The sequence below is a fragment of the Stegodyphus dumicola genome, chromosome 3, assembly GCF_044657685.1.
Source record: "Stegodyphus dumicola isolate Sdum_Otavi_A_Nest chromosome 3, ASM4465768v1".
In the NCBI taxonomy this organism is placed as follows: Eukaryota; Metazoa; Arthropoda; class Arachnida; order Araneae; family Eresidae; genus Stegodyphus; species Stegodyphus dumicola.
Window position 1 is genome coordinate 212,091,289 of NC_140770.1, and position 72,089 is coordinate 212,163,377.

Consider the following 72,089-nt stretch of genomic DNA (forward strand, 5'->3'; position numbering starts at 1 on the left):
TTGATTTCAGCATTCCATGCTATTTCACGTTTTCTATAACACTTTGGATATTAGCAAAACAGGATTCAAGCCAATGGGGACAAACACTTTATGTGTAACTGAAAGAATAGACTTTTTTTATATAATTTCAGAAGTTTAATTTTCCAACCAATCCAAGTTCACCTAAGCACATCATCTTTACGATCCCATATGGATGTAAATCGATCTGCATCCTGGTCTTCTGCAGATTGCTATCCTCTCAAATGAGATTTCTTGTTGACCATCATATGATGAGCTTCATCTATAAACAGTTGGATTTCACATTCCTTGCTGAAACTATTTGCTAGATTATCAACGTAAAAGCCTCGTAGAAGTTTGTTAAGAATCTGCTCGTTACATATCGGATGTTCCTGATATTTCTGTAAATGATAGCCAATCACAGCTTCTAACAGAAAAGGGCTACTTTTTACGTCAAATACCGCTCTCTTGTGACACATGATCTTCAACTTATTCTTGTCAATGTCATTCCACCACAAGAAACGGATCAGATCTCATACTAATTTGCAGAAAAGCCTTTTCCATATCGGTAACATAATTATGTTCCCTAAATCTCAATAGAAATCTAAAAATCAATTCTATCAAATAAGGATCAGACATTAAACGATGATTTAAAGAGACAGAGTTAACTTGTCTGGCCGATGCATCAAAAACTGGAATACTCAAGTTGTCCCCTCTTACTTTGTAATGGGTTTATGAGGTTGATAACGTTCATATTAGCCTGTCCAATACTCTTTCAGTATTCCTAGCCAAAGCTATTCCTTAAAAACCTCGTTGTATAGTGGAAACTTCTCTGACTGAAGTTTTTTGCTTGCAATTTCCAACCGTTTCAAAGCTATATATCGTTTGGTTGGAACAGGCAGATGATTTTGCTTCACAGCAGAGCAACTTCACAGTGCATTGATTTTAACTGTTGTTTCCAAAGAACAGTTTGGTCTGAAACTCCCTTTCGTTCTGTCTTTGTGGGGCAGTGATATCAAGCACCTCTAACCTAAAAGGATCGGGAATACTAGCTTCCTGCCCGAACATTAATATGTTAACTGATGCAGTATAATTTCAGCTATGTTTAGCCTTTTTTATAAATTAAAGTTGTAGACATTAGGTTAATTGTAAAAGCCGGAGAGATGAAAAATGAGCAATCGCCTTCGCATGGGAATCGAACCACGGACCTCTGGAATACTGGCCCAGCGTGGAGAGCCACTACACCACGAAGGCACGCTAAGAAGGCGGGAGAAATACCTTATAAAGTAATAAATAAAACTACGTCATAACAATAAAAAATCTGAAAGCATTCAGATTTTACATTACCCCCAAAGGGTCTTTTTTTAAGCTTTTGGTTGTTGCCTTTATTTATTGAATGTTCTTCGCACTTGAATGCACCATAAAATTCAATTCAACAGCAATATCGAAAAATAATTTTAAAATGAGCATATTATTACGAAATGTCCAGGCGTAAGACAGCTTCGCAAAGCAGGTTTAGGTTGCCATAAAATAGCAAAGGGACTCAGGGTTGCCATATTTGGCAAGAAATCGCCCGTTTGGCGACAAAATTGGCGCATTGTGATTTCTGCGCTGAATTTAATAATGAATATACCAAAAAAGAAGAAAATACTAAATTCCCTCCAATTCCCAGCAACAAAAAAAACCTACGCGAACGCAGTCGCTCCGAAAGAAGAAACGAAAATTAAAAATACTCCTGAAAGCTTCGACGACTTTAGAAACATGATTTTTAATCTGAAAAACCTTTATGAAAAATACAAAAAAACTGCAAGATTCAAATTATAAACTAGCATTTGCATTAGATGTACTTGAACTTTTTATCTAACTTCTACGCAGCGACGATAGCCGAGTAGTATTATACTCCGCTCCTGTATTTACGTAGTTGCGAGTTCGATCCTGATTTGTACTTTTTCATCAAAATATTTGTTCAGGACTTGTATATAGTTTTTCCTTCATCTTTACTATTTACCCAAACATTTTAAAGCATTATTTTACTTTTACGATGATTTCTGCATTTTTACTACATTTATTTTCATCACTATTTTTTCATGATTTTGTACTTTGATTAGTGTATAGGGATCACGTGATACTTCCTACGATTTACTCTCCAGTACATTTATACCGTATAATCATTATGCCTCATCTAACTACTGCTAAAACTCAAAAAAACTGTTCTTCCATCCAAGAAATTACTTATCCCACGTACTGCTATCTTCACGGATGTTTTCCGGAAAATTTAACTTCCGGAGTATTGTACGAACTAATAGATGGCCCTAGGGGATAGGAGATTTATGGAAGTAAAGGCCGTAAGGTCGAAAACTTCTTACAGATGTATATAGATAGATGGATAGATTATAAAATGAACAAGATGTAAGTGAACAGTGAAACTAGCGCCAGAATGTCGCTATGGTAAACAAATACAATGAATTTTAAAGAGTGCATTTATTCTGTTGTGGTTTATGCGCTATCGACGTAGTAGATTTAATTCAATCCAATAAGTCTAAATGAAATGCAAAAAAAAAAAAAAAAAAATGCGTATAATTTCATATTCCGTACAAGGAAGTCATGTGGTGTACACATCAGATTTTTTTAACTATAATAAAAAAATGCACTATATGAAATTAATCTTTTTATCTAAATTAAAATAATATACTGAGATAGTTACTTACTCTTATACTTCCATTCAGTTATGTTTAGCCTTTTTACTTCCTTGTACGAAGTAAAAAGGAAGTATTGTAACCGCGAAAAGTTTCAGGCAGCATATTTCAACGAAAATATCCATTTTTACCGCTATCGAATGCAATTTAACGATGTTTTTGCGTGATATTTGTACGTAAGAACAGAATAAAATACTCTTTTCCTTCAAAAAAATTATAAAATTGCTTTAAAATCAATTCTGAAGAGAATTTTTCGTGGCGTCTGTACGAACATATGTACGTACGTGCGTACGTACGTATCTCGCATAACTCAAAAACGAGTAGCCTCAGAACGTTGAAATTTTGTATATAGGACTGCTATAACATGTAGATGTGCACCTCGTATTTTGGTTGCAATCGGCGGCACCAAACGTATATAAAAACTATATTTATATATATATCCACTCTGTTACTCGGCTCAGTGATCTCAGTTTCTCTACACTTATATGTTTGTAAATTGTACATTTTTTGCTTTAAAAATGATTGAATTATGTTGTTTTTATCTTCCGGTTAAGGATTTTATGCCTTTAGTAAATCTGTGTGCAATATTTTTAGAATTATCAGCAATTTTAAAGTTGTTTAATTGCCACTAAGCCTGTTTTTAATGGCGGCCATTGATGTTTACATTTGAAACAGGAGACATATAAGTTAACTGTTATATAATTATTAATACTGTTAAGTGAATCTAGCGCCAGAGTGTCGCTATGGTAAACAAATGCTAGAGTGAATTTTAAAGAATGCATTTATTCTATTGTGGTTTATGCGCTGTCGGCGAAGTAGATTTAATTCAATCCAATAAGTTTAAATGAAATGCAAGAAAAAATGCGTATAATTTAATATTCCAATACAAGGAAGTCATGTGGTGTACACATCAGATTTTTTATAAATTATAATAATAAAAAAATATATTATATGAAATTAACCTTTCATGTAAACTAAAACAATAATCTTAGATAGTTATTTACTATCATACGGTTCCCTTTATTGCGTTAAGGTTACCATAATCATTTTTGGCAGCATTGGCATTAACAATTGTTTGGCGATTTTTCGCGGTCCCTATAAAGGAATTGTACTGAACTTTCTACCGCTCAAATTTCCAACAGTATCAGCGATTCTTAATCGGTGGTACCAATGAGAAAAATAGGTGGTACGCGAAGAAACAAAGTATTTTTAACTATTAAATTCAAAAATCAAATTCTCTAACCAGGGGCGTAGCTAGAGTTTCCAACGCCCGGGGTCAACTGAAGAATTTGCGCCCCTTTCCTGTGTGCCAAGAATGGAAAACATTTCCTTAAAAGATTTCGTAGTATTAATTTGGCGCCCCCTGGATGCTGCGCCCGGGGACAGATGTCCCCCCTTGCCCCACCCTAGCTACGCCACTGACTCTAACATACTGTTCACGTTTTTTCACTAACACTTGTAAATTTATGTAATCTGACCTTTCTTCAAGGTCAATAGCAGCTTATAGACTTTAGTAAAATAATCCGTTTTAATTTTCACAAATATTCTTTTAGCCATAGACATAACAAAATTTGTCATAAATGACGTTTTTAAAAGGAGTAATAGAAATGGATATTCTATTTAATAGGAAATAAAAATAAGTGCCTATAAAAAGATATAATAGTATCTCATTAATTCTTTTAGAGCTGACTGATTTATTAGCATGTCTGCACTTAATGTCGCTATGTCGCCACCATTTCCGTGCTCATATTGCTCACTTTCAAGTGGAATCATTTTTATTTCGGTTTGCTGCCTCTAACAGTAGTTATTTTGTCTTCTTATTGCTTTGCTACGATTTAGAATATCGTCGTTTGTTTTGAAGAACTCGTAATATATTGTACATTTAAATATTTATGAAAATTGATAAACAAACCTAGATCTTTAAAATGGAAAAATGGCTAGGATTAACTAAACGGAAAAGTGGTAATTCACAGGTGATGGATACAGGACAATCTACTACACTAAGAATAATGAAAAGAAAGAAAAATTGTTTATAGAAAATATAAAGAAAGTTCTCAAAGTCTGGAACAAAGGAAAATGCTAAACAATGTTCTGACTCTAATAAGATTAATATTTATTTACATTTTTTGGACATCAAATTACACAGATAGAAAATCAGTTATTGTCTTTTTTCTTCCCAAAGACTTAATGTTGCCACTCTGGCGAAAAGAAAATCACAAGCGAGGAGTTCCGCAGATGGCGCTTTATTAACGCAAATGATGTCACCACATACCCCCTCCAAAGTGATAGCGTTGTACCTCGTAATCTTTCAAGTATGCAGGAAATCTCACCCTTCGTCCCGTTCGTTTTATGCTTCTAGGATGAATATGTTTGGAAGAATCATTGTCTCTAGGAAGTGTGGCTGAGATTTTGGAGTTATCAGCTTCATATATCTGGATATTTGTTGTTATTTAATCTTTGAGTTTGAAACATGGTTTTCAGTCTATCTGAAACATGGTTTTCAGTCTATCTATCGATATCCTTTTAATTTTACCTGAAACTTTCACATCGAAAAATTTCTCAAAACGTTGTTTAATTAAATATGGTCCGAGATAAGATGGTTGAAGAGAAGATGAAATTATGTTATTATAGATGAATACGTGTGAATTATTTGCTAAGTCCTTGTGTACGAAAATTGTTTTTTTCCATGGTTTGATTTTAGATTTTGGATGTGACTGCAATTTTTGTATAAAATCTGAATGCATGACAGTGGGGGCATGACTTAAACATTCTCCAAGGAAACACATTGGTGTACCGTACACAAGCTCAGCAGAAAAACAACGCAAATTCTCTTTAATGGCGGATAGAATGCAGAAGAATGAAAGGTGAAGAATCAAAGGTCCAAGATCAGTCCAAGAGTTGGACGTTTGCAAGTGCCATTTTAGGTTTTTTTTTTTTTTTTTTTTTTTTTTTCAAAGTTCGATGTTGTTCGAAGTTTACTTCTTAACTTTTCGCTGAACCAAAAAAAAAAAAAAAAAAAAAGAATTAAAGCATTTTAAATAAAACTGTTTCATTTTTATTGTCTTTTTGTTCAACCTATTTCTGTGAAGAAGGATTTTCCTCCATGTTATATTTGAAAAATAAATACAGAACAAAATTAAAAGTCGACCTAATTTACGGTTAAAACTAAGTGAAATAAGATCGGACTTAAAATGATTTCTCTTAAACAGGCACAGATTTTGCACTAAATTTTATAATTAAGGTAGTATAACTTAAATTTTGATAATTAAAATGGTAACCAATTTTTAATTTCTTTTATGTGTGCATATTTAATACAAATAGAAAATAGGTTATGCAAATATCACAATATATGTATATTTTTTTAACATTGCTATTGCGAAACTAAAAAATAATCATAGTAAAATATAGTGGTGGTACTAAAGTTTTCCAATTTTTGTTTAGATGATACGCGTTAGTCAAAAGGTTGAGAACCGCTGGTCTAAAAGAATGGAAGTAACATTATTCATATCCTTATTTTTCCGTTCACGAATAATTTGCTTAATTTTTAATTTAACTCTGAAACCCTTTTCACGAAAAGTCTTCAGCAATTTCATACTTCTTCTCCAATTTACTTTCTGTTAGCGCAGCAAAAGTATTTAAGTGAGCTTGCTCCAAACTTTCTTCATTCAAAATAAAACCATTTAATTCAGTTTCACAACCACACAACTATCTACATCATGTTCAGTACTCAGTTTTTCTAATATATTGTAAACCTTCAGTGAAAGCAGAACGGTGAGCCGCACAAGCCTTCGAAAGGCATTCCATCTTTAAATACAAATGAATTAGCCTTACCTTCGCAATTCTTTGGACTTTCACACTTTTCCTCCGAGGGTACCATTAAAAATTATATTAATATAAAGAATAAATATGCTAACGGCATTCCTGCGATTCTGGAAAGTGAACATTTGATGCATTTAATTCAAAAATAAACTTTTTCTCAGCAAATGTAATTCCTATATCTAATTCTTTTCACAATGTACACAAACGTAAAAGTTGCACACGTTGTCACTCACAAACTCAGGGAAAAGCAGGTAGAAAAAGAAAATCGTTAAAACGTAGAGTTTGTGAAAACTTTAGATGTGACAGAAAGGCTTTCTCCTCAGATGATATGCACCGGCAAATATAAGGAATTAAATTGTAATACAGGAATTAAATTCACTTAGGACATTATTTCAAAAACAAACGTAGTTAACTATTCAATCAGATATTTTATCAAATATAGTAATGCTTTTAAGTTCAGTTTCCTTTTTCATGTAAATGATTATGTAAAACTGCATCAAGTCTGAAAAACTACTAACAAATTATTTTCATTGCCTAATAGCTATAATTAGTGGGCTTTTTATTCACATGTTTATCACATTTGGTCAAAAATTGGTGAAAAATTGTAATGAAATAATTTTCAAGTAGTTTCTAAGAAAGGCACTATAACATTTAATTAAATAAAGGAAAATTAACATTATTTATATGTAATAGGTAAGTGTAAACTATGACTACGACATCAGCTAAACATCATTTATTCTACATTAATACACAGTTATGGTTATCATGAATTATGTACAGTTATAGTTATATATTTGACACGATATAGTTGCAAGAAATTTAAAGAATTTTCAAGAAGATGGAATTTTGTAATCAGAACTTCAAGTCCAAATTACCCAGAATATAATGGAATGGTTGAAAGACATATTCAAACTGTCAAGCGAATGCTAGAAAATGCTGTAGTTGACAACAAGGATCCATATTTAGTATTACTGGAATAACGTAACTCTCCTATTTCAGATGAAATTAAGTTACCTTCAGAATTGATGTTTGGAAGAAAAGTGAATGGATTGATGCCTATAAAAAAGAATTTTATCCAAGCTAAACGATATGAAGACAATAAAGAACATTTACTGAAGAGACAAACTTTACAAAAAAGCTATTATGATAGGAATGCAAGACCATTAAAACTACTGAAGGATCATGTGGTACATAAAAGAGAAAAGGGAAAAACTAAATGAAAGAGGGAAAATTATAGAAAGAACCAGAAAGACCACGCTCATGCAGGATTATAAGAACAGGTGGAAGAATTATAGAAAGGAAGAGAAGAAATAAGGAACTAATCGGAAAGAGTTTGCAATACAAAACAACTATGAAAATGAACGTTCTGAGAATGAAGTTATAGATGAACCAGAGATACCTGAGAATAGCAGGGCACTTCAAATTTAGATGTACCTGTAAGTTCTTCAAAAATTAACAGAAGTGTTATACTAAAAGAGGTATTGTATCACCAAATTTTGAAAATGGACATAACTACGTTTTTCGATCTAGTAGAACTGTTAAAATAACCTCATTATTTAAAAAAATATGTATAATTTTATTTTTATTATTATTTCTGTTAAAAAAGGGAGGTGTTATATACGTAACTATAACTGTATCTGTTATTATTATTAATTAATCATAACTGTAATAGTAGAGAACTTCTACTTGTATAGATGGCTGCATATTACATTTTTTGCAATGTTAGGTGACTGTCGGCAAATGTGCTTACTAAGTGGCGTTTAGTCCTGAGTTCCTTCGTTTGACAGTCGTATGATAAATGGAATTTGGTTTCTCTTTATGTAAAAAAAAAAAAAAAAAGTTTCAAGATCAAAACCGTGAATGCTGAATGTTTACGTAAAAAAAATAATTTGAATGTTTAGAAAAGTTTTCCTTGTTGTTGAACACGAAGACGGAACATTCAGATAAGTAGAACTTCTTTTCTCTAAACTAAATCAAATATCTGTCATTAAAGTAACTTTAAATTCATTTATTTTTTATGTTCATTATTATTATGCTCATTTTATTATATTCTGGCATTAAATACTTAGTAATTGCTTTAAATCATGTAGTTCTATTTTTGATAACTATTCCGTAGGGACGCTATCCTTATTATTAGTCCTTATCAGTAGCGTCGCCTATTAGCACCACCCGTCGGGGCCCCCTCTGAGGAATTTCTCGAGTGGGAAAAAAGGCGACCTTGGTCAGTAAAATTAATAAAAAAATAAAATGTTTAATTAAAAAAATTAGTATTAAAATAAACTCTGTAATTTATTTTCTTATTTATTTTTGCTGACATGCTCTCACACTGTAGAGATTTATGATTTTGTCTGATGCTGTTTTCTGAAAAATGTATGAATATGTTGGAAATCGCAATAGATGATGTTACATGTTACTTTAGTTAATATATAATTTTCCCTGATATTATGTGTCTTTTGTTGCTGTGTCTCAAGGTAAAGACAAACATATAGCCTTGTTTTCAATGTTAAAAAAATAAAATTTTTTAAATTTTACTTTCCCGCCATAGCAAAAGTCAGCTTCTAAACTAGATTTAAACTGCTATGTGACTGGATCCCCAAAATTTATATTTTTATATTTAATTCTCCCCCATCTTCATGTCTAATCAGCTTTACCAAACACACTCACTACACACACCTGGAAGACATTACTTTTTGCAATTGACAACAGCTTCCTCCCTTTTCGACTACACTCATGGACACAATCTCTTTTTTTAGAGAAAATTCTCTTACTTCTTTTCCTTTTCTTTCTGTAGGCTCTTTTTTAAAATTATTTATTTATTTAATTTTCTCCCCTCCCCATTACTTTTTGGCCATTTATTTTTAATTTTATTTTGTCGTATCTTTTCTTCCTGGCCTTTCGAACTCGTATAAATATACGAAGTTCCTTTTTACTCTTCCCTGAAATGCGAAATTGCCCCCCTTTCTATATACCTTTCCTTTGCACCTAAGCTTGATTTTTCGCTCATCGGTGCAGAAAGGCTTAGCGGGTGCAACACAAGACATCTGTCTACTTTGTCTGTCTACTGTAATAGTAGAGTAGCAATGTAGAATAAACGATGTTTGTGTAGGTGCTACTTTGGTAGACGGTTTCACGGATTTTGGCAATTTTTCTTTTGGCGAGTAATACGACTTATGGTAAACCCATTGCTGGATAAGTTATTTATGGTAACCGATACTTTGTTGACATTTTATTTAAAAAATAATGCGTGTTATTATGCATAAATTCCGTGTTTTAAATATTATTTATGGCTTCTAAATATTAAAAATCAATTAAATTTTGCATTTTTATTTGAAATAAAAATTTTATTCTTTATCATATTTTATGAAATTTTATGCTGTGGATGATGTAATCAGTGACGTCACCTTACTTTAAAAGTAATTGGTTTTAATATCTATAAATTTAATCTAATGTTTTAAACATTATTTATGGCTGTTAAATATTAAAATACAATTTAATTTTGCATTTCTTTTTTAAAATGATTTTATTATGTATGATTATTTAAATAATTTTAATTCTAGGCGTGATGTAATCAGCTCTCTGATTGGTTTTAGAATATTTGTGCATTAATGAGCTGTAATCAGCTCCCTGATAGGTTGCTGAAAATTTGTGCATTACCGCGCCATTTTAAAATTTAATTCATAATTCGAATTTCTTCAAAAATGTCTCCTTCAAAGATGAATGTTGTTTTTGATAAGTACCAAGAATTTTTGGTTTCGGAATCAAAAAATTGTCCTTTGAGACTTTATTTTCGCCAGCCTGGCTTTCCTAATCAAAGATTTATTTATAAATTCTTACAAGGGTCAGAGGAAATTTATTTTAAATTTTTGAAGGAAACGTCGCTAATTGTTTCTTCAATGAAGTGCGAAAATGTAAATCACAGATGAAGACCGTTGAGCCGATTCTGAGACGGCCGTATATGATATTGTGGTCATGTTGGAAGAAATAACCGCTGTAACGGTAAGAAAATTATTAGACATTCCTCCTTTTTTACCAACAATAAACTAATTGCTGTCATTTTAGCTCTAGTGTACGAAGCGTTCTTATTTACTTATTTTAAAGTATTTAATTTAAGTAATATTTTAATTCTTTTAAACGTTGGTATGATGGTTTTTAATTCGATATTCAATTTACGTAATATTTTAATCCAATTAAACGTTGGCGCAATGTTTTGTAGTGGTATTTTTATTCTATTTCTATGCTATATGAAAGTAATAATTTAACCTTTCTTTAGTATTTTATACTCGTAGTAAATGTATTTATTCTATATAATATATATATATTATATTATATATAACGTATTTTAAAGTATTTAAATTTAATAATATTCCAATTCTTTTAAATGTTGGATGATGTTTTTTATTTCGATATTCAATTTCAGTAATATTTTAATCTAATTAAACGTTGTCACAATGTTTTTATAGCGGTGTTTTTATTCTCTTCTTTACTATATGAAAGTAATAATAACCTTACTTTAGTATTTTATACTCATAGTAAATGTATTTATTTACACTTGCCTGCCATCTTAAAAAACGAAATTTTCAACAAAAAAATTAATCCATTATTTCTAACGATATTTATTTATTTTTTTTTTTTTTTTAAGTTTCGAATACTTTACTATGCGTAAAAACAGCGTTTTTCAAGATGGCTGACGTTTGTAGAAATCGCGCCAACAATTGCGCCAACGTAAATCGCCAAAAATCCGTGCAACCGTCTACCAAAGTTGCACCTTTGTGTACAGCATGTAATCATCACTGAGCACTTATCTATCATATAAAAATAAAAAATTTATCATAATTTTACCAGAGAAAGGTTTATCGTATTACCCTAGTATTTCGCCTCTAAGTTGTATTTAAACTTTATATATATATATATATATATATTGTAGTAAGCTCGCCTAAAAGTTACCAAGAGCTGCTGCTCCAAAAGGTTCAACACGTTTTAAAAAAATTAATACATATGAAAATCAAACCATTAGACATATAAAACATTAAAAAAACAGAAACAGATAAAAAGTAAGCGGAAAATGGTAAATTAGCCCAATTCGACTTGCAAACTGGCTTTTCAAGGGAAATTTCATTTATTTGAACGTCGAATCAAGCTAACCCCATTACGCGTTTCGCCGAAACAGACAATTAAAACTTTTTCGCTAAAAATTTTTTCAAAATTTAGACAAAGTGTCTTGGAAATTTTAATAGTCTCAATTCTCTGTTCCAATTTCCCGACGCATCCGCACAGAATGACACATTAAGGTGTTAAAATATGTTAAACAATACCTGAACTTCCTAAATCTAGACTAAAATCAAAATTAAAATAAAAATAAAAACGAAAATAAATAGCGATGAGCTATTAGTCCTAAAAATACAAAAACATACGGGCTGGGCCTGCAAGCTTAAAGATTAACAATTTAATATTTAAATTATAGATTTTAGAAATCTGTAATGAAAACCTGTAATTAAAATAAAATAAAACAAAAATTAAGATGAGAACAATCTAAGTGGGTCTTGCTAAGACCAAGAAAAAGTTGTAACGAAAGAAACAAAAACTGACCTGTGGCGATGCAAAGCTGTCCCTCTTAAAACTTGTTGAAAAATGGCTGTGGATACATTTTTGATAGCTTCCTGAGAGGACTTCATTGATAATAATAATATATAGAATCCATTAGGTACTTAAAGCCATGAAACAGATAAACTTAACAACGCACTCCGCAGGATCAGAATCACGGTCGGTTCGGTTTTTTAAGTATGGGAAAGCTATGAAGACTATCTACCTAAGAGGAGGGATGAGTTCGTGGAGGATATTCTGAAGAAAGCTGACGTATTACACTTGAGGAAAACCAACCATGCAGTCAGTCCGTTCGCCTGAGATCGAACTCAAACCAGGCCGAACTGCCAGTTTTCAGAGGTCTTAACTGTTCGACCATTGATGAGGCCTTGAACACAATCATAAATCTTCAAACTTATTCAGCTGGACGTGCTGTTAATTCCATGTATTCTCCTCTCTTAAAGACTGAAATTCGAGTCATAGATCTTTCAGTTTACTAGTTGGATCTGCTACTACTTGCACTACCAGAGGACGCAAAGCAAAAAAGGGTAAGTCTATTAAATGTACCAGAACGACACCATTATATGATTTGTTGGACATCTTAACTTCGAAAATTATATGGAATGTATTTCCAAATGGATATTATGTTCGATTATTTTTTAACTTGTTGATTCTAAACTGATTGTCGCCTTTGCAATCCAAAAAAAATTTCGTATTATATCTAGATGCTTTATACATCCTTTTATCTACATACACTAAGTTACGAAATTTAACTTTTACATTAGTCCTACAGCAAGAAATTTCAAAACAGAAATTGTTCTTCGACTGCAAAACAGTTGTATGAATATAATAACTTTCAGAAACTGTATGTATTATGATTTAGGGCTTTAAAATTTTAATATTTATGACAAAGATTTCAGGAGGCGTCTTGGCATTGAAATAATGGAATACTAACACTGAATTCTTAAAAGGTCCTCCAACGAAGGCATCTCTCCTTTTAGGCAGATAACCCTAGTATGCTTTTTGTTACTACGGAAAGAATTTATTTTTGTGTAAAATTCTGAATGCTTGAATTTTTATAATACACAGAAACAGAGATAACAAGGAACTAAAAAAATATTCATAATTTACTAGGATATATAAACAATATAATCATTGTTAAATAGATTTTAATAAGAATATTTTGGAAAAAAATAAATGATTAATGTACATATCTACGTCGTACTTCCTAAGAAGCTTGTTTGGTTTAATTGAAAACGATGAAACATTCTTAAATCATCTGAGTAAGAAGTGGAATGCTTTCGTGGAAAATTCTGAAAGGAAACTTGGCTCATAATTGCATTTCACACAGAGAAATCCTAAAAAGCTCCTATGTAGCCAGGCTGTACGCCATGATTCGAATCCGTATCGAAGGATCAGATTTTGTGGTCTTGTCCAGTCGGCTATCAGAAGACCCAGTTTTGTAGAAAACTAAAAGAATCAAGTCATTAAAGAATTTGCTTTTACATAGCATCGACTAAATAATTTGCCTGTCACATAGATTTAAAAGTTCTAACATAGCACGCAAAGTCACATTTTATTAAATAGATATAGGCTAGCCAATGGTCGAGAGGTAATATCGTTGAACACTGGTAGTTTGACCCAGACTCATGTTCTGGCAAACAGGTTGACTGCATGGACGCTTCGGTGGTTTTGCTTTTGTGTAACGTCATTACCAGCCAATTTCTCTTGGGAAGTTCTCCACGAAGACATACTTTCATTAGTAAGATAACACTTTCTTGCTTTGCCGTAATCAAATAAACTAAACCTAAAACTGTCATATGTTTTGGCGCCTTTTTTAAAGAAAGTTTCACATTCAACATCCCTAACAGTAATGAGATAATTTTACTTGTTCGCATATGCCATATTGACATATTTTACACGTTCAAATATTTAAGAGGATAATTATAACTCTATTTTGGCTGATCATAGAATAGATAGAAACGGATAATATAATAGATGGAAATAGAAGATAGAAATGGGTTTTACGTAGATCTTGTGCAGTTGTTATATTGAAATATAACAATATAAATACATTTAGATAACATAACTTTAAGAATATCAAATTTATGTATAGAAATATTGCTTTAGATGAATTTTAGAACGATTATATCAAAAAATATTTTTAGAAAGACAATTTAAGGCAGAAATTATTGTGCGATATTCATTTTAAAACAATACTTTTCTCTTTAATGTTATAAGGTATTTTCTCCCTCCTTTCTGCATGCCTTCGAGGTGTAATGTAGCGCATTCAGCGTATATTCGAGAGGTTCGAGTCTCGGCTAGGGCTGTTCATTTTTATGTGTCTCCTCCACAAATAACCTAATGTTCTACAGTGGCGTCCGAACTAAAAAAAAATCGGGGTATTGATGATGATTCTTCACCATCAGGATTTGCCAATTGGGTCTCCTAATCTCCAATCGGCCTTTAAAAGGTGGAGTATATAAGGTATTTTCTAACTTCTCACTGCATTCTGCGTGGTGTTATGGTAGCACCCTCAGCGCGTATTCGAGAGGTCCAGGTTCGAATCCCGGGAAGAGCATTGCTCATTTTTTACGTCCCTTAGTTTAAAAAAAAACCTAATCACTCTACAAATTGTCTTTCTGAAAACAATATCTGGTTTCACATATAATATTTTACAAAAGGTATTTAAAGAAAATTTAATTACTTATTCTTTAAATTTTGCTAAAAAAAGTGTATTTAATGTGTTTCTCTTCAAGATTAGATTACTTCTTATCTTTCTTGTAAAATATTTAGAAACAAATAAAGATCACATATTTGAGATCGTTTGATATTCAAACCATATGTTTATTTATTTTGAAGCATCTTAAAAAATCTGATGCGGACACCACATGACTTCCTTGTACGCCAAATAAATTAAACGGAAATTTTGCTAAACTTCATTTAAACCTATTTCGTTTGAAAATGAGATATGATCTTCCATTTCAAAATGACCCTTTGGCACTGCCGATTGTAATAAAAAAGGGAAGTTCACAATTAGATGTTATACCAATCCCATACAGAAACTTTCAACATTCTACGGTTAACCGGTTTTGAGTTATGCGATATACATGCATACATACGTACGGATATACGTCGCGCTAAAACTAGTCATATGTCCTAAATATAAAATTTCAACATTTTATGCTTAAGTTATGCGACATACGTACGTGTAAACGTCATGATGGAACTAATCAAAATGGAAATATGCTTTGAAATATGAAAATCGAAATTTTTCGCGATTATAATACTTTATTTACTTCTCACAAGTCAAAACGGTGTCATAAATAACTACCTACTAATAAATATATGATGCAATCTAAAGAATTATTTAAATCTAATACTTAAACTGGAATACAATTAAAATATTTTAAAATTAAATACTCTAAACATAATATTAAAAAAAAAAAGGTGCGAATAATTTGTATTCGAAGAATTTGAACAGGAGAGGAAAAAATTCACACAAATTCTCTTAGGATATTAAAAAGTATTTTCTCAGAAAATAACGATAAAAAATGCAAGATTAATTTTTCACCATTATCGAAGCAATTTCTTAAAGAAAATGGAAATTTAAAGCATTTTACGTAGTTTCTTTTACTGACATACAGGGGTTGGACAAAAATATGGAAACACCTTTAAAAAAACATGTTTCTTTGCTTAATATGGTGTAGGAAACCCGTTGGCATCCAAAACAGCTTGCAGTCTTCTCAGAATGGATAAATACAGATCCTGTATGTTTGCCAAGGAAATATTATACCATTCTTCCTGCAAAACGGTGGCAAGTTCAGATAACGATGTTGGCGGTGGATAACTAGAACGCACTTTCCGTTCCAATGTAGACCACAAAGGTTCGATAATATTCAGGTCTGGTGACTGTGGTGGCCAGGGGAGATGGGACAACTCATCCTCGTGCTCAGAAAACCAGTCCTGGACAATGTGAGCTGTGTGAACAGGGGCTTTGTCGTCTTGGAAGACACCATCACCATCGGGGAACAAAGTTTGTACCATGGGATGAACTTGATCGGCCAAAATGTTCACATGTCTTGGCAGTCATGTGCCCTGACACAGTTATCATGGTGCTAGCAGAGAACCACGATATGGCTGCCCAAACCATAACAGAACCCCCGCCATGTTTCACTCTTGGCAACAAGCAGTCTGTATTATAGGCTTGAGATGGCGTTCTCCAGACGTAAATTCGGCCAGAAGTGGGAAACAATGTGAAAGAAGACTCGTCAGACCATATTACTCGCTTCCACTGCTCTATAGTCCAGGCTTTATGACTTAAACACCACCTTTTCCTGTTACGGGCATTAGCATCACTGATGAGTGGCTTCTCAATTGCAGCACGGCCAACAATTCCCTGTTTATGAAGCTCCCTTCTAATTGTTTTGGTACTCACGGGGTTCGGTAACACAGCATTCATTTCAGCAGTAACTTTTGCAGCTGTGGTCTTCTTATTTTTCGTCACAATTGCCCTTAATGATCGTCTGTCACGATCACTCAGGACACACTTTCGTCTGCGCTGTGATTTAGCAGATGATGTTTTTCCGCTTTTCAAATATGTAGAATAAATCTTCGATACAGTACCTCTTGAAACACTAAACACCTCGGCTACCTTGCTTACGGAAGCACCTACCATACGTGCTCCAACAATTTGCCCACGTTCGAAGTCTGTTAACTCTGACATAATGCAATGACAACCTCACATGACAGTACTCCGACAACAACTGAACTGTTTAGCACATTTACGAAGTTGTATAGGTGGCGTCAGTAGTCAAAAACGCTAGCGCCACCTACATATTTCATTAAAATCAATCTTTCTTTTCAAACATGCATTTCACAAGGTGTTTCCATATTTTTGTCCATCCACTGTATATTGACTAACTTTCTGTATTCGGCACTTATCTTGATTAGGGTACGATTAATATGTAGCATATGTGTTACTATGCAAACTATAAGGTAGCCAAATAGGAGATAAAATAACATTTTAGCAAGCAATCCCGTGATGAAGATACCATAGTGAGAAAAACTAAATTCAACGGAGAGGAGAATTAGCTTAATTATATCCACATGATAAGGGGGGCCCGCTTTTGAAGTAGTTTGAGTCAAAATACTTGCCGCTTTTGCGACAGACCAGATGAGTACACACGATTATTTTTATGCGTTTTCCTGAAAAAGCCGTAACACTCGGGGAGTTAAATATTCAAAAAATAAATTTAAAGTTATTTTAATCTTGTAAGTTCCATAATTTATGAGCAGAATTTTTTATTTTAAAATCATGTAGCTCAAAAAGATTTTCAAGTGTATTTATTGAAAAGATTTGCCATAGGAAATAGACTAGTGTAATTCAAATGCATATACCTAAGGCAAATGTTATTTCAAACTATGGACTGACACAACGACTGGTTTTCAAGGACTAAATATACATGCTAATTTAATATTTAAACTAAAAAACTCAGCAATCTCCTTTGAAAATTTAGAATTAATTATAAATTCTTATAAAAGCATCCTTTTATATATTAAACTGTTTCAGTATTACTGATGCTTCTAATAGTACAGCTATTAGTATCCTTAATATCTACACCGAAAGGTATTAAAAAATTAACATTCCTATATTTATTCATTACAAATCGATTACAACAGCTAAAATATTAAAACATATCCTGATGAAATTAATAAAATTTTAACTGCATAAAATATTCTATGACACTAATTAATATTAATAAGAGAAAATTAGCTTTGTTTTTATGTTCTTGCAGATAAACAGATCTTTCACGAGTTCGGCTATTTCAGTAATTTAGAACAACTATTCATGAACTATGAATGCACTATTATTATACTTACATTTAAAAGTTTAGAAAACACTATTCAAGGTCTCGGAAATAGTTTTCAATTAACTGATATACGCTTAATTTTCTTAATAAAAATATTATTAATTCTGGTAAGCATCAAATATAAATCTTACCTCGTTTTCTGCAGAAATTTGCACAAATGTATCATAATTAATTGACTTTAAATTCGGCATTACTTTGAAACAAATATTGTTCACATGTTTTTCCTTGAATAACAAAAGACTCTTCTTGTTGACATCAAGGAAAGAGAAATCATTTCCAAACGTATTTTTTAATTTCTCTCAATAGCAATAAAGGTAAAAGTTTACAATTGGGTGCGTCTTGTTTTTTTGGCGATTCTTTATTGACGCCAAGATCGGCGCCAGGAAGGCACAATTTCAATATGGCCACTACACAAAACCAAAATAAGAAGTCAAAAAATTGCACAAACTTTGTGTCCATGTACACATCGATCTGTTTTCAATTTAAAAAACATCCTAGAATTGCACAAACTAGGCATTGCGCACCTGCCTTAAATTTGTCCATGTACACTGCGCAAAAAAAAAGGGGGGACAGTTCTATATCTCCCGTTCTACTCGACCGATTGACAAAATTGAAATTGCGTTTTTCATGCCTCGAAAGCGTGACTTAGGATATATATTAGATTTATATATAACATTAATCTAACATAGGACTTTGACATACCAATTTTTTTACATATTTGGATTCTACGACTCAAATTATGCCTATATATTAAATTTTGTATAATTTGGTGCGAAATTTACGATCAAATTCGAGAATTTATATGGCGCTTTTTTTCAGTTTGCGCCAAGTTCACTTGGCGAACTTCTTAATATATGGCAAACTATTTTCCTTTTCCTTTTTACATTGTGCGGGAGAGGAAAAATAAGTGACACGTTCTTTCTTTCAAATAATGTTCTTTATATTATATTTTTTGTTATTTTAATTTTTTTTTTTTTTTTTCTTTTTCGAATTTTATTTTAATTGTTCAAGTTGCATGGTTTCTTTCAACTAACTGTTTTAAAAATTTCTATTTACTCATTCGAAATGCGTAGTTTAAATAAAAGGTGCATCGTTTATTATTTTTTTTTTCAAATAGTTTTCTTTATACTATATTTTTAGTCATAGATATTATTTTATGTAATTTTTGAATTTTTAGACTTTTATTGTAATTGTTTGTGTTGTATTGTGTTTTCAAATAATTAAAAAAAAAATTTTTCTGTTCATTCATTCGAACATTTATTAATATAAATTTTCCAGAATTTTATTTTAGTTATTTGAATTGCGTTTCTTTCGGAAGAATACTTTATGACCCAGACTACGATGCATTTGAAAACTGCATATATTAAAAGAGAAAATACACTAAAGCACAGTTAACACGACTTTCAATGTTCCGTTCAGAAAAGATATATAAAAAAGAGAGCTATATATCCGACATTTTAATTTAGGATCACTTGCATAGATTGCTTTAAACAGTTTTATCATTGTGCCCATTGCTTTACACAACTTTATCACCTTATGTTTAATTTCTTAAAATGCTCTTCATATTTTAGTCAAATATTTTATTTTTGAAATCGCAAGAATCAAATATCATAAGATTAAAAAGTTTTAAATTTAAAAAAAAAATACTAAATTTTGTGCAAAATGTATTTTTTTTTTTTTTTTTTTTTTTTTTTTTTTTTTCTTAATGGCTTGCTCTTTTTCTTCAGGCATTCTGCAGTGTATATTAAAAAGCATCCAACTTTTCGAAACATCGTGGTATTTCTGACATTAGTTTTAAATAAAGTTCTCGCCTTCCATTTCATAAAGGCCCACAAACGGCCAAGCGGTAAAATCGACCCCTGTTGGAACCGAGGACCTGCTAACAAAAAAGGAAATGACATATTTAAACTCATTCAATCAAATAATTATAACATTCATGCTCCAGACGAGCCCACCCATTACGGGTACAATAGCGACACCACAATTGACTTCTTCATCTCAAATAACATTACTAACAGATGCAATATTTCTGTAATTTCAGCCCTGTCTTCCGACCAGAACCCCATTGTATTTGAAATCCCTATTAATAAATACCTCCCCTCACTGGACAGAAGTATAGGAGTTACAAATTGGATCAAATACTCTGAAATTCTGAATAACTCCATACAAGGTAACCCATGCATCAACAACACAGAAGATTTAGAACACGAAGTCTCAAAATTTACCAACAGCATCAATTCTGCTTTAAAGCAAGCCACCAATACTTTTTATGTGAACAAGCCTTTTCTTCCCCTGCCTGCCGATATAAGAAATAGGATTAAAGAGAAAAACCGGATCCGTAAAAGATGGCAAACCACCAGGGATCCACAACTCAAACACGAACTAAACTCTATGCAAAAAAAAAAAAAAAATCAACAGAAGAATCAAGAACTTCAAAAACCAAAAATGGACCAATTTCCTAAATAACCTAGCTATAGAGGACAATTCCCTATTTGACATTTCCCGCAAATTCAAGAAACCTTATAAACCTATTTTACCTATCCATGGACCTAGTGGAACTTCATAACCTTTTTAAGATAAAGCTAAATCTTTTGCGGACTATATGGAAGATACATTCACTCTTAATCCCACTCCGTACGACAATAACCATATTGAACGGGTCAACCAGGTGGTCAATAACTTCCTTAATACCCCTACTCCGTACAACTTCACTTTCCTGACTACCCCAACAATCGTTGTCAACACCATCAGCGCCTTACAAACGAAGAAAGTCCCAGGGCACGATGGCATCTCGACCAAAGCACTGAAGCATCTTCCGATCAACGCTCTTACCTGCCTAACTAAGATAATCAACAACATTATCAAATTCGCTCATTTTCCTAACTCATGGAAGCAAGCTATAATAAGTGTTTTTGCTAAACCGCAACAAAATCCAACTCTCCCACAGAACTATCGCCCTATCAGTTTACTTAGCCACCTGTCTAAAGTTACTGAGAAAATCCTACTTTTCCACATCCAAAAAATTCACCCTTCCATGAATTTTCTCCCAGAACAATTCGGTTTTCGTAATCATCATAGCACTTGCCACCAACTTCTTACAGTTATCAACATTATCACTGAAGGCTACAACTGCAAGCTTCCGACCAGTGCTATATTTCTCGATATCGCGAAAGCTTTTGACAGGGTATGCCATCGAGGCCTTATTTACAAACTAATCACTCTCAATTTTCCAGATCATTTTATTTGCTTAATAGCCTCTTTTCTCAGCAACAGAACATTCAGAATCAAAATCGGTACTGCTTACTGTACCACCAGAGTAATCAATGCTGGTGTTCCACAGGGGTCGGCACTTTCGCCGTACCTTTTCAATATTTATACACAAGACATCCCTAAAGACCCTTCTGTTCATCTTGCACTCTTTGCCGATAACACCGCCATACTTACTAAAGCCTGCACAGTTATCGCCGTAAGATACCAACTCCAAAGCTATCTCATAAAACTGGAAAAATGGCTTACCCTTTGGAGGATTAAAATTAACACTGATAAAACTAAGGCAATAATTTTCCTTAAAGGAAACATGAAATACTATCCTCCACCCCCTGAAATATTTGACGAAGAAATAGACTGGATTAATGAAACTAAATACCTTGGAGTCACCCTTGACAAAAAACTTACCTTCAGCACCCATTTTCGGTCCGTAGTACAAAAATTTAAAATCACCACAGACCTCTTTTTGGTAGAAAAAGCAACTTGTCTACTACAAACAAATTAATTCTATATCGCTCCATACTGCGCCCAGCTCTTCTTTATGCAGCACCGATCTGGGGACATGCAGCTAATACCAATAATAAACAATTACAAATTCTACAAAATAAAATTCTACGAGAAATTATCAATGCTCCTTGGTATATTCCTAACATCTATATTCACAGAGACCTTCGAATCGAACTTATTCAAGAGTATATTAAACGATTAGCGGTCAACTTCTTTTATTCAGTACAAACCCACAGTAATAGCCTTATTAGCACTCTCAGGGGTCTAGTCTGGACACCGGTCGAGATCGATATCGGAAAACCAGTTGGGATTCTCTTTCCACTCGACAGCAGAAGGGAGAGTGAGTCTGGGCCCTTCAAATTTCCCCGGCGGAACGTCAAGTGGAAATTCCGTGCGGAAGTGACGTTTATTGCATAGCAACCAGTCTATCTCACCTCTACATTGCTCCAGGCTCAGAGGAACGGGGTAGTTTGTTGTCAAAGGGGCTGTTTCGCACGTGTTTATTACGGAGGATGGCGGTAAAAATCGAGTTCGAGTAAATGGTGAAATTTTTCGAAAAAATACCCTGCTGGATTTAGTAAAGAGTATGGAAAAAAAGAAATGGGGAACGTTAATGGATATTTTAAACGCAGAAAGAAATGGCCTTTTCAAAACTTCAGGTATGTGAAGAAACGTAAACATAATTTTACGTATGATCTTTTGCAAAATGGAAATTTTCTAAAAACATTACATGTTTGTAAACTATTTGTTAACAGGAATTTTATGATTAAAATACATTATTTTGCCTGAAAAGATTATGCAACAACGTCATAAGTCAAATCATTGAAATATAGCACCGCGTACGCGTTTTTAATATTCCTAATGAATTTGAATAAAAAAAATTTTAATTTTTAGCAACCCATGATTATATTAATAATTTTATTTATTCAGGAATTATACCTATCACGTAGCTACAAATATAATATGTATCGTAGATACCAATAAGCAGTGAGTAAAAATATAACAAACTTTTCACAAAAGTAATAGGAAGAAAAATAAAAAAAATTAAATAACTATAGGTTAAATCATAAAACATATTATCTTGCACACACACACACATATATATATATTTGAACTTTTTCTTGGAGACACAGCTCCTGGTAATTTGGCGAGCTCTCTACAATTTCTCATTTCCTTAATTTTGCAGAATATTGCGCAAAAAATTTTTTAGACCAAATTGGTCTTTCAGTATCGTAATTACTTCCTAGCTTGTTAATTTTATATATATATATATATTAACATATGCAGTGAAAGAAATTGCAATACATATTCCTATTTATACCCTTTTTAAATCGATAACACCAGTGACCGTGTGGTAAAATCGCTGAACACTGGTAGTTCGGTCCGAGGCCCAAATACTGCGAACGGGTTTGTTGCATTACCAACATATCTCTGATAACCAATATATCTGTCATTATCAACATATTTCTCGTAATTTTCAAAAGCATAAAAAATTAAGGCATACGAAACCTGTTTTAAATAAATAACTATATGTATATATAAATGTATTATAAATATATTAATATATGCAATGAGTACATATTCCTATTTATGTCCTTTTTAAGTCGATCCCACTAGTGGCCGAGCGGTACAATCTCCGAACACTGGTAACGCGGTCCGAGGCTCGAATCCCGCGAACGGGCCGGACGCATGGGCGTCATTACCAATGTATCTGTCATTACTAATATATCATTGGTAATGACAGATATATCATTGGTAACTTCCAGAAGCATAGAAGTTTAAGGCACAGAAAATATGTTTTAAATATATATATATAACTGTATAAATATATTAACAAATGCAGTGAAAGAAATTGCAGTACATATATACACTGGTGTGCAAAAATTAAGGACGAAACGTTTTTTTCAATATAACTTTGTACAAAAGCTTTCCAAATCAACACATTTAATACCGTAAGATCCCCAATACGTAAGGACATGAGTAATGTAAGCAACACTTACTAAAAGAGAAATCAGAGGGACAAAAAGAAGCTTTATTGAAAAAGTAGCATGGAGCGCAATGAGACTGAAGGCCGAAACATCCCTGTGATGGGTGTCCAGCAAGAAACATCCGGTCTTTAATAGGGGATATGATCTCCCCTGACTGCTAGGCAGGTTTCACAGCGTCTGCCCATGCTGAGAATGGGGGTGTCAATGAGTTGTTGAGGCATTGCTGCCCATTCGTCTTGCAGCGCCAATCGAAGCTCCGGAATCGTTACTGGTGGTAAGGTACGAGCTACCAAGCGTCTGCCTAGAAAATCCCATACATGCTCGATGGGATTGAGATCCGGAGATCGTGCCGGCCAATCCATACGTTCAATATCCTCACTCTCTAAGAACTGTTCGGCAGCTACTGTGCGATGACATGGTGCATTGTCGTCCATGAAAAGGAACTGCGGACCCATAGCGTGTCTAAAAAGACGCACATATGGAAGAAGAATCTCGTTACAATAACAGGTCCCGTTGATTGAACCTGCGTCGAAGATGTGAAGGTCTGTACGACTACCAAGCATGATGCCTCCCCAAACGAGAACACCGCAACCTCCATACCTGTCCCTTTCAATGATGTTCGAGGGATGATTGCGGCTTCCCCGCTCTCTCCAGATGAGTATGCGATGAGAATCGCTACTCAGACTGAATCTGCTCTCATCTGTAAAGAGTACTCGTCCCCATTCATTGTCTCTCCAATTCCGGTGTTCCCGGCACCACAGAGAACGCCTTCTCCGATGGGCAGGCGTTAGAGGTACACACCGTACAGGGCGTCATGCAAACAGGCCACCACCGTGCAGTCTTCTGGCCACGGTAAAACGCGATATCGGTCGTCCAGTCGCCTGTGTCGTGTGTCTAGCGATTTCTCCCGCTGTCTGTCGCCTGTTTCTTCTGGCCTGTAAGGCAATATACCGGTCATCTGCGGGTGTGGTTCCTCGTGGACGACCACTACTAAATCCCCGGATAGCTGTTCCTGCAGTTTGAAATTGTCTCCAAAGTCGTGAAACGATGCTGTGAGCAATTCCGAACTCTGCAGCCACACTTGTCACACTGCGGCCTTCCTCCAACTTCCCAATGATTCGACTTCGGGTAAAAGCATCCAGATGTCGTCTAATAGATTGATTATTCGCCATTTCTCGCTGAGGCAGCAACTCGGTGTGATTTTAACTGCTATATGGCGTGCAATCTCTTTGCCAAAAATACTGATCTTACACCGACAACATGCTTTATACTACTCAGACACTCCCCCATTACGTCTACCTGCATATCTGCGCATGTGCTACCGTACATCACCTTACTTAATCTCCTGATTGGTCTTTCTGTCCACTCTGCCTCTTCGTTCAGCTCATATGCTAATTTTTCGACTTCGTCCTTAATTTTTACACACCAGTGTATATTTATACCCTTTTTAAATCGATCCCACATGCGGCCGGTAAAATCGCTGAACAGTAGAAGTTCGGTCCAAGGTTGGAATACCGCGAAAGGGCTTTGTTGCATGGACCTTTTCGTGGTTTTTCCAATGTGTTACGCGTGTACGAGCTAGTTTTCCTTAGAATGTCCTCCACGAAGGCAACCCTCACTTTAGGCAGATAGTCCTCGAGGCTTTGCCGTAATTACATAAAACCAAAACTAACCACATTTTAGATCTGAATAAATATACACAAAACTAATGTAGTATCTAAAAGTAGACCACATTAAAAAATCTGATAACTAATTATAAATCTTGCATTATAATATTGACAAGAATTTAACCGAAAATTATACAGGAATTTAACTTGTTTTATACAGGAGATTCTAGAAACTATTGGAAATTGACATTGATATCGGTACAGTTAAAATTACTTAAATAAATATTTTAACTCAAAGCAATTTAATGTAAATGTTGAATTTAGGATGTGCATAGTTTGAATTATATACTGCATATTCTTTAATGCATGTCTAATGTATTACATTTTATACACTAAAAATTAAAATAAAAGTAGAGGGAAATACATTATAATTTAAAACATAAAATTTCAAAATTTATAAATTACTCATCAGAACATGAAATTAAGTACATTGATATATACATTAGTTTAAAAATAACAATTTTAAGTGAAAAGTATGCACCCCTTCTTTATATGTGAAATAGAAAAACACCAAATATATTATTTTCACTAAAATTTAATTAAGGCATTGGTAAAGTAGAATAAATAAATAATGTAGAATCATCAGCATCAAATGCGTTATTTCTATTGCGAAATACTCGAGTTTTTCACAAATTTTAATAAATTAAAATATTTATTACGCACACTTAAAAAAACAATCCGTGACCTCCGCCGTCCTCAGTTTACCTCTAAAACGACAGTCAGAAACTTAAACGGCAGCTGTCCAGCTGACGGAAAAATTTCCTACGCGTCGATCTCTGTAAAGTTCGAGAAGATGACACCAGACTCGCTCTCTGTCGAGTAGATCGTGAAAAACGACCCGTTCTTCTATCTCGACGGTGTCCAGACTAGGGCCATCAGACACTCCCCACGTCCCAGAGAAAAACATCGTTACCCACGTGACATCCTTCCCACATAAGAATCACAACCTTAATTGACTCATTCACGCAAAACTGACTCTGCGGTTTTACCACCCGCGGCTACATCTTATAACACTGAACACTGAACTTGACACCCCCCTTTTTTCGCCGCCGCTAGTGCAGACCTCACTCTCTTTCATCCGCCTCCCACACTCCTTTCACCATTCTCTTTCTCCCCCCACCCGCTCTTTATCAGAAGTTGAGTAAAAAGATGTTTCTACATCTTGACACTCGAGAATAAAATACGATCTGCGTGTTGGTAAAGTCGCTGAACACTGGGAGTTCGCTCCGGGGTTCAAATCCCGGCGAACGGGCTGCTTGCGATGGCGTTTCCGTGGTTTTTGTCATTGTAACGTGTTTGTAACGTCTCTTGCGGAATGTATCTCATTCAGACCACCTGATATTTTCAGTTGAATCTTCTTCACTACCTTAATAAACGAGGTTGACGTAGTACCAATGTACTGAATTTATATTTTGTCATTAGAAATCAAAGAAGTGATTTTTTTTTTCTTTTTTGTTGCTTCTCGTTCCATCTTATTGTTTATTAATTTTAAACTTTAGTATTTGATATTTTCTTTGTTTAACCCAAAGAATCTCTAATCCTTAGAGATTCTTTGGTTTAACCTTTCCTCGAATTCCTGTAGGCTGAAAAACTGAGATTAAGATGTGTAATTGATATTTGTTGACAAAGTGGTGTCATGGCTATTAGTAGATCGTAAATTTTAGGATAATTATTATCGGAATTTCATAAGAACTTGAATCCTATAGCTAATATTTGAACTTCAAAGCATAAAATTTCAAGTCATTGCATTCGAAATTACAAAATAAGCTATATGTCTGGCTAATTTTTAACTACTTTTTTTTTTCTATCATCGCAATATACACTTTACAGTACTTATTTTTGCGTCGAGTAATCGTATGATTTTGATGGTGTAAGAAATCTAAGTAATTCGTTTAGTTCATCGGCTTAAATTGTAATTTTAAGAAAATAGTTTGATTAAATTATATTTTATTTGATTGAACTGTTGAATCTCAGCAAGATCATTCCTTTATGAATAATGGAAGAACCTGATTCTGTATCTGATGACTTTATTGTCTGTGGTAGCGATGATGAACTTGGGTCTTCTAAAGAATTTACGAATTCATGGGAACCATCACCTGAAGAAATAATAAATATGTATGAAATTTTAGAAAGTAAAGGAGTACTGGATTTTGAATGGCAGTGTCCCGGTAGAAGATCACCAAGTATTAATTCAATTAAGTCTGATCTAATGGAAAAAGGTTCAATTTCAGATGATGATAGTAATAAGCAGTAAGTATGGTTAAAATAAAGCAACCATTACGCATTTCCTTTTCACTTCAGATTGTTTAGCTAATCTTTGGAATATGGTAACAGGTAGTTTGGCGACATTTTGGTAAGGCGATAATGGTTACTAGCTAGGACTTTAGCAGTGTACATGGATATAGTCAAGAGTGGGTGCAATGCCATTTTTGTGCAATTCTGGGATTTTTTTTTAAGTGAAAATAGGTCGACGTGTACATGGATGATACCGTGTATGTGCAATTCGTAAAAACGCGGCAAGCAGTAGGCGATTTTGCACTTTGTCCCAATTCCGCACCTCATCTTCGTCATGATTAAGCACTTTTGTTCCATAAAAGTTCTAGCATAAGCGTAATTCGGCTAGCAGATTGTTGGAAAAAAATGTTGAGTTAAAAAAAACATGCCTTTACTTCATGAAAACAAAATGGCGTCCAAACAAAAACTAGCAGGTTGCTGTAGCAGGGTTGGTCGCCAAAAAATCGCCAAGTTACCATAATCCAAAGATTAACCAATTGTTTTTCATTTAAATGCAACAGAAAGATTTCAAGTCAGAAAAGCTATATATTTTGGTACTTATGCATTATCAGATTGAGCATGAATGTTGACTATTATTGAATTACCGGAGATCCAGCCAAAGTCTCGTCATATCACTTCTGTGGAATTCTAAAGGAACTGACACCTTTTTATTTAATAAACAATCAGTATTCGACCCACTTCATTTTTACGTTTCGTAAAAAGACTTTCGTAAGTTTCTATTATTTTGTTAGGCCTTCTGATTTTATTAAAAGTTCTATTTAGAACACTATGAGTACATACTTTTGCAAGTAATTGTTCCATTCTGTTGCTATTTGTCAATCATATTCAGCTGACCATATCATGTCCATTAATATGCACTTTTTTTTTATGGTAGGATCCTAAACATTTAAAACAATCCATTGCTTGTTGTTCTGTTCTAGATATGTCTCAAATTTTAATCTTCTTCTTTTTTTTTTTTTTTTTTTTTAAAAAAAATGCAATAAGAAAAATACAGCAGTAACTGTTTATATCCTTGTTCACAAAAACATAGGTACCTTGGCTTGTCGAGAATCTTTCAGGGTTGCATCAGACGAAAGTGCAGATGTTACGAGTGTGTTGTTGCAACTTGCTTATCCATAATTGATCCTAAACTGCACTGTTTGGTGAGAGTTTCATGTTTGATAGAATAATACATTAATTATCCATATTTCTCTACTCGAATTTCTTGCAATGTAAATGATATAATATCCGTTCAAATCATCAGTATTGTAACATACAGGCTTTTTTTTTTTTTTCAGGCTTACTATTTAGTACTTTGATATATGCTCTAAAAATATGTTGTAATAGTCAATTTAACAAAACTTGTTTAAAAGCGTGCAAGTTTCATTTTTTATAAAGTAATTGTTAATAGCTGATAGTTGTGAAAAATCTCTACTTGCTAATCATTTTTAGTATTAATAGATGTAAGATAAGTGACTTGGTGGGCAAATTCAATTTTAGATTGGTGTTTTTATGTTAAAATGTAAAAAGTTCTTTACATTTCAAAACACTACGGAACTTGTGTCTGTACATCAAAATCAATATTCAGAGCTCCTATTCCCAATCAAGAAAATATTGTATCAAACTGTCTGTTGAAATAAGCAAAGCCTTTTCTTAACGACATTGTAAAGATTTTTCTTTCTAATTTTTTATTTTTAAAAATATTAAAAGTACATCATAAGTATGCTGTTATAAAATTGCTTTTATAATATTTTATGTATAAATATGTTACAAATAAAGTCTAAAGATAATGCCAAAAATATAGAATTCTGCATAGTTTTATTTTTTTATGTTTATCATACATACTTATATGCATTTTGAGTTTTAGGTGGTGCTTCAAGATCATTTATGTTGTAATTTCTATTCTGTTATCTAGAACCCATTTTACACAACACTTTACAAATAAATAATTTTGTAACAGAATTTTAAAAATGTTTTTCTTAAAAAAAGTGCCCTAAATTTCTCACTTTAAAAATAATGGCTCTTGTATTGGAGTTAGGATTAAAAGATTTTCTGATCCAACTCTGCAGCTTGACACCCAAGTCAGCTTTCAAGAATGGCATTATTTGTATATAACTTTATATAAAATTTTATCAGCAATTTTTTTTTTTTTTTTTTTTTTTTTTTTTTTCCGATTGAAAATGATTTTATTTATTGTTTACAGAGTTGAACCTAATGAATTTGATTTCAAGGATGAATTTTCAGTGGAACAGCCATCTCCAAAAATTTCTCAAAGAAGAAGAGTATCTCATGGTAAAGAGACTTTCATATATAGAATTGTGAGACAAAAGGGCTTGGAAATTATTAATCTTGTAATTCTTTAAATATGTGACTTTTCCTTCATATATAATTTTGAAGTTAAGTACAGTACAAAGTCTGTAATCCGGACGTCCATAATATGAATGATCTATAATCCGGACCTCAAAGCTACAAACTTTATACGCATGCGCGTTTAATGTATAACGGATGGTATAAGCTAGGCTAAAATTATCTAAGGCATTTCAGTTAATGTTGCAGATTGCACTGTTCCTTAATCTTCTAATTGTATCTGGCTTATTATTTTTTGCAGACTGTTAGAACAATTTTATAAAAATTAAGCTTGAACTTTCGATTATGTCAAAAAGAGTTTAAAATTCTGAAGCTACCAAAGGATCTAGAAAGCGAAAGCATGTTTCGATGTCCATTAAACAAAAAGTGGAATTGCTTCAAAAAATGGATAAAGGCATATCCATCTCAAAATTATGCGAGAAGTATGGCATTGGAAAGTCCACTATATATGACACAAGGAAAAGGAACTTTTTGAATTTTTTCTGGAAGCATCTTAAACAAGTTACATTGAAAGAAATGTTTAATAAAGTAAACAAATAAATATTAAGCTTTTTTTGTAAATTTTGATACCCTTTGGTTCATAATTGTTCTTTATTTCATAAATTACGATTTCATATTTTTAATTGTATAATTTCTGCATGCCATCTTACCAGATTTAAATTGATGATCTATAATCCAGAAAAAACACTAATCCGGAATCGCCTGAGTCCCGATGAGTCCGGATTACTGACTTAATACTGTATAATGTTATAATTTGTGAATTATGCGGTAAAGAAATGTGGTATTTCCTAATTTGTTCAAAGAGTAAATGACCTTGAACCCTTAGATTTCATCCAACTAGTAAGATACATAAAGAACTTTAAAAAAGCCTATAGAAATAGAAAGTATACTAATAGAGAACCTAAAAATGAATATACAGTACCTGCTGCTCATTAAAATCACTTCCATTCCAAGCTTATTTGAGTTTATTAAGCGGCTGAGTTTAATAAATGATTTCAATATTGCAAATTATGCTATCAACTTAGCTTAATTAGTAAGATAGTTACTGACAGTTACTATAATAATTTATGCATAAATTATTAATTAAAAATTAATGCTTAAATTAAAATCTTCACAAAACTTTGAAATATATTTTAGTTTTTTTTTTTTTTTTTTTTTTTTTTTTTTTTTTAAATTATTACAGACTTGATGAAATTTTATACGTTTAGAAAGAACTGCTGTTATCTGTTTTATTTGTTTTGCATTGTTCATCAACAGGCTTTCAGTTTTGTTTTTTTTTTCCCCCCCAAGTAAAACTGTTAGTAGCTTTTATGAAAAAACTTTGGTATCTTTCAATTCAAAGTTCTCATAGTTTGCAGTGCTTTTCTTAATTCAGCTGAGGTTGGCATGTAGTCACTTTCTTCCACATCAGTTTCAGTTTGTGCAGCTCTTTTAATACTTTCTATAATCTCATAGTTAGTGTTTTCACATACTGTCTCAACCTTAGCATCAGTTGTAACATATTCTAAAAACAAATCTTTGTAATTTCTCTCACTGATGTCCAAAATATTATAAATAGCATCCAGTTCCTTTGTGGCTTCTTCCAAATAAAAATCTCATTTTCTAAAGCAGTTTGTAATTGTGTTTTGGAATACTATTTTCTATCCATTGACTACTGTAATAATCATTGACTCTAGCATACACATATTGGTAAAGATATCTTCCTCAAAGGGCTTGTATTTTCACAAAATTCAATTTTATTTATCTTTTTTTTTCCCCCCCCCTCCCAAATGACACTGCTTCTGTAATTACATTTGAAAGATCTTATAATACCTAGGTCTAATGGCTGAATGATAGAAGTATTTGCAGGAAGAAACACTAAATTAATGTGTATTTTTCAAAATGACATCAAACATCAGAGGAGTGTGCTGCACAGATTTTTTAACAGTAACCTATATTTATAGGTTTCAGTTCTCTGTCCCATTTCAAAAGAGAAATCAGTAAAAATGCTGTTTGTCATTTATCAGTTGTTACTATGGTAAGTTAAAGATAAATTCTTGACTCCTTTAAATCGAGGTTTTGTACTCTTTCCCAGCAACCACTGGCATCTTTTTAATTGTTTCATCCATAATGCACATTAATAAGACAGTAGTTTGTTCTTTTAATTTTTTAAAACCAGCTGTTGTTTCACATTTAAACACTACTGTGTGCTCCGGTAATGCTCTGTTTCTTTTAATTTCTTAAAACCAGCTGTTGTTTCACATTTAAACACTACTGTGTGCTCCGGTAATGCTCTGTAAAACAGACACTTTCACCTGTGCTATAAATTTTATGTGGTTTATATTCTTCTAGAAGCTCGGATAAAACATCTTTTATCCATTTCACAGCTGAACGATAATCTGTTCTTTGCTTCTCACCATGTATTTTCTGAAAATCATTTAGGCATTTTTGGCATGTTGCATTCAAATTATTTAATTTCCTTATTTTTGCAGTTTTTTGGGTGGCCTTGTGATAAACTTCTAGTGTTAAAAATTTAGCATTAGTGAAATCCCACAGCCTGCTGTGCTACTTTTGTTGGTATTCAACTCCTTCTTTTGGGGGGAGGGGGGAGAATTTAATGGAAAATTCCATTAAAAAGAGTTTTTATTTATATTGCTACAAATTTATATATAATTAATATGATGGTGTTTGTCATAAAACTGTTTAAGATATAAAATATTTTGATAGCATACATGTGAAATAAATGGTGGCTTTTGACAGTTTAAATAAAAGACATTTGAACACCAGAAAAGCAATAAAATCCATTTTTGTAAATTATAAAAGCTTTGATATTGTCTACATGGTATAAAAGATACATAAAAAATGTGCATATAAACTTTCAGTTAATTGCAAGGAGAAAATGGCTGACAAAAAGGGAAAAGAGGCTGCTGATAGAAACAGCATTTCAAAAACAATAACATTTTGTCTATGCTGTGTCTAGTGTTGTATTTTGAAGAATAATTGTATGTATAGAGTGTAAATTGTAGTTTGGTATGGAGTATAATGGAGTGGAATATATAGTAGTTAACTGCAAGTTTTTAAAAGTTTTATCTGAATGTAGTAGTATTTAAATAAATGTAATTATAATCTTTGCAAGAATAGTATTTTATAATAAACATCTTTGATGTGAGTCCTTGTAATTATATTTTGGCTGTATAGTGAACTCTGAAATGCAGTTTTCTGCTTCTTCCAAAGTGTATTCATATGGATCTCCATTGAAAGTGGGAAATTGTATTTGTTAAAAATTATAGCTTTTACTTCTTGTGGGAGCCCAATTTTAATACTTTTCATTACTTGTCTGTGGTTTGTAATAATTAGAAATTACTTTTTCAAATAAAATGTGCTTTGGGTAACATTTGTAAATTCCAGCTGTAGTAGTTGTCTGCCTAAATTTCATCAGTTTTCTAAGCATTTCGACTATTGTAGTTATGTAACATGTGTAAATATTTTCTTTACAAGTATTTAAAATGTTTATGTTTATTTTATTCATGCAATATTTTCTTTTTCAGTTAGTAGTGCACAGAAAAGAGTTGCAAGATTGGATAAAGTTATGTATGATATTCAAAGACATCGTAAATTAGATGAACTTGAATTGCAGAAAAGTGCACCTTCTACTATATCAAGTCCTACAAACAATAACTCTGATTATAAAACATAAATATATTAATTATTTGATATTTTCTTGAAGCTTAGATATATATATATATATATATATTAATTGAAATTTGAAAAGTTGTAACTAAAGTAGAATTGTATTTTCCAAAAGAAATTTCGGATACATTGTGTATAGTTTTTCCTTTTTGGCCTTTATAATATCTTTCTGTAGTATTGTATATATACAATATATATATGTAAGATATAATAAAATATGATAGCTGCTTTAAAAATAATTGGTAACTTCAAAATTAATATTCTAAGTTTGGTGCTCTCTCTCTAAATTCATCTGTTCTCACAAATTTTCACATGCAATTTTTGTTTTTATTTTTTTCCTAATGTATTTTACTTCCAGAAGTAAATTTTATTTTATTTTATTTTATTTTATTTTCTATTCTTTAAAATTTTTTCTTTTTGCATTTTTATTTTATCCTTAACTTCTTTCCCTTCTTTTAAGTACTTATTGATGTTACATCTCCAATTCTTCAAAAGTAAACTTACGTATATTTCTCTGTCTATGAAATTTTAAGTTGAAATTTACAACATAAAATTTCACTCTGCAAGCCATCATGGGTAATATTTTCTGGAACTTTAACACTTTTGCTGCCGATCATGTGAGGTTATATTGATAGTTAATGCTATATCACAGAAATAGATTGTACCTATATGCGAACTTACTTATTATAAGAAGTATGATTTAAAAGATTATTATGTGTACCACATTGATTACTTATCTTAAAGAATCGAATTTTATAACTACGTGCCAGCGCGTGATCGGCATTAGAGGAAAAATTACTTCTGCAATGCCGCATTATGCGCTGGCATGTGGCATTTAAAGTGAATCAAAATAAATAATAATATGCATTATTTTGGTGTGAAACTATATTCTAAACAAATATATATATTACAAATGAATTTATTGCAAGATAGCTACAATGATATTATTGCAAACTATATATTTCAGAATGTTATTCGTGTATGATCTTTGTGTGAAATGAAACTTTGTTTCCAGTCCAAACCACATACATTTACAACTAGTTTCTAACTTTCACTCCACACTAATACCAACATATATATTCAAAACATAATGTCGATTGAACATGAAAATCAACAATAAGATGTTGCTTTCCTTGCACTAGTACATGACTGGCACCTGAGACATCACCCCACACCATGCGCAAGAGCGTAATTGGCTCTTCAACAATGAGGCCAGTGTGTGATCTACAGCAAACGTGCTAAATCCAAACGTACAAGGTTCATTCTGTATGGTTTCATTGAATATTACATTTCTTACTTTTTATGCTACTGACACTTAATAGGAGATACTGAGAACTTTTTTTCTTTTAATGTATTGTACTAATTAGTAATGACTGTATTGTATTAACTTTTTTGGATTTTGGAATGCTATAGAAAACATGGCAGAATTTTTTTTTTTTTTTTTTTTTTTTTTTTGCATATCTTACTTTTACTCAAAGAATTCACCAAACTATGTCTGACAAATGTAAAGTTTAAATTTTCTACTTTCTATTTATGTATTTTCCTTTCTATTTAATTTTTATCCTGCTTTTAAAACATATTAATGCTGTATTTCTGATTCCCTTACCCTAAAAATAAATACAGGCACAAGTTTCTTTATTGTAAGATCTACTAACTTTGAACTAATCTTATAAAGAGTAATAAATTTTCATGGCATAAAGTTTATTCAAACCAATACTTGAGTTTTTTCTGCCCAGTTCAGATACATACCAGAAATATTTCATTTCTTATTATTTTACTCTACAGACATTTGCATGAGTATACTCAGAACATCCTTTTTTATTCAGCAGAAGGATGCCTTACATTACTAACACCGATTACCGTTTAAAACACTATACAAAAATAGCTTGTATTTTATTGTGCACATACTACCTAAAACCACTAAAGATTTTCTAAACCTTGATTTTTTTTTCATGTGAAAACATCACTTGGAGTCTGAGCATGATGTCAACCATCTACTGCAGAACCTCATAAATGCTACTGTATTTGGACTTTGCCTTGCCTTTCTTAACAAGGTACACAAGATAGTATTATTTTTAACTATAATACACATAGATTTAATATTTAGTCATGGAAATGAAACTTTGTCGCCTTTTTCCCAACTTGGAATACTTTTTTCAACCAGTAAATATGATTATTATTTTTTCTGAGTTTCGTAGCTTTTTAACATATTCATTGTAAATTAACTAAAATATACCCGTATTTCACATTGACAGTATTTTATTTAGCACTGAGCTCTTACAGCCTTTTGAGAATGAAATTCAATTTATCATACCTGGCATATAAATTCCTATTGTGAGGTAGCCGTTCCTCAATAGACACTAATGTCGACTAGCTTTAAAAGGATTTATTAACAGAGCACACAGGAACGGTTACAAACCAAAGAAATATACATAAAAATGAAACATATACCAAATGGAACATCAAACATTTGAATAAGATAGTAAACTATCATCATGGCGGCTGGAGGTCGACTGACGTTTTTTTCATATCGCCACGAGATCGCGTTTAAATAAAATAGTTCGGTTACAGTTCATGAGTTCATTACGCTGAATAAAATAGTTCAATTACACTTAAATAGTTCTGTTACATCCTTCCCCTCTGACTTCGTAGACATCTCGGCAAGAAGTCAGGAACTGACATTTGTCTACTTTGTGCAGCGGGCGGAGAATCAGATGGACGGGCTCCAGTTTGACGAGCAGTAGATTTTGCATCACCAGCACCTTGTGCAACAGGTGCAGATTCGGGTGGTATTACACATTTCGGGCGTCCTCTTTTCTTTAAGGGAACCACTGGAGTTACACGAGCTGGGTTTTGAAACTTATTTCGATCTTGATATGGTTTCAAGGCTGAAACATGATACTTGCCGATAATTTTGTCTGGTTCGTGAGGATCGGCAATATCATGGTTGGAGATCTTGTAGTCACTATCACATAAGGACCATCTCTCTTCGGCATGAATTTAGCAGTTTTCTTCAGTGGACCTTTGCTGATTGGGTGGAGGGTGACCCAAACTTTATCTCCAGGAACGAATTTCGCTGTTTGTCTTCGTTTTTTGTCAGCATAACGTTTCTGTTTATCTTGATGCAATTCGACTCTTTCTCATACCTGTTGTACATTTCTTGAAAAACGTTTCAAATATGGAGTAATTTCGGGAACAAAATTATCGTTCTCGATTACGGCTTTTATATCATGCTTTACATCATCTAAGGTTCGTAACTCTCGTGCAAATTGAAGAAAAGCAGCAGAATGTCCAGTTGAATCACATTTGGCTGTATTCAAAGCAAACCTTATTAATGGCAGTTTATCCTTCCATGACTGATGGTCGTTACCAACAAGTATTGCTAAACGTGGTTTCAGATCTCTATTCTTCTTTGAACTGGGTTAGATTGTGGGTGATAGACAGGAGTAAGACTTTGATCAATGTTCAAGATATAGCATAGTTGTTGCATAACAGCACTAGTAAACTGGGTACCATTATCACTTATTATTTTCCTGGGTTACTCAAATCGAAGGGCGACTTCCTCCAAAAGAATAGTGGCACATTCTCTGGCCGTGGCTTCCTTTAAAGCAAATAGTTCTGTCCACTTCGTGGCACAGTCCTGCACAATAAAAATCCATTTTTCACCAGATGGTGTTTCAGGAAGGGGACCGAAAAGATCAATTGACAAGGTCTCAAAACGTTGAATATAGACTGGAGTTTAAAGTAAGCCAGATGGCTTTTGATTAGTGGCTTTATAACGACAGCTTTTGACATATTCTGCTATAACCTTTCTCATTCCAACCCAGTAGCACCTTTTTGCTATTCTATAAAATGTTCCTTTAGATCCATAGTGACCGGCCGTTGGCGAATCATGATATTCTTTCAAGATCTCTGCTTTTCTGTTTTGAGGTATAACTAGTTGAGCTTCTTCCTGTTCCGAATCAGGGGAATACCGGTACAAAACTCCTCTGTTCATAACGTAGCCTCTTCCAGTCCAAGTTGCACAATCTGCTTCTTTCTCTGGACTCTCAAAAGTTTCGATGATCTTCCGAAGATCATCATTTTCTAGCTGGGATTGTCGTAATTCTGCAGGGCTAATAGTAGGGATTTCGACAGAGACAGCACAGACTTGACAAGAATCTGTACTTAAGTGCTCGCAAATAGGACGAGATAATAGATCAGCAATAAAGTTCTATCGTCCAGGAATGTAATTGATAGTCAGATTGTAGGATTGGATTTGCAAGGCCCATCTTGCGAGCCTACCAGTTGGTGACTTTAAAGACATCAGCCACCTCAATGGTTGGTGGTCAGAGGACTGGCTTTCGACATATCCTCTAAATTTGTGGAGTGCCCATACTACTGCTAAGGCTTCTTTTTCTATGGTGGAATAGTTTTGTTCTGATGTGGTCAGCAAGCGGCTGGCATATTCTATAGGGTGTTCTTCATTTTAACCTTGTAGCAACACTGCTCCAATGGCTACATTACTAGCATCTGTGCGAATGATAAAAGGCTTCGTTCCATCAGCTTGCTTAAGAATCGGCGGGCTAATTAATTTGGATTTCATCTCTTGGAAAGCATTTTCTTGTTGTGCTTCCCACTTCCACAGCGCTTTCTTCTTTGTTAAATCCGTTAACGGTTTGGCTATTTGAGAAAAATTTGGAATATATCGACGATACCAGGAACACGTTTGTACGAACGATTGCATTTGTTTAACAGTTTTCGGCGATGGCATTTCTGCAATGGCAGCAGTCTTGTGTGGATCAACAGCTATACCATGCTTAGTAATGTAATGCCCTAAATATTTCACTTTTTCACAACAGAAGTGGCACTTCTCACGGTTAGCATTGAGCTTGAATAACGATAGACATTGGAACACTTGTTCTAAGTCAGAAAGGTGCTTTTCGAAGCTAGATGACAGCACGATGATATCATCTAAATATGACAAAGCAAACACATTCAATCCAGAACGGAACTTATTTATCAATCTAGAAAAAGTGGCAGGAGCGTGTAGGAGTTCCATGGTGAGGCAAGACACAAGTATAAAATATATAATCTTTATTTTACACATCAGTAATAACATTCCGATGAGAAGGGAAATACCCGCTCCATACACACCGCTCATCCGAGGGGGGCATGCGCAGAACTCACAAAACTTCGTACGGTGTTTCCATGGCAACACTCCAGAGTATCCCCCAGTGAGGGAGACCGAACGATACACAAAAAAAATGATACAGCATTTATATTATACAATGATAATGTTGAAGGTAAAAGGTATACTATAAAACACAGAAATTAAACTACATAATGAAATACTGAATAAATAACAATATATATAAATTATATATAGTAGGTGGTAGACAGATGTTGAGGGAAATTGACATGTCGTCCAGATTTTGTGACATTGTTTAGGAACATGTGACATGGTAGGTTTCAGTGTGTCTGTCTTATTGGAAGGTTTAGTGTTAGGGACAAAGGTTTTATCACTAATGAAAAATGCAGGTTTGAGTCGATCAATTGAAACAGTTTGATTTTTACCGTGCACGGAGATGATAAAGGTTTTATCATATCATCTATCATGACTGGATGAGGACCTGAGTATGGTTGTTGAAGAGGAGGCTTGACTGAGTCAATTCTCAAATAAACATGAGAGCACGATTTTAAAGATGGATGAATGTGGATAGGCTCTGAACAGTGTTTTGATGTTGCGATGGGAATCAGAGATTGCATGATAGATCGTAAACGATTTACATATGTTGGTGTCGGGGATGGCGGAGAAAGCTGATCTGAGCACAAAATGTCCGAAGGCAGTCTTAAGGTAGTACCATAGACTAACTCAGAACAAGTTGCTTGGATGTCGTCTTTGACGGAAGATCTAATACCCAAAAGTATAAGAGGTAACGATTCTGTCCAGCGAGGATTCTCTTGCGATTTTATGCTGTTTTTCAGCTGGCGATGAAAACGTTCAATGATTCCATTTCATTGAGGTCTATAGGCAGTGGTACGGAGTGCCCAGCAGGTTCGTGAACTCCCGGAAAAGATGCGATTCAAAGTTCCGACCCTGGTCAGTAGTGATAGTGGAAGGGCATCCAAAACGAGCTATCCATCCACTAATTAGAGCTTTACAAGTTGTTTCAGCCGACATATCAGATGTAGGAATTACTTCCGACCATCGCGTGAAACGATCGATTATGGTCAAGCAATACTGATAACCTTCAGAAATTGGTAATGGGCCAATAAAATGTATGTGAATATGAGAAAATCTGGCATCAGGAAGTAAAAATGTCGAAATGGGTGATTTTGTATGCTTGTGTATCTTCGAACGTTGACATTTCTCACAAGCGTTCACAGAGTTTTTGATAAAAGTGTGCATGTTAGGCCAAATGTAACGTCTGCGGATCATTTCTGAAGTGGCAGATATACCTGGATGCGAAAGGTTGTGAATACTTTGGAAGATGCTAGGTCTAAATGAAAAGGGAATGAAAGGACGAGGGACATTGGTTGTGAAGTCACAATAGAGATAAATATCTTCAAGCGGAAAATACTGTTTGGAGAGCTTCAAAGAACAAAATTTAGAAGTTAGTAATTGTTGTAGTTCATGGTCTGCAAGTTGTGCTGAGGCTAACTGTTTGAAATCCAGAATAGGTGAGCGAGAAACAGAATCTACTTCTATTCGGGAGAATGTGTCAGCAATAACATTTTCCCTACCTTTAACATATTGTATATCAGTAGAAAATTGAGAGATATAGTCAAGGTGTCTCAATTGTCGAGGAGAGCACTTTTCTGCTTTTTGTCTGAAAAGGAATGTTAGTGGTTTTTGGTCGGTAAATATGATGAAGTTGCGACCTTCCAACATGTGCCGAAATTTCCTGATAGACTCATATATTGCCAGAAGTTCGCGGTCATATGTAGATCATCTCCGTTGACTGTTATTCAGTTTTAAAGAAAGGAATGCTATTGACTCCCATTGACCATTTTGGAGTTGCATGAGAGAGCTGCCAATAGCAACATCAGATGCATCGGTCCAAAGACTGAGTTGAGCACCAGGAATTGGATGTCTTAAGAGGGTAGCTTTTGCAAGAGCGTCTTTAGCTGCTAAAAATGCCTTGTCGGCTTCCTCAGACCACGGAAGAGGATTTTCAGTCTTCTTAGTTGGACGGAATGATTTCTTTTTGTTAGAATGACCTTCGAGAAGCTTAATTAAAGGGGACAAAATGTGCGCTGCATGTGGCACAAATCTGCGATAAAAATTGAATAGGCCAAGAAATCTGCGAAGCTGTGTTAAGCTTGTTGGTCTAGGAAATTTAGAAATGGCATCAACTCGATCTGGAATGGGAGAAATACCTTCTTTAGAGACTTTTTATCTAATCTAAGGTAGGAACTCCAAATGTACACTTTGAGGGTTTGATTGCTAAACCATAATGATCTAACCTTTGAAAGAGAGCTCGTAGATTGTTAATATGCTCTTTGTGGCTTTTAGAGGCAATCAAAATATCATCAATAAATGCATATACACCGATTAAACCTCTCGTCACTTCATCGATAAACCTTTGAAAAGTACTTGATGCATTACACAAACCAAATTGCATCCGAGTACTCTCGAAAAGTCCAAATGGTGTGCAGATAGCAGTTTTATGGACATCCTCGGGAGCAATCGAAATTTGATGAAATGCTTTGACTAAATCTACATGGGAGAATATGTTGCACCCATGGAGTTCACTTGTGAAATCAATAATACTAGGGATTGGATATTTGTCCTTTTTAGTCTGAGCATTAAGGGCCCTAAAATCACCGACAGGACGCCAATCATTCATATCGTTTTTAGGGACCATATGCAATGGCGAAGCATAATTGCTGTTGGATGGCCGAATGTGGCCTAAATCTAACAGATGTTGAAATTCCATTTTTGCAATTTTCAAACGATCGGGTGCAAGCCGACGTGGTTTGGCAAAAACGGGAGGGCCAAAAGTTTCAATATGATGCTGAACTGAATGTTTGACAATTTGGTTTGCACAGGGAGCTTGAACAATACGAGGAAATTCATTTAACAACTTAGCATAATGATCATTACAAATTACCGATTTCACTGAATATATACTAGCAACATATAAAATACCATAAGAATTTAATTTGGTGCAAGTATCGTTTAAGCGACGATTTCTAAGATCTGGTTGTAGGTTAAAATAATGTAAGAAATCTGCACCAATTATAGCAGTTTGAACATTGCATACATAAAAGGGATAAACAAACTGTTTTCTTAAACCTAAAGATAATAACTTTTGTTTATATACATTTATCTGAGTACCATTTGCAGACAGAAAAGTTTGAATAGGAGTAGTCAGTTTATCAGATCTTGAGGCTGGAATTAAGGAACAATCACTACCGGTATCAATTAAAAAATTAATATTAGTTTTCCGATCACGAACAAATAGGCGACGAGAAGAACTAGAAGGCGAGGCGTATGTCGCCGCTACTCCTTGCCCTGGAAATTTCCCTGAAAAGTGCAGGGTGGGGTACACTTTTTTGCTCTAGAAGCAAATTTTTGGTGGTACCAACATAGATCACTTTTTTCAGATTTCTCACGATTTGATGCATGACGAAAATTACGATTACGAGACTGACTTCTTGAACGTCGTAGAAATGCAACTTCCTTGCGAAGCGAATTATCTCTTTAAGCAGTTCAGAGTTCGGTGTAACACTAGATGATGCGCAAGAATCAGAAACTACGCTTACCTGAGCAGATGACACTTCCATTATTTTATCTGCTATTTCAGCAGCCTTTTGTGTGGTTAGAGGGGTGATCGATGCTAAAATAGATTGCACATGTGTAGGTAGTTGCTGCAGAAATAATTCCAAAACAAAAGTATCCATTACGTTATGATTTTCTGCACGCCGCTGCATAACGCGTAAGAGTTCAGACGGCTTTCGATCCCCTAGTTGCTCACCGGCAAGTAAGCGACGTATTTCCTGCGATTTGCTTTCACCACAGCGAGAAATGACTTCATTCTTCAGTTTCCCATATGGATCCGTGTGGTCAGGAGAAATGATGATATCCCTCACGGTCATAGCGATGTCAAGAGGTAAATGCGCCACACAGTGGTTATACTTGGTTCTGGATTCTGTTATAGCCTTTGGAACCGCTAATTCAAAAGTAGATTCCACCATCGTGAACCAAAGAGATGGATCAGAAGGAATGAAAGGAGGTATTTTCACTGCAGATATTTCATCCATTGTTTATGATGTTTGGATAGTATAGTTTTCGTATTTTGTCCAGATTCTAAGAAACGATCAATGATCCAGATTCTAAGAAACGATGTGCGTTGTCCAACGTCAGTCACCAATGTAGGAGTTCCATGGTGAGGCAAGACATAAGTATAAAATATATAATCTTTATTTTACACATCAATAATAACATTCCGATGAAAAGGGAAATTCCCGCTCCATACACACCGCTCTCTCCTTACCATCTGCCGCTCATCCGAGGCGGGCATGCGCAGAACTCACAAAACTTCGTACGGTGTTTTCATGGCAACACTACAAGCGTTTTTCAATCCGAAGGGCATTCGGGTAAATTTATATGTACCAAAAGGACAAACAAAAGCAGTCTTATTTTGATCTTCTTCAACTACTCTCACCTGATGATAACCGGATCTCAAGTCAATAGCTGACATATAAGGTGTCGGTTTTGCTTCACTCAACAAATCATCTATACGTGGCAAAGGATAAGTGTCTGGAACGGTTTGAGCATTTAGGTTACGATAATCAATGCATAACCGTACTTTTCCATCTGCCTTGGGAATCAGAACCACAGGAGAGGCATAAGGGCTTTCACATTCTTTTATGATACCTTGTTTTAGAAGGGAATCAAGTTCCTTTTTCAACAGTTCTTTCTTACTTGGGCTCATTCGATATGGAGGGTCTGAAACAAGGGGGCTCTTTCAATGAATGGAGTGGCTTCTCCCCCTACTTTCTCACATTGTCTTTCAAAAATTTGCAGGTAGGTTGCAATGTCAGAAGTTCCTGTAAATTTACGAATTAGGTGTTGAATATTTGTTTCAATTGCTGCATTTGAAGCAAAGGCGGCATAGTTAGGATTTGAGCTGGCAGCTACCAGGTTTAATTTTAAATGTTCCAATTCTAATAAAAGTTCTTGTTCTTTTCTTTGACGTGCCTCTAGATCGTTGCTTTCACGTTGTTTTTGTTGTCTAGTTTCGATTAAAGTTTCCAGCAGATTCCTGGTAAAAGCCTCATCATTAGTGTCAGAATTGACGATAAGATCTTTAAGATGTATTACTCGCATAGTGTCGTTTACAGCGAAACCCAGTTCTGTAGCGAGAGTTTTTAAATCCTCTTTTCGTGCTTTGGCAAGGTAAGCCATAATTATATGAGAGGTCAAGGGGGAAGGGAAAAGATGAAGTTTAATTTGTTGTTATTTCGATTTTATTCACAATACAGTATTTTAGAATTAATAATTATACCTTTAAGTAAAATGTTTATACCCCTATTAAACAGCATGTATAAATGTAAACAATGTTACTCGTACATTTATATACCACTATTAAACAGCATTTATAAATGTAAACAATAATACTCTCAAAGTTTATTATTTCTGAGTCGTACAAATATCATAAAATGCCCTCATAAAATCAACTTGTATCCAGAAAATAACATGTAATAAATTGCTCAAAAATTGTTTACTAAGCAAAACATACAAAAACATACATAAATGTCTTACCATAAGCTTTTATATTTAAGCTGAATTCTTCGAAATCTTAATCTTAACAAAATATTAAGCTAATTAAGCAACACACACTTAGTAACTTTTTTACTTTAATTAGTCATTTGATTTTATTCATAATTATTTTCTTTCGCTTCAAGAAATATTTTTCAAGACATGCATTCATTAAAGGAAAACAATCGTATTTTCTTAAAGTATTATACTATAATCATTTTCTCAAAATATTCGTCGAAAGATAAATCAACAAGTATAATATTTTATTTTATGTAGAATAAAACGGTGAAAATGTGCTTTAGGCGCCTGCTTGGCGATTTTCAGCAGCGGCGATCTTTTGAAAATCGCCAGTAAAATATCAGAATACGTTGCATAAACAAAGTTGCGAAGGTGGAGCTATGTGACGTTCATAAATAGGTGGGACTAAGATTGTGACGTCATAATGTATTCTCTACAGATGTAGAAATAAGTATACTAAATTTTTTGTATTTCAAACTACTATAATACGGTAAGTGAATTGTAACAATTATTAAAACTGTAAACAACGTCGCAGTCTCTCATACAGGGTGAATATTTTTAAGCTTTAGTATTTATACAAATAAAAACAGATTTTTTAAAATTTTAATTTCATATTGCGGAACATTTTAACTTATCATCTTTACAAAAATACCTTATTGCTACGTAACGACACCATCTCTTACATTCTAGTAAGTAAACAATCTTCATTATTTTCTAAAAATTTTTAAGCTTTACATTAATAAAAAAGAAAAATATTTATGATTGAATATCAACATCATACACAGCTTTCATTTCCCTGTTTCTTAAGTTCCTAAACCACGTTTTATACTCTCGTATTAGAATTCTACACATTAATACATTTAAAAAATCTAATTTCTCACAGTGAAAGAAAATAAGAAACTATTAAAAATAAGCAATTTTAAAAAGAAAAAATATTTTCACTTACCCTTTTCAGGAAAATAAAAAGTCTTTTTGAGGTTTTTTTTTTTTATTATTATTATTATTTTTATTTATGTCGGGGGAAAACCTCCCTAAACCCCGTCTTTAAGAAAATTTACTCAGTTTTATCGGCCGTTTCCGGCGGATAAATATTTATGATTGCCGCTAAAAAGGCACGATAATGTTCATCACTTAGTGAGTGGTTGAGCCATTTTCGCCACATATATTCCGCTAAATATGAATCAAATTCGCCATCTACGTGGTTTGTATTTCGACGTAAATGACGTTTGATTCCAGACCAGGTACCTTCTATGGAATTAGTGTGCGCACCCGACTCGGGATCACGGAAGTACAGACTGTGGTTGACAGTCAGATGGCTATAACCTAAATTTTTTAGTCCACCATATGCCTTCCAGCAGTCTGAAACCACAGTTGATCCCGGCAACACCCATTCAACTATCACTCTCTCCAAACTCTCCTTTGATCTATTCTCAACCTCTCTAAAAAAAACATCTGTTCATTCCTCTCTCTAAACCACCAATTACCCAATGACCGTCCACAGGCTTTCCTCTTCCATACTTCATTTTCCCGAATTTGCTCTCATCCACTTCAACTATTACTCCTTCACCACCAATTGGAACACTATCATTTATCACAGTCGTCATACACACTTCTCTGCAAAACATAAACCAATCAACAACAGCATGTTCATGCACTTTCACTTCTTGAATCACAGATTCATTTCCCATTTTCAAAAACCAACACCTCGTAATTCTCAAAATATCACATATACTCAAATGGCTATGACTAAACCATGAACCTTTCCTTATACTCCTACAAACATCATGCGCATTCACTTTTCCTTGCTTTCTACATCGCCATTCAAATCCATCTATACTTCCCTTTCTCTCACAAAAACGCATATTTTCACCACATTTCGAACAAACAAAAAAGTAGCAATCAAACCAACTTTCATACACCATTCAATGACGGCACGTTTCCCTTGCACTTCCAATAAAGTAATAAATTTACATGTACAATCACTCACCTCTCTCAGCATCACAGATAAATCCATAGCGACTGTTATTTAACGAAATATATGCAGAAAAATGTTAAAAACACACAGATAAAACCACTCGATTGATAACTACCAAATAACATTCAAACGGCAACTGAATTAACTGCCCAAATTAAGAAGTAAAAATTCCAAGAGAAATCGTCTGCTTGGAAATTCTTTTTAACTGCAAGTATATATTTTTGAAAACATAAATTATCGTCTACTAATTGACAATTTGTCTTCGTGTCTCTCTCCGAAGAAATTTATTCGTATCTAGTTATTAAAAAACGCTGTGAAAGCCATAGCTTTTCGATATCTAAAGCTACGATAAGTAATATTGTCAACGATAGGAAATTAAAAAAATACAACAAATATAATGAAATTAAAAAACAAAATAAAATTTGAAATTTAAGTTTAAAACACAAAATACCATTAGTTTCGCTTAAACGCTACGTGTAATTCACAACAAATGCGAGAGGTTTAAACCTCGTAGAAATTTACAACATTTTCATTCAAACATGGAAGTTTATTTCTCGCAAAATGCATGATTCATTTGTTAAAATTTATTTGCGTGCATACATATTTTCTTAAAGAGATATCAGTCACTATGCATACCAGAAACAGTGTATAGAAAAGCCTGCTATACAATTTGAAGTCAATTAAATAAGATTAAAAAATTCAGATAATTACACAACCTCGGCATTGCGCACCACATTGGTTTTGCCCATGTGCACATCGATCTATTTTCACTTAAAAAAAATCCCAGAATTGCACAAACTCGGCATTGCGCACCACATTGGCTTTGCCCATGTGCACATTGATCTATTTTCACTTAAAAAAACATCCCAGAATTGCACAAACTCGGCATCGCGCAAAACCTCGGCATTGCGCACTACATTGGCTTTGCCCATGTGCACATCGACCTATTTTCACTTCAAAAAAATCCCAGAATTGCACAAACTCGGCATTGCGCACCACATTGGCTTTACCCATGTGCACATCGATCCATTTTCACTTAAAAAACATCCCAGAATTGCACAAACTCGGCATCGCACACAACCTCGGCATTGCGCACCATATTGGCTTTGCCCATGTGTTCATCGATGTATTTTCACTTAAAAAAACATCCCAGAATTGCACAAACTCGGCATCGCGCAAAATCTCGGCATTGCGCCCTATATTGGCTTTGCTCATGTGCACATCGATCTATTTTCACTTCAAAAAAACATCCCAGAATTGCACATACTCGGCATCGCGCACAACGTCGGCATTGCGCACTGCATTGGCTTTGCCCATATACATATCGATCTGTTTTCATTATAAAAAACATCAGAGAATAGCACAACGTCAGCTTTTCCAGTCTTCTAAGATTGAGCCAAAAATAAATACAAAATATTAAAAATAAGCAACTTTAAAACGAACCATACAAGAAAAATTTTTGCACTTACCTTTTTCAAGAAAAATGTAAAGTCTTTTAGAGAAGTTTTATATATGAATTTATCTCAGGGGAAAACCCTTTTGGATCCCTCCTCATCTTTAAATAAATTTACTAACGTTTCATACGCCATTTCCGTAATATATGCAGAAAAAAGGCTAAAACCCACAGGGGGAAAACACTCGATTAAAAAAAGAACCACCGCATAAGAATATTCAAACCGCATCAGAATTAACAAGTAAAAATAAAAATAAATAAATAAATAAATTTTAAAAAATGAAAGCTTTTAGATTTTACATTACGCCCAAAGGGGCGTTTTTTTTAACGTTTTGTGTGTTACCTTTCTTTATCAAATATAATGTTTTTTACACTTAAACCATAAAATTCAGTTCAACAGTAATATCGCAATATAATTTTAAAATGAGCATATCTTTAGAATTTCCGATACACAGTTCTGCACTCTGCACGTAAAGATGTTTTTTTTTTTTTTTCGCACTGTGTTGCCGTTGCTCGCTTTGAAATCTTTGAGTTTGCTAATCAAAAATTCGTTCAAGTTTTACAAAATATCAATCAGATAATAAAAAAAATTCCAAGTTTGGGCTTCCAGATACCCATATTAGGTTGGAAACGTATGTTATTCAAAATTTGATGGCTCTAGGTACCGTTGTTTTATCACAAAGCGAGAAACATTTATGCAGATTTTTCAATATTTAATTTCTTTAAATATAACACAGGGCGATAACATTTACTGGCAACAGAATAACAACACAGCTTCAAAACATCGGGTTAGCCATGTTGGCGCGTGTATTGTCCATTGAAAAACAATCGCCAAGCAGTGGGCTAAACCGCATTTTAACCGAATGAAACATTTAATGAGGAACAACAGCACTCAAAGGAAGTAAAAATAATACAAGATTTGACGTAAACACATCATAAAATATCGCTAGTCTAAACATTTCCGCGGGGGAAAATCATCTGCTGCTGTAACAATGTCCATGAATATATTCAGACTTTAACATCAAAACATTATTCAGTGAAACAATATTATCCACAAATTAATTTAATATGCGCATTAACATTTTAAAATAACAAATTACTATTCAAGAAATAACGTTTGCTAACGGAAAGCCGTTTGCTTTCGTTTAATACTCTTATGCAGTATCAATAAATCAGATTTCAGTAAGGAATTTACATTTGCTTTAAGAAACAGCTTATAATAAATAATCAGTTTAGAAGAACTTTAAACTGAGATTAAACGATAATGTAAACGAAACTTATCTTTTCCGTTGAAAGTGTCCAGTTGATGATTCGATGTGCTAGCAGCACGGCATGATAATTTTAATTCCTGAATTGGTTTCTAGAATTTTTGACCAGTAGTCCACACCTGAAAATAAACTGAGCCGATATCCAGCAACTAAAAGTTAAATTCGGGAGTAAGGGCTTGTTAAAGCCAAACAGAAATTCTAAACATTTTGTTGCGCCATTTTGGATTCAAATTTAGTTGGGCGCCAATGTGATGTAGCCGTTCCTCATTAGACACTAATGCCGACTAGCTTTAAAAGGATTTATTAACAGAGCACACAGGAACGGTTACAAACCAAAGAAATATACATAAAAATGAAACATATACCAAATGGAACATCAAACATTTGAATAACATAGTAAACTATCATCATGGCGGCTGAAGGTCGACTGACGTTTTTTTTCATATCGCCACGAGATCGCGTTTAAATAAAATAGTTCGGTTACAGTTCATGAGTTCATGGCGTTGAATAAAATAGTTCAATTACACTTAAATAGTTCTGTTACACTATGTAGTTATGATACATTACACGCAATATTTAATAGAGCTGCAAATAATGATCCAATGTACTAATTAACTTAAAACATTAACACAGTCATTTTGAGACAGGAATTTCAAATTGGCATTAAGTTTTAAACTCTGAGCTCTTGCAGCTGTTTGAGAACATTTAATTTCTCATGGATAGCAAATAAAATTATACATAAGCATCATATATAACATATAATATTGACATGAAGCCCAAATAATAATCCAAATTAACTTAAAAGTTTTAGCACATTCTAAATTGAAGTATGCATTTCAGATTGACATTGCTTAAAAATGAACTTTTTTGATATTTAACTTCTCATAGATAGAAAATGAAATTACATACAAATATCATACATGTAATATTGACAGAAACTCCATATAATGATCTACTATAGTCATAAATTTAAAATATTTTAACTCATTTTAGTGTGATTTAACATAAGAAAGAACACACTTTCAAAAAAGCATTTTTTAATTAAACACGTGAGCCATACAATTCTGCACACATACATAACATTTTATATATCAGCATCACACATAATAAGTAAATAAAATTCATTTCACAAAGTACGAAACACATTTTTCTCTCAACCGGCTGTAGTCTTAAGAAAAAAATAAGGATGAACAAAAGCTACATTGTTTGGAACAAATTAGAAGTGAATATATCCTGAAATACTATACATTTCATTCCGGAAAATTTACATGAATATCTTCAGTTTGAATACCCTAAAGTTTTTTTTCCTGCATCCCAAGTAAATTTGAAGTATAAAATTTTTAGTTTTGACAGAAGTTATTTGCGGATGACTGTGATGTTATTGTGTTTTCATAAACCATTTTTGTGAAGTACCTTATTAATAACACTTTGAATATTACCACTTTTTACGTTGCTGCCACTGCAAAACATTGAATTTTCAAATATTTTCCTGTTTACCTTTTATAACCCCTTGTAAAGACTTGAGAACAAATTTTTACTAAATAGTTATATTCTTTGATATACTAATTTTTTTACACATTTGGAAGATTTAACTTCAACAACACTAACACACTGAATCAGAAATTAAGAGAAGAAATGGAATTTTTATTTTAGTATACTATAAGGATATATTAATTTTCTCTGACACTGATGTATTCGCATGTAGATAATGAAGACTTTTAACCCAACTCATACAGACTTAGAATATTTTTTCGAAGTCACCCCGAATCACTGACTTGCATTGTCATAGATCTTTCTAGTGAAATCTCTTTCTTTCTTAAAATCAGTTTATATACTAATTTCATTAGAAAACATGTCTAAGAAAATACCTCATCTGCATAAGAAACATCAACACTTTGATTTAAAATCAGGAAAATAAGAATCATTGTTTTATAAATATGTTTCTTCTCTTTCACTCAAAAGTTTCTTCTTTATCATATTCAAAATGAACAATTAACCGTACATAATTAATATATTGTATTGATGAACCAGGGTTATATTTTAACTTATGTTTTATACACTGTATTACATATCAAGTGAATATGTCAAGCAAGTTATGTGTTCCCCTACCTGCTCATTTTTAAGTCGAATTTTATTAACACACAGATGTGTTTATTGCATTTTTTAATTAAATCTGAAAGGCTGAAATGAGTGTTTCATTACCAAATTTGTACTTTTTGATTTCATTCTACTAAAACGAAAACATTAATAACTTATTACGAAGAAAAATTTGTACATGTTATACTTTTTGGTGAATTTTCATAGCATTTGATTATATTTGAAAAATTTGTTTCCTAGTCCTGTGCTAATACATTACTAATTTTCGTTTTTCCAATGCATTTCGTATGTGACAAAAACTCAATTTAGAAACTTTTACTTGCTTAACATCTTATATTGCATTGCTGAACCGGGGACATGCTTTCATTTTTATTACATATCATGCGATTATTTTAAGGAAGGCATAATTTTTTCCTTCTGTGAGCTCAATTTTAATCAGTATTTTACTATTACAGAGACTTCTTTAGTAAAATCTTAAAAGTTAAACTAAATGCTTCATGACTAATTTTGAAGACTCTGAATCTGTTCTACTCAAATGTTCATAACTGATTAGCAAAATAATTTATATACGTGTTGCACTCTTGGTAAATATTCACATCGTTGTTCATATATAACACTTGATTTCTAGTGAAGTATCGAAATGATTATTAACTTTTCGCTTTTCCAAGGAATTTCGCAGCCACATATGTTCAGTACAGAAAATTTTCCAGACTTACCAATATTATTAACAAAACAGAAAGTATTCAAATTTTTCCCAAAAATTTATATATTTGTTTCTTTACAAACATGTGCATGAATACCCACATTTGATTCTTTAATCTGTAATTCCTACATCAGAACTAAAATTTTTTAATAATGTCATGTTCCACAAAATTTACGTATTTGTGATGTCACTGCCTTTTCGCAAATATTTTGAGAGTGCGGTCCCGATAGCCTTTTAGACATTTTGAAACTATTTTCTTTTTGCTTTTTGGTACATTCGCTATTGGAAACTGTTTTATCTTTGGTATATATGCCAATGAGTTCTCGGAACTTTTTGGTTTAGCTTAAACTTATCAGTTATTTAAATACTTAAAAATATATTTATAAATCGTTTATGTTGACACCTGTGATATATTTCTTGGATGTATTTTTAAAATGTATTTATTTTATTCATGCTAATGAAACTGATGTTTAAAATTTTATTATCAGAATATTAGCCAATTATGATGCCGGATTTGTTCTCATTATTCAACACACATATCAAATTCAGTATTCAAAACCTTCCATGGAATTGTAATTTTTCCTGTCAGTAATTAGAAGACGAATGGAATAAATGCAGGTATAACGTAAAAATTTAGATGCAAGAGTTTTGGTCTGGGAAATTCAGTAGGATGTGTAAATATTCTTGTAATTGTTTTTTGGAATGACGTAGCATATAAAACGGAAATTACTAAAATGGGATATAGTGAAGATCAAGTACTCTCCAAAATCTAGATGGCAATTATACAAAACTGATTATAAGGCAGTTTTCCATAAAAAGTGGTTCCAGCGGAGGAAACATACCGGCAGTCTCCTGAAACTCTTAGTGGGCATTTGATCTTCGCTCTTCCGTAGAATTTGCAATTTTACTAAAATTTTGTAAGAGCAAAGAATAGGCTTCCATCTTTTCTTGGAATGCAGCAAAAGCTGTGACGAGCTGTCTTAATTGTTCTTCCATCGCTCTAGTGATTGGCATTCAGCCCCATTCCTGACACCAAAAATTGTTCGTGCATACGGGTTCGTAATAGATTGAATGCACTGAATGCACAAGTCCGATAATAAGTTGATAAAATTTATTGATATCACAAGAAATATAACAAAAACGCTAGGTTTTTCCTCAAAGATATTCGTACAATATCACACAGTAGTTATATTTTAAACTACTAGAACGTTAAATAGAACGCAATCCAAAGCTCAGAGAAAGCTAATCCGATCTCACTTCGAATTCGCTACAATAAACAACTGAACTGAGATGTTTCTCCTCGGCTTTTTAATTGGGCATGAGAATGTTCTGGTAATTTCCTTTTTCTCGAGATTTCTGGAAAGCAAAAGAGTAAAATTACGGTCATAACTAATACAGTAGTCAATTACAATTATTCAGTTTGTGGTGTTGCGTGGCCCCAACTTGCCCGCAACAATAGTAGTGACTGCTATGAACTGGAAAGTACACAAACTCTTAAGAAGGGTTTAACTCCCTTTTTATTCCACTTTAGAAGTTACAGATGCGTTCACTTGACGCTCACAATCTACGCCGACCCGGCGGTTAAATAAAATAAGAAAGTACAACTAAAACGCGAATATTCCCGTTTGACACCACACATGGTGGAGAAGCAGGGTAAAGTTAAATTCATGCTTGAATACTTGAATGAATGTGAATTAAGCAGTAATTAAGGAAAATAAAACGATCAAAAACGGAAACTCCTCCAGTGTTAAGAAAGTGTAAATTATAATGTAATGTCACTACCTACGAGGCTCTCTAGACGTGACTAACTTAACCGCGTTCTAAGATACAGCTGAGATTTCAGCAAACTTTCTGAATAAAACGTTGAAAGATTCAACTAACTGCCGAAGCAAGCACACAGGCCGAAACGCGCGGTTCTTCAATTTCTACCTAGCAACCTTCAAGCTCGTGAATCAAGAAAGCACACCTACAAACTCGTTTCTCTTCTATTTAACTCAAAAATACTTCTGCTGAAAATTTGAATACCTTGCGCGTTCTATTAAAATTTACATACTCTGGCATTGGCAATTCCAGGGGAAAGTAAGGCTTGACAGGAAAAATAGCTTAAAATAAATGTTAGTTAAAATATATATATAAACCTTACATTTGCCGCTGCCAGAATTTGGTAAACTTGGAAGCAGGTCCTAGAAACGACCTGTTGAAAAGTTTCCACATTCTGAACTAAAATTCAAGAGCCTCGTTTACATAAACCAACCTGTTTTTTCACAAATTAGAATAAATTTCTCTAGATATTCATTTTACCATCTCTTCTTACAGCAAACTTTCCTGGACTTCAGCAATCAATCTGTTCTCTTCCTTCCAGCATCTGGAAGGAATAAGTATCAGTATCTTCTAAATACTACATTATAATTTACACTTTCTTAACACTGGGTGAGTTTTCGTTTTTGATCGTTTTATTTTCCTTAATTACTGCTTAATTCACATTCATTCAAGTATTCAAGCATTAATTTAACTGCTTCTTCACCATGTGTGGTGTCAAACGGGAATATTCGTGTTTTAGTATTACAACACTTCCCCTAACCACAATGATTTGTTAGAATTCAGCGACCAAATAGACACACCTTAATCGACATACTAAAACTCGATGAGCTATGATTAACATTCTTAAAATTCAAGTGTAGGTGGAGAACCCTACAAAACACATTCATTCTAAATTCCCCCTCATTCATCTTTAGACATGCAGGCTTTCGCTCTAAAGCATGATTTTATCTGCTGTTTAATACTTAAATTTGAATTCATTTCTTTCGAGTATTTACTTTTAGCATCTTAAAATTTTATGCTTCTAGACTAAATTCTACTTTTACATAACTTTCAAGTATTTACGTATATTTACAAAATTCTAATACATATGATTTTTACACTTTACCATAAAATGAATAAGATAAAAAAGTTTTACTTCACGCTTTCTTCGCCAAGCTGGCGGCACTGAAACTAAATTTCTCATTAATACAAGAATACGAAGTTATTTTACTTTCGGCCAAATTTTGGCTTTAACGTAACAGAATTAGTCTTTCGACCAACAGGAACTGCTTGTTCTTAGATTTTATACTTAAAGAAATAATACTTTTGCCTTAGCTAAATAAAATAAAACAAGTCTCAACCGAGACAAATTGACTTCCGTCAAAACATAGAACTTCGTATTTACGCATAAAATTTCGGAACAAAAGAAAAAATTTATAGAAGATTTTAACTTATCTTTGAGTTTTCGATGATTGGAACTCCGACATCCTCTTCCGGCAGAACTGCTCCCACGTTATGGAGGTCATAGTCAGTCGTCTCCTTTGTGTTCTTCGAGTTTCGTCCATGGTGATTTTTCTTTTTCGCCCTCTGTACGCCGGCCTCTTGGAGTAGTAGTCGTCGGGTTCCTTTCTTTTCCGTTTTTCCCCTGTACGGCTGGTCTTGGCGGCCTCCGGTCTGGAATCGTGCTTGAATTTCTTCTGTTGCTGGTGGTCTTTTCGTTCCTCCTGCTGTCTTTTTGTTCTCGTGAACGGCGACCTTGTTTGCTCCTGACTATCTGGCCCTGGAAGTGTTTGCCTCGACGCAGAATTTCTACTGCGATACGTTGTAACTGGTCTTTTTCTCTTTACCAAAGATTCTTTGCACGGCGGCGTTGCTTTCTTGTATTTCTTAAATGCTGGAGTCTGAACATTTTCCTTTCTTCTTTTAGGACAGTCGCATGACTTGTAGAAGGGCTAGGTTCCTCTTCTGTTCTCTGCTTCTTGGGTGGTGGAGCGGGTGACGTTACTTCTGGACCTTCCACTTCTTTTGCGCTTGAGTCCTGCAAGAAACTTGTAAGGATTTCAAAATCATTTTGTTTATAATATTTTTTCACCTGGTCGGGACTTGCTTTACAGATTTCCCCTCTCTCGTTCTTAAGGTACAATACGACTCCCTTGATTTCCTGAATTACATAGGGTCCTTCAAATTTTGGAGCTAACTTTGCAGTAAAATTGTCTGGGGCACTTGATAAAGAAAATTTCCGCTTCAACACTACTATGGTTCTAAACTAATAAGTGGACTGTATAGCAAAAGAACTAACTAATTTATTTACAGTAAACTATTCAGATCTAATACATGCTCTGGCATGTTGCTTATCCGAATCCAGATGGCCAAGTGAGAGTTTCTCTCCCTATCCAATAGGTGGCGCTATATTCTAACTTAACATGCCGCCGCCCGTTGAAATTGCAAATTTCAACATGTAAATTACAACAAACATACAATTTAACAAATCAAGAACAACTAATTCTACAATACAATATGAAAGCTAATAGATAATCTTTCATCATGAATATAATATAAAATAATGTAACATTTTAAGAACATAAACATTCACTATGCTACAATCGAATTTATTCTTTAAACAATTCCATTTTAATGTAAAGCACAATTTTCAATAAGAACATAATAATGTAAACTAAGCATTATTATCCTGGATAGGTAATAAATAAATTTTACTAATACATCGAATATACACACCATTTGATGTTTTCACTTTAACAACTCTGGCCTTATTATCTTTACCGGGTAAAACTTCTAGAATTCTTGCTAAAGACCATTTAAATGGCGGAAGATTATCTTCCTTTAACACAACTAACATACCTGCCTTTAAATTTTCTTTATTAATAAACCATTTGGTGCGTTGTTGTAGATGATTTAAATAATCAGTTTGCCAACGTTTCCAAATAACTTGAATGAACTTGGTAATAACTTGCCATTTAGACAGTCTATTATCTGTAAGAGGAGACAAATCTGGTTCAGGATATGAAGTAATGGAACGTCCAATTAAGAAATGACCCGGCGTTAAGGCTTCAAAGTCATTTGCATCTGTTGATAAGGGTAAAATTGGACGAGAATTGAGAATACCTTCAATCTGTGTGACAACAGTCCAAAATTCTTCTAAAGTTAATTTATAACTGCTGATTGTACGCTGAAGATGGTATTTAAATGACTTAATACCTGCTTCCCATAAACCACCGAAATTTGGTGCTCTAGGTGGAATTAGTTTCCAATTTATACCTTCAGATGTTAAGAAATCTGCTATATCAGAATTAGATTTAAGGACTAAACTATGCAATTTTTTCAGTTCTGATTTTGCACCAACCATATTAGTACCGTTATCTGACATTATGGTATTACATTTTCCACGTCTAGCAATAAATCTTTTAATAGTAGCAAGTAATGAATCTGTGGTTAAATCAGTTACTACCTCTAAATGTATTGCTTTAGTAGCTAAACAAATGAATATAGCAACGTACACCTTTGCATAATTACCCTTTCTCTGATTTTTATACTTGATGAGGAATGGACCAGAAAAGTCAAGTCCACACGTATTAAATACAAACCCTGGATTAACTCTCTCACTAGGTAAATTTCCCGTAAGTTGTTCACATACAGTTGGTTTAACCTTAAAACATGTTACACATTCATGTACAACCTTTCGAGCTACATCTCGACCATTAATAACCCAAAATTTACTACGAACCTGATGCAATAGTGCTTGAGCACCAAGATGTAAATATTTAACATGGTAATACTGAAAAATTAATCTAGTAACTACATGATCTTTTGGCATTACATATGGAAACTTTTGGTTGTAATTAAGATTACTATTGGCAAGTCTGCCTCCTACTCTCAGAAGAGAATCATTATCTAGAAATGGACATAAAAATTTTAACTTACTTTTGGAAGAAACACAATTCTTATTTTTTAAAGATAAAATAGCCTTGCTAAAATGTTGTAACTGTACATACCTGATCATGATTTTCTCAGCGTCATCCAATTCTTTAACTGTTAGAGAACCTATTAATTTTTTTCCCTTACAATTGGCCATAAATCTACAAACAAAACTTAACACACGAATAATACGAATATAGTTATTACTAATGTTAAGAATATGATCTAAAACAAGGGAATTAGAGTTCACATTTAGATTAACTAAGTCATTATCCTTAAGTTTGAGTTCTTTGACGTATTCCATATCATCCATATCAGATGAAATTAATTCACAAGAATTAGTCAAAAACCTCTCCTTAGTCAAGAAAGTTGGTCCATACCACCATAAATCATTATGAAGAAGATCTTTAGGTTCAGCTCCACGTGATATCAAATCAGCTGGATTATTGTGAGTGTTAACATGGTACCACTCATGAACCGCAGTCATGCTTCGAATAACAGATACTCTATTAGCAACAAATGTCTTTAGTTGATAAGGTTTCTTCTTAATCCATGCTAATACTATTGACGAATCAGTGAAGTAATACACCTTGACAATAGGTAGCTGAATGGCCTCTAATATTCTTTTCATTAGTTTTACCAACAGAACTGCACCACAAAGTTCCAAACGAGGAATGGTAATTGACTTCAGAGGTGACACACAAGACTTGCTGCACAGAAGTCTTGATGAACATTCATTTGAAGATGACATACATTTCACATAAATTGCAGCACCATAGGCTTTCTGACTAGCATCACAGAATCCTATAATTTCTATTTGTTGTAATCCATTGGTTAGAAAAAATCTAGGGATGCGATAATCGTTGACTATTTTTAGACTATGCAGAAATTCCTTCCATTCTTCAAAGTAATTTTTAGGAAGAGGTGTATTCCAATTTAATTTTAGAAGCCAAAGGTTTTGTAGAAATATTTTAGCTTTTGTCGTAACAGGTCCAATTAAACCTAACGGATCAAAGAGGCGACCTATCGTTGATAAGACATCTCTTTTCGTGCCTGTTTCTTCAAAGTCAAGTATCTTTAAATCGTAAGAAAAACAGTCTGTAGACGTATTCCATGACATTCCTAAGGCCTTTGTAATCTGAGGCTTATCCGTAACTTGAAAGGAGTAATCCTGAGTAGCACTTTCTTTATTCTTCAATAAATCTGGATTGTTTGAACACCATTTGTGTAACTGCATTCCACCACGTTCTAGAAGACAGGTTAACTGTGTCTGCAACTCCTTGGCTTCTTGCATGGTATTAGCTCCAGTAATAATGTCGTCCACGTAACAGTCCTTCAGTATGGCTCTTGAGGCATGAGGAAAGTCTGTCGCTTCATCCATTGCTAACTGCTTCAGGACCCTTGTTGCAAGGAATGGTGCACTTGCTGTTCCGTATGTTACAGTCCTTAGACGGTAAGTCTGCACAGGACTACCAACTGATTCCTTCCACAAGATCAACTGCAGGTTTCGTTGAGATGGTTCAATAAGTATTTGCCTGTACATCTTCTGAACATCAGCTCCTAATGCATAGTTGTACCTTCGAAATCTAATAATAATAGAAAATAAATCTTCTTGAGGTATTCTCCCTTTCATTAATATTGAGTTCAGTGACTTTCCATTGCTAGTAGCCGCGGATGCATTAAACACAACGCGAAGCTTGGTAGAGGCTTTCTCTGGCCGATAAACTCCATGATGCCTAAGATAATTGCAAGTCGATGTTTCAATTTCTTGAACTTCTTCCATGTGATTTAGATCCTTATATTCTTTAATAAAATTCTTATATAACGTTTTCATATTCGAATCACTTTCTAGTCGATTCCACACTTGATGCAATCTTTTCTCAGCCAGCTTTTTCGATTCTCCTAATTCTATACCTTCCCTTATGGGTAACTGAACTACGTATCTTCCATCATTTTATCTATAGTGAGTACGCTTGAAATGTTCTTCACAGTATTTTTCTTCTTCACTCAAAGCATCCTCGATATTTTTAATGGATTCAACTTCCCAAAATCTTTGCAAAATTTCTTCAACTCTTTCTTCACTATTTAGAGCTAAACCACAATAATTTACTTCTGAGTCACTCTTGCATGCACCAGACGCGATATATCCAAAAACTGTTTCTTGAAATATCAACGGTTGATTTTCTAATTGAAATTTTTCTTCTTTTAAAATCTCAAAGAACAATTCGGCCCCTAGTAACATATCTATTTTGTTAGGTGTTCCAAATTGCGGATCCGCTAATTCAATATCAATGGGAATATTTAATGACTTCACATCTAAACACCTTGATGGAGTTACATTGGTTATTTCAGAAATAACTAAGCAATTAACTGATCTTACATATGTTAAATCCTTATTCGAAATCTGTACATCTAGTTGATAATTAATATTTATAACGTTCTCATTAATTCCGGATACAGATGCATAAATTCTTTCTTTCTTTAAATTTAACAAATTAGCAACTCCTTCACACAAGAAACAACTCATGCTGCCGTTATCAAGTATTGCGCGAACTGGGATTCTTTTTCCTTCGGAATTGCAAATATATATTATTGCAGTCGCCAATAAGACGTTTTTTCTGCGTGTCAAAAGACAACTTGATTGATTTTTATTAGAGACATCTGCGTTCTTGTTTATAATGTCGTCACTCGTTGCTTCCGTTTTTGTTTTGTCTAACTTATGTTGAATGGCGCCATTTCTGAGCAGGCGATGTATTAATTAATGAATGTTGTTTTTTATGGCATTCCGAACATCTGAACTTAGAATTGCATTTTGCGATTAAATGCTCGTTACTGAGACAGTTTAGACACAATTTATGGGTTTTAACTATTTCATATCTTTGATTTGGATTTAATTTCAAAAATGAATCACATTTATGCAGTGGATGATTATTATTTTTGCATATAACACAAATCGAAACACTATCGGTTTTAACCATCAGAGCCTTTGATTTCGAATTTTTTTCTAACGGATATTTCATTTTATTAGCATTACGGTTAATGTTATCCAATAGCTGACATCTTTTCTCTAAAAACGAAATTAATTCATCAAACGTAGGAACTTCCGTAGCATTAATGCTGAGTTCAAATTGTTTACGCGTTTCAAAATCTAGTTTCTGAAGTACGATATTTAATAAAAGAATATCCGATAAATTATTTTTCTCATATTTTAAAACATTCAAAGCCCTAACGTTTTTAGTAACATTATCTATTACATATCTTATTCCTTTAGACGATTCAAATGTTAAAGTACGTAAATCCATTATTGACTTTATATGCGTCTCAACTAATATTCTTTTATTTTCATACCTATCTTGAAGAGCTTTAAATAGAGAATTAAAAGTATCATCAACAGTTTCAAGATTTTTTGCTTCATCAGTTAATGCAGCCTTTAAATAGTAGAGTTTCTGAACTTCTGTTAATTGCGTGTTATTCGCTATGATGTTTTCGAATTGAAGCTTAAAATTATTCCATTCGGTATATTTACCAGAAAACGTAGGAATTGGTAATTCTGGCAAACGTATTTGTACTTTAGGATCAAATTTACTACAATCATTTTCATTTTCAGAATGTGCTATAGATGATAGAATTTCCATAATTCTTACCTCTAGAACTTCCGTTCTTTCTTCCATTTCGGCGATTTCTTCATCGATGTCTGTGACATCTCTTTCATCAACGCTTTCGAAATATCTAATCCTCAAGTTTCTAATATCCATTTGAATGCTTTGTAGCGATTTATACTTTATTTGAATTTCATTCTTATTCGAACTATCATCATATTCCTTCACTACATTTTCTAACCTAGTTAGTTTCGCTTTTAACGAAGTTTTGTTTCTATCTAATGCCAGCATTTTGTTCATTTCTCCGGCTGTGCTGACCATGTACTGTGATTCTAAACTAATAAGTGGACTGTATAGCAAAAGAACTAACTTATTTATTTACAGTAAACTATTCAGATCTAATACATGCTCTGGCATGTTGCTTAGCCGAATCCAGATGGCCAAGTGAGAGTTTCTCTCCCTATCCAATAGGTGGCGCTATATTCTAACTTAACAAACACTTATCCCCAACTTTAAAATCTGCTTCACGGCGTTTTCTATCATAGTACAATTTCTGTCTATTTCTTGCCGTATCCGAGCTTTTAACCACCTTATCAATGAGTTTTTGCACATCTTTTTGTTTGAACTCTTGCTCTCTTTGTAGCACAAAGAGTAATTTATCTAGTGGCGTAATTAACTTCCGTCCTAAAAATAATTCTGGAGTTTTCCCCGTAGTATCGTGATTTGTTGTTCTTAAAGCATAAGCTAACTCATTTATGTAGCCATCCCAGTGCTTGTGATGTGTGCTAACATAACTTCGAATTATTTTTACAATATTTTTATTAACTCTTTCTGCTATGTTTGCCTGTGGTCTATACGGAACTATTTTGATATGGCGTATGCCAAGTCCAGTGCAAATGTTTTTAAATATTTGGCTAACGAATTGTTTACCGTTATCGCTAATGACTTTTATCGGTGCACCGTATTTTAAAATGTATCTGTGTAAGAATGCATCTGCGACTGCGTTTAAGTGGAACAATTCCTGTCCATTTTGAAAAATGATCTACAATTACTAAAAGAAAACGATTTTTATTTAACTCACTCTGGGGGAAAGGACCAAGAAGATCTATGCCTAAAATTTCATTCGGAAATGTAGCGCGAATGCTATTTAAGTACCCGGCTGGGCTGTAATTAATATCATTTATTAACTGACATTGATTGCAGGACCTGACATACGCAGTTACTATTTTGTATAATTGCGGGAAATATACCGCCTCGCGTACCCTTTTTAAACTCTTTCTAACCCTTTTTAAACCCTTTTAAAGTCGCGTACCCTTTTTAAAGTCTCTGACCCCTAAATGACCCGCTGTTTTCGCGTCGTGTAATTCCTTCAAAATGCTTAATCGAAGCGAGGCTGGGATGACTGGTTTGTATTCGAAATTTTCGTTTGTTGTTTTCGTATAAAATAATAAATTATCAATTATTTCATAGTTTTCTGCTCTATTTCTTATTGAATCGATATCTGTGTGTTCAAAGCTTTCGGGGTCTTTCAAATACGCATAGATACTTCCAAATTCAGGAACAGCTTTCAATTCAGCAATATTGTTTCTCTAGAATCTAAAATTTTTGAAGTCAACAGAGCGTATTTGAGTTCATTGCCTTCATCGTCCAGTTTTATTCGAGATAGTGCGTCAGCAACCTTGTTTTCCTTACCCGGTTTATATTTAATTATTATATTATACTCTTGAAGTTTTAAAGCCGATCTTATTAACCTGGGCGTTAGGTTTTTCCCCGAGTAAAGTCTACCAACAGCCGCAAGATCTGAAAAGACTGTTACTGGCGCTTTGCCGAAATAAACTCGAAATTTGCGTACAGCCATTAATACGGCTAATGTTTCTCTCTCTGTAGCTGTATAATTCCTTTGCGTAGGGTTCAAGGTTTTACTAAAAAATACCAAAGGATGGCCATTTTGCATGAGAACAGCACCTCCAGCATAGTCCAACGCATCTGCTGCAATTTCCAGGTTTTCGTCCCCTTTCGGGAATTTCAAAACAGGGGCATTGATCAGCGCTTCTTTTAACCTTTCAAATGCAGTATTTGCTTCTGCTGTCCACGTGAATTTACTTTTCTTTCTTTTAATTACAAGGGTTCAACAATATTCGCAAAATCTTTTATGAACGACCGATAATAATAACATAACCCAAGGAAAGAAGAAAGTTTCTTGGCGGTGTTGGGAGGTGGGAAATTCTTGATGGCTTTTATTTTTGAATCCTGAGTTTCTATACCCTTTTACGAAATTTTATAACCCAGATATTTAAGTTCTTCAGTTGCGAACTTGCGTTTTGATGCGTTAATTGTAAGACCGGCCTCTTTTAATAATTTAAAAACCTCTTCCAAACCTTTAATATGTTGTTCCAACGTACTACTCGTTATAATTATATCATCTAGATAGATTAAAGTCGATTTTCCTAGGACAGGCTTTAGAATAATGTCCATAGCTCTCTGGAATGTTGACGGGGCCCCACACAACCCAAAGGGCATGCGTAAAAATGCATAAGTGCCCGATTTTGTTATAAACGCGGTTTTATGTATGTCTTCGGGTTTCATAGCTATTTGATAGTAGCCAGACGTTAAGTCCAACGTAGTCATGTATCTCGTAGACTTAATATTTCTAATAATTTTCTCTATAACCGGCAAAGGGTAAACTGGGAACTTAGTAACACTATTAAGCTTTCTGTAATCGATAGCAAACCTCCAAGCCCTTTTATCCGAAGGAGAAAACTCATTCTTTTTCCTACATAGTACGACTGGACTCGTTTACTCACTATTTATGGGCGTTATTACCTGGTTCTTTAACATTTCCTGAATGTGTTCTTCGATGATTTGCTCTTTCTGCTTATCATACCGGTAAGGTTTAGTCCTACAGGGTTTATCGGCAGTTAACTGTATATCATGCGTAACAATTTGACAGTTACCAGGCCGTTCTGAAAACAAGTTCGAAAAAGTACTCACCACTTGCTGGATGGCTTGGCTTTCATGGTCATTCAAATGGCTAAGGTCGACTTGCGGTTGTTCCACTCGCTCCACCACCCTCCGGTCCATTTCCAGCATAATAGAATTTTCCTGAAAATTCAGTTTGGCCTTCGTGGCTTTTAAAAACTCCATACCTAAAATAAGTGGAAATTTTTACGTTGCAAATTTTTTACCACAAAAATTAATACTTTAAGGCTTTCGTTTTTAACCTGTATTTGTAATGATAATTTGCCAATGCATTGACAAGGTTGTCCTTGCGCTGCTATGATTTCTGTGTTTTTATTTTTAAATAATCGTAACCTATTAAAATTCTTCTTAAAAAATGTATCACTCATAAAGTTACCTTCTGCCCCTGTATCGATGAGGGCTTCTACTGGTACACCGCCAACCACTTGTATAATCGGTAACTGTGAGTTCTTTACGACGACCGTATTTAGGTATCTTCTTGAGGGTTTTTTCGAAACTTCCGGGGTCTGGACCCTCGCTTTTACAGGCCCCTCTACTCGTTTAAAGCTTTCCTTTCAACTTCTGCCTTCTGGGTACGCGGACGGTTGTTTTCAAATTTCCCTTTTGGACCTTGACCTTCGAGCTTCGATGAGTTAGCTTGATAGCTCTTTCCCCCATAAGAGCGATTTGTGTTTCTGGTCTGTTCATTTGAGGATTGCCTTCGGAGACCTTGAAAATACGATGCCCCTCTAGCTTTTTCCGCTATTCTGCGATTTTAGAACTTGACCGCCAACTCGAAGAGTTCATGCAATGCGCTTGGGTTTCGAATTTCGAAGTAATCTTGAACAGCAAGTAGCAATCTTGGTAAGATTATTTCAATAATCTCCGCGTCGGGTTACTTCCCATACAGCATATCCGTCAGCTTAATTTTTCGCAGAATAAAGTCCGTCAACTCTTCTATATTCCGTTGATAAAAACTATATAGGATTTAGGAACGGGGAAGACGGGCACCACGCCCTTACCATTTGGTTAATTGGTTTAGCGCCGTCTCCCCACTACGTGATCCCAGTCGTTTATTGATATTAGCAAACAGATACATAATTTGAAATGAATACAAAATTTGCAATGATACATAATTGAAATGAATACATAATTTGCAATGATACACAGTTTGGAAGGTAAAAAAAAAAAAAAAATTAAATAAATAAAAAAAAATGCATAGCATATGAACAGTAGGAGAGTACGGAACAAACAAACAAGTCATCTGTAAAATACTAGGCTCAAATATGCAATAGTTAAACAAAAACATATACAAAGACAGAAAGTTGCATACAAATAAAGAAGAATTTGCGGAAAAAGCTATACTTGCTGACTGAAACTATCCATATTGTCAACAATAACTATAGTACCGACAGAACTATATTACTGACTGAATGCGATATTTGCAGATCGACTAGAATTATTTACTGATAATGCTATACTTGCTGACTTAAGAATGAAAATAGCTAACATGAGACAAGAAACAATGATATTGAAATTGTGTACTAAATAAAAAAGTAGACAGATTCTTACAACATGAGACAGATTTCAATGTAATTAGATTAACATGATGCCATCAAATAAACATTTACAATTTCTGTTATAGTACAAAGGCTCACTATACATTACAATACAACATACCAACATAATTTACTAATAATACTATATTGAATGAAGATACTTGTAAGCATGATACAATGATTAAAATAATGATTGTCTTATAGACAATCAACTTAATAAGAAAAGCATACTATCGATAGAAGAGTACAGTACAATCAAACCAACGTGAGAACTATGTAAAGGCATAGCTTAAACATATATATAGATATATATATATATATATATAAATAGATAAATAAAAATAAAAATAAAAATTTCTAACAAACCTGAAAAGGTGATAGATGGAGTTCGATACACACAAACTAACGTGATGCAGTCAAACTTATATTTCATTTGTTATTAACAGTCTAGCTACAAAAAGCAGATAGTACATGGTTAATATATTTCCTGTAAATCATTTAGATTAAACTTGACATAGGTCAAGCCCAATGCTGGAAACTTTCTCCATTACGCAATTTAGTTTGCGGATCAGGTGTCTTTGCTTAACTAAGAGTTTTCAAAATGCCTGACGATTTTGCGTAGGAAATCGTATGTGTAGGCCTTCTGTCAGGGGAAAATTGGCTAAATAGTGCTCCGGAGAGCCGAGTTCACCACAACTGCAGACATTGGTATCACTTATGCCAAAGCGTGCGAAGAATTCAGGAAAAGGTCCATGCCCCGAAATGTAACGGGAAAGATGGGCATTGCCACAGCAGCGATCTGTCGACACATATGAAAGATGGTAGAAAGTACGTCGACCGGTGAAGCTATTGTCCCATTCCTCTTGCCACTTACTAATTGCTCGAAGACGTAAAGTTCGCTTGAGAAAAGAATGTGGCCAAGGAATGGATATATTCTCATCAGCATCACCAGAAGCCGCCTCCTTGGCATAGGCATCTGCAAGTTCGTTACCATATTCTCCCACATGCGCTTTAACCCAAGCAATATGAATAGTAAAAGACGGAGAAGCACGTAAGTCCTGTTGAATGTCTCGTATAATTGGAGAGGAATGCTCAGGATTGCCAATGGCGTGGATGACAGAAAGGCTATCAGAATTGATTGTCGCTTGTGTTATATTCTGAGTCAGCAAGTAGCGGATAGCGCGTGCTATCGCCACTGCTTTCCCTTGAAAAACACTATTCTGCATGGATAAATGTCCCTTCCAGTGGGCTAGAGGAAGATTATCACGAAAAGCAACAAAAGCGCTTCCTACGTTATCATCTATCTTTGATCCATCAGTATATATCACGTGGCTTGAAGAATTACGAAACACTGATGGTGGAATATGGAGCCTAACTCCAACCCCATAGTCTGCTGGATGAATACTAAAAGGTTTCAGTTTTGCTTCATAGTCATCAGGCAAATAATGTTCTCCATCAAATGTGATAGGCCTGCGTAGTTGCACAAGTAACTGACGAACAGCCTCTTCCTCAGTTCTAATATGAAGAGGGAGTAGACCGGCTAGAACATTTAGTGAGTCCGAAGAAGTTGTAATGTATGCCCTAGTTATACTCAGGGCAAAAGGGCGTTGGATGGTTGAAAGATGTTTGACTTTTCTCCCCTGCATGGGGAGTGCCCAAACAGCAGCGGCGTAAGTAACAATCTTTTCTGTGACAGTAGTATATAGAATTTTTTGGATATGGTGGTTTAATCCCCATCGATATCCCTGAAGATAACGAAGCTGTTTGGCAATCATCTGTGTCCGTTTTTTAATGGACAGAATATGTGGGATCCAGGTTAACTTATCATCAATGATAACTCCCAAATATTTGATTTCTCTGAGGATTTGCAACCTGTGGCTATTGAGGACAATTCTTGGTCGCCTGACCAAGGAACCTCCTTTCTTAGGTACAAGAAGTACCTTGGATTTGTTTTCAGCAATAATCAATTTCAGATCATCACAGTGCTGTTGAAAGAGTTGAAGAGACTCGTTGCAATTTTGCTGTAAAACTTCGCGAGAATGTCCCCGGATAACAAGAGCCACATCATCGGCATACGCATATATATGCGTATGATCAGACCAGGGAGCTTGAAGGATCTTATTAAAAGTGAGGTTCCAGAGATGAGGACCTGCGCAAGAACCTTGCGGGCATCCTCTTGTCTGTATTTTTTCGATAATCCCCGCTGGATGTACTGCAATAAGACGTCTGTCTTGCAAATAGTGTTCTAAAACTTTATAAATATTACTCGGACAATTGGAGTTTACAAGAGCTTGCTTAATAGCTACCCACCACAAACTGTCGAATGCGCTTTTAAGATCTAAGCTGACTAATGCGGTGTGGTAGCCAGAGAATTTATTATTCAGGATGTCTTGTGTGATATCATGCAGTGCATGTAATGTAGATGAACCGGGCCGAAAGCCATATTGTCGAGAACTAATAATTTGGTGCTGATGTAGATGAAAACGCAGACGAGTCATCAGTATCTTCTCAAAAATTTTCCCAAGCGCTGGAAGTAGGCAAATGGGTCGAAATGAAGTAGCCTCAGTCGGGTTTCTATCCTTCTTTAAAAACAAGACAACCTGGCCTATTTTAAAAGACCTAGGAAAAGTACCAGTTGCCAATAACTTGTTGAAAAATATAACAAAAAATACTGGTGAGGCCAAGATAGCAGTTTTGACGATGGCATAGTCAATGCCATCCGGGCCTGGAGCTTTCCGTTTCGGCAAATGGGCAACAATGAATTTTAATTCCTTTAAAGTAATTTCTTTGTCCGGAGACGCAGTGGATGAGAGCTCTTCTTCAGATATCGATGAGTGATGGGAAGTACCCTCATAGAGATCAGACGGTCCAAAAACAGTATCCAAGATATGTGTCAGAGTATCTTTGGTAAAATCTTGTGAGGCTGTTGAGCCAAGAGGAAGAAATAATTGAGCAGGTTTGAATAATTTGCCTGTCATTATCTTATGATGAATTCCATATGTATCATGCGTTTCGGTACAGAAGGCATGCCAGGAATTCAATTTCGCTTGTAAAATTGAACGTTTATATTTTGCTCTCTCCTGTTGATATAGAGGGAGCGAAGTTGGTGGTAGATGCATTCGTCGCTCATATTTGATTCGCCGTCGTAAAGCGCCGCATTTCTTCTGCTGGGAACGAAGTTCACTGTTCCACCATTGTATATTATTAAGCTTTTTGGCATGGCGTTGTGGTAAAAGATCATTACAGATTTGTTGAAGACTCTTCTGTAGAACAACCGTGAAATTCTCCAAATCAGCGCGAGTATTGGCTGAAGAAAGTTGACCATCGAGATCATTTACTAATGCTTTCACACGATCAGTAAAGGCACGTATCCGTTTGCCTGGCAGATTGTAGCGTCGAATAATTTGAATGGTTGTAGGCTGAGCTATTGTAAATGTAATATAGCGATGGTCGCTAAGACTTATTTCATCTTCAACTGTCCAGTTCTGGAGGAGAGAAGCCGCAGAAGTGGAACTAATAGTCAGATCCGGCCATCCACGTGAATGTATTCTGTCGAAAGTTGGAGGGGCATCAATTGAGTTATGCAGAATTAAATGATGTGCTGATAGAAAATCCTCCAAAGAATGGCCTTTTTCATCCGTTGAAGCATAACCCCAAGTTGTATTATGGGCGTTATAATCACCCACAATAAACTGAAGAGGGATTTTAATGCGCTGTAGAGTAGTTGATAGAAAAGTCAATGAAGGAAGAATGGACTCGGATGGAGATGAATATTGTGAAATAAAAAGCATGGAGGTTTCCTGTACATCAAGAAGAATGGCTACATTGTCCCTATTAGCTGCGACGACTGTCGGTTTCCAATCCTTGTTGCAATTGATAATGATGGTCCTGAGTGGTTTCTCCAAATCGCCTGCTTGAAAGATAGACCACTGAAGCGGGAAACCCACAGCAAGTCCGTCCTTAATATAAGGCTCCTGAACAAAGATGAGATCAGCCTCACGTTCTACTGCGTAATGCGTAAGTTGAGCAACAGCAGCCTTAGCGTGTTGAAGATTGATCTGTATACATTTAATTGAAAGTCCACTGCGGATAAAATCCATGTTTATAGTATCAGCCGATGCATTTCCAATAGAAGGCAAGGACTGATTATTAGTACTCATAGTTTGTCTTATCTCGGATGGATTGCACACGACGTTGGTACTGGATACAGGCTGAGTCGTAGGCAGGATGGTCGTAGTCGAAACCAGTTCCGAATCGAGCATTGGCATCACTGCAGTTGATACACAGTGGATTTTGCGCTGTACAGTCCCGAATGCCGTGCTCCTCAGCACAGTAGGAACAAAATTGTTTTCGATGCAGTTGGTTTGTAGATGACCGAACTGCCGGCATCGGAAGCATCTGTTAATTCCAATGTGTTCCGAGACTCTATGTGCCTGCCAGCCGAGGAAGATCTTGTGTTGTTGCATGAGTGCACAGAAGCCTCGGGGCTCGCACTCAAAGATCCACTTAACGTGCCCTTTACGGCGCTCTCTAAGTCGATGGAGAGGCTTGAAGATGTTACTGGGCATGCCAGTGGCACCACTGATTTCGGCAACGACATCCTCTGGCTTGATGGATTCGGGCAGGTCATGAACTGCGCATCTAGGTCTGTGCCGGCGGGGACGGCTAATCTCCGCTGGGATGTCCTGGTTTTGGATTTCTTTTTCAAGGACATTGGCGTCATCATTAGAGTTACACACCACCTCTAAACCACCTCGGCGGGTTTTAATAATTCTCTCAATGCCAACCTTAAGTTTTGAGAGAGGAACTTTAGCATTTAATTCAGCTTTGAGCTCAACTTCTGAGACATGCGCTTTGGGATTAATATATATACGAGGCTTGTTATGTTTTCTAGCAATCTCCGCAAAAGTAGGTATTGGAGGAGCAGGCAAAGATGTAGACGCCGGTAAATCACTTAGCAAAGGAACAGAAGGAAGTGATGGCGAGGAATGAGCTAATTCGCAACAAAGTACTGTGGAGGTGTTAACACCAATATCAACCTTGGCGGGCTTTAATACACATTCAGGACCCGCTGAAGCCAGAGTTTGTAAAGCAGTAAGAGAATTTAAGAGTCTAGTGCGTAAATCCGTGGGCAGCGAAAATTTTGAACTTCGTTTAGTAGTTGCAATTCTTCGAATGTCGTCACACAGTGCAGTAATTTTATCAGTATAGGGTAAATCAGATGCCAATACTAATGTAGGATCAAGTCCATTTTCTGGATGTGCTGAATCACCGTCAATCGGGAGAACTGATTGACAGGACATATTTCAAAGAAGAATTCTGTAAATGCTTAAAGTACTCTTTGACTGAACAATTGTAAAGGTGGCAGACTGTACTTAATAACCTAACAATGTTGGGTGCACTCCAAAACTTGTAATAAACTTGGTCGTTAAACTTCTCTGTTTTTCATCTGTTTTAAAACTTGCTGTAATCCAAAAGCTGTTATATTCAGGTGTTACACACTGAGCGCACACTATTTCAAATCGCAAGTGAGTCACAAAACACAATTTTCACTAAGTCCAAAAATTAGTGCAAAAATTTGTATCTCCGCTTCTAATTAACGGATCTGTTTCAAATTTGGAAACTTGAACCTTCCGTAATCTTATTGGAAGTATGGCACAGGTTTCAAGTTGATACAATAATTAGCGGTCTAATTAGCAGTGGCCTGATTAAAAGCCTACTATGAAGAAATTCGCCGTTGGATTTGGCCTTGACAGCTTCCTCTGCTCACGGGGGGGGGGTGGAATGCGACCGTTACGAAGCTTCAACGGTCAAATCGTCTTCCGAATCGAAATGCTGCTATGTAATTACAGTAATTTGTCCATAATTAATTTTGTAATTATCCAATTGTCTTCACACATATCTTGAATTGAAGAGGGAATTTATCTCTACAAGATGATGTAACTTTTAGGTCGCGACGGATAACAATAGCTCCCTCAGAGGACTTCAAAGGTGGTATATCCGCTGGGAATAACACAGCTCAATGCTAATTTGTTGTAAAAATGATAATTAGAGAACAAATTGACCAACATATATAAATGGGGTATCAAATTGTTCCTGTTGATCTTAGGAACAGATAGCAACTACTACCAAGTCGATGCTAGTAAAACATCCGTAGTTATTGAACAAATAGACGGAGCTCAAATAGTGCGACTTACCCTCACGGCGTCTCAAGCCAAACTCATAAAAACTATATAGTTCGGCTTCTAGCTTTGCTCGGTCTTTCACTATGG

At 34.4% G+C, this 72,089-nt stretch overlaps 1 protein-coding gene and 1 pseudogene across 1 annotated transcript; one reads left to right on the forward strand and one right to left on the reverse strand.

The window, feature by feature from the left end:
• The first annotated feature begins 27,005 nt into the window (after window positions 1–27,005).
• Window positions 27,006–35,337, forward strand: Pa1 (PTIP binding protein Pa1). The gene is made up of 3 exons (XM_035370971.2): window positions 27,006–27,644; window positions 29,872–29,960; window positions 33,563–35,337. The coding sequence occupies exons 1-3, from the start codon at window positions 27,391–27,393 to the stop codon at window positions 33,709–33,711; spliced, it is 492 nt and encodes a 163-aa protein (XP_035226862.2). The 5' UTR covers window positions 27,006–27,390; the 3' UTR covers window positions 33,712–35,337.
• A 6,855-nt stretch (window positions 35,338–42,192) lies between these two features.
• On the reverse strand, window positions 42,193–42,953 carry LOC146998266 (uncharacterized; annotated as a pseudogene).
• Window positions 42,954–72,089: the final 29,136 nt, after the last annotated feature.

Excerpts from the sequence above, each read along its gene's own strand:
- Pa1 (XM_035370971.2), top strand. The coding sequence starts at position 27,391 with ATGGAAGAACCTGATTCTGTATCTGATGACTTTATTGTCTGTGGTAGC. Across the intron at positions 27,645-29,871 it reads GATGATGATAGTAATAAGCA|AGTTGAACCTAATGAATTTG; the intron begins GTAAGTATGGTT and ends TATTGTTTACAG. Across the intron at positions 29,961-33,562 it reads AAGAAGAAGAGTATCTCATG|TTAGTAGTGCACAGAAAAGA; the intron begins GTAAAGAGACTT and ends TTTCTTTTTCAG.